The sequence below is a fragment of the Stomoxys calcitrans genome, chromosome 2 (genome assembly GCF_963082655.1).
Source record: "Stomoxys calcitrans chromosome 2, idStoCalc2.1, whole genome shotgun sequence".
Classification (NCBI taxonomy): Eukaryota; Metazoa; Arthropoda; class Insecta; order Diptera; family Muscidae; genus Stomoxys; species Stomoxys calcitrans.
Genome location: NC_081553.1, coordinates 5,442,522 through 5,514,610, shown reverse-complemented (window position 1 = coordinate 5,514,610; position 72,089 = coordinate 5,442,522). Strand labels below are relative to the sequence as shown.

Below are 72,089 nucleotides of genomic sequence, written 5' to 3'. Positions count from 1 at the left end.
TCTGTGGAACTTTTCATTTCATATTTGCTGAATTAATGACAAAGATAAATATTCATTCATGTCTACAGCAGGTTGTAGTATTTCGCATCCTTCCTTCAACAATGCCAGCCGCCTGCATTATACAATCCTAATTATTGGTCTACCACTGTTGCAGCTTCCATTTTCTTTCTTGGCACGGTCGTTGCTTGTCTTTATCACCCATAATGGCCACAAGAACGGCCGGCGACGACGACTACGGCGATGTTGTTAACATTTACATACTCTACATCCACATAATTTCCCATTAAATGGCTCGCTCCATTCCATTCGTTCATAATTAGTTCTGTGAAAGCAAATAAAATTGCAACTGTCTGTCCCGGCTGGTCGGTCGGTCGTTCGGTCGGCAGGCCTTTCTTCCTTTTTGCCATGGCAATAAAATCGTCCTTTGTATTATTACCGCATTGCGCGTGTGCAAACAAAAATTTTCACCGGCATTTCTTTTTTTTTGTTCATTTTCTTTTCGCTTTTCGCGGTGAAACTACAAAAAGCAACAACAACCAACACAACAATGTTTTCACACATACACCCATCATTAGCGGGAAACAATGGAAAACCAGAGCAATTGCAGCAATAATCATAAAATAATTGGAACAGAAGTGTGGCCTCGCGAACGTGTGGACAGACAGACAGACAGATTGAAAATGTTGTGTTGGACCTTAAGAAATTTTTCGTTCAATTAAAGACGTTGTTTCTTTATTTTATGCAAAACAGGATGTACTACAGGGTTGTTCACATATCTTAAAGTTAGTTAGTAATACATCTTAAGGCCCCTTCTTATTACAGCCGACTTTAATGTGTCTATCGTCTTTTTGTATAGACTGCTTTCTGCAAAACCTATAAGAGCTTCGAGAAGGAGGAATCTATAGAAAATATAGCTGGGTGCAGATTTTCATAACTTTGACGTCTTGTCTGAAATAGCGGAAGCAATTCATTGAGGTTTTGAAAACGATGTGATTGTTCAATGAAGGCATTTCTTTCTCCTGTTCTTGTGGCACCACAATAGACGATTGTTTATAGCCCTCTATGTGAGTCTGATTGATATTTTCCTTTATTTTGCCAGTCAGAACTTTCTTTGAAATTTTATTTTTAGAAGAGATTGTTATTTTATTAATATTTCTAATTTATTGTTTTAATTAATATTATTTGCATTATTTTATATTTTTTTCAACCAACTGCGGCCTTTTGATCCTTGGGCCTTAGGTAATGTTTATGTGAAATTCATTTCGAATAAATGGTTGTTGGCTTTATTTGTCTTTCACATCTTAAGCGTTCTGTGTAAAACTTATACTTAAGTGTTGCTATATCTTCACATGTGTGTGTGTGTGTGCATGTGCGAGTGTGTTTTTGGCGACTTTTAATTAGTTGGTGATACGCGATATCTGTATCCGAAACATTGTTGTATAGCGCAGTTCTGGGCAATGTGGCACCGCATTTTTGTCAGTCAGCCAGGCAGCGAGCCAGCGGGGTAGTCGAATTCCTCCTCCATATTAAAATAAGGTGTTCATCGTTCTTATCTTCATACAATGTTTCTTTTTTTTTGGGAATATTTGTTTTCCAACTACGAGTGGTCGCATGAAAACGAAGCTGGCTTATATTTTTTGTTTGATTTGGTTCTGCGTTATATTATTTTTCATTTTTCTCTCCCAAACAATGTTTGCTTAGGTGTTTCATTTCCGTTTCACAAAAATCGTACTAACCCAATGTGGAACGACTGTTTTGTATAATTTTCTTTTCTTTTTTTTCTGGAAATGAAGTACCTCAAGAATTCTCAAAGACAAAGCCGAAGCTACAGACATACACGTATGCTTGTGTGTTTAGTTGAAAATTGGGAACATTGAAATAACTTTGGGTTACCTATGTTCATAGTTCAGTGACACTTCTAGCTTCAGCAACTCCACGAAAGCTTGTCATTATTTCATATGACACGTGTAACTGGAAATTGTATTCTCACAAACTTTTATAATAATTATTATAATAATCAAAAAGTCCATACATGGACGTTTTTTTATTAATACATGGGCTTTTTGATCAATAATATTTATTTAAAATATGTGATCACAATAAGACAAAACAATATCTGTTTTCTTGTTTATACTAACATGTGTTTTTAAATCTAATAAAAAAACAATGTTGAAAACATAATCCGAACCGTAGCTATGTGAAAGTTTGGGCCATAACCTCGCAAACTTAAACAGCAGCTTTGTAATGTTAGCTAGTCCCTGATAGGCTCAGATACAGCATGTATGCTGAATGTTATTTACTTCCTCTAGTTTTTAAATAGACTCAAAACGGTGATTTAATATAAAAGAGTCCTAACTTAGTTCAAAATGGCGCTTTCGTTTCCAGATACATCTGTCCCTTATATGGCCCCATATGTCTCCAGTTCAAAGCTATGTTAGTAAGGGTTAGGCACATTTTACCAGGGCTGCGAAGTCTTGGGGTCGGAGGCGAGCAATTTTGCCAGGAGTCGGAGTCGAGAAAATAACCTCGACTCCGGACAAAGTAAAAAAAAAATGTTTCAATAACAAATTTTATTTTAAAAGTTTTTTTAGAACAAAAAAAAACTAAATTTTTTTATTGTTATGGTAGACTTTTGTATTTAACACTGCTATTTTTAAATTCAAGCTCTATCTCTTTTTGTTATACCCACCACCATAGGATGGGGCTATACTAATCTAGTCATTCCGTTTAGAATACCTCGAAATATTGATCTGCGATCCCATAAAGTATACATATTCTTGATCGTCTCGACATCCTGAGTCGATCTATCCATGTCCATCAGTCCGTCTATCGAAATCACGATAGCAGTCGAACGCTTTAAGCTATCCGTTTGAAATTTTGCGCAGATTCTTTATATTGATTTAATTCGTTGGGGATTTTAAATGGGCCAAATCGGTTCCAATCTCCAGAATTGACTTCTTGAGCTCCTGAGCCGCAATTTTCATTCGATTTGGCTGAAATAGCATTGTTATGACCTCCAACATCTGTGTCAAGTACGGACCAAATCCGTCTTTAACGTTATATAGCTCCCATACAAACCGATCTCCTGATTTGACCTCTTGAGCCCCTGAAAGCCTCAATTTTCATCCGATTTGTTCTCTTATGACTACTAACAACTGTGCCAAGTGAGGTCCACATCAGCCTATAACCTGATACAGCTCCCATATAAACCGATCTCTCGATTATCCTTGTTCGGTTCCTAGAAGCTTTAATTTTGCTTGTTTGACAGAAGTTTGGTATAAAGAATAAAATTATGCCCTTCAACTTAATTTACTTTGCATACATTTTTAGCAGAATCCATGGTAATGGGTTCCCAAGATTTGGTCCGTCAGAACTTAGCACGCTTTTACTAGTTTTTTATTTAAATTTTTTATCCATATTTCGTACATAGCTTTATCAAAAAACAAACCGATCTGAACCATATACGACACGGATGTCGAGAAGCCTTACATAAGTTACTGTGTCAAATTTCTGTAAAATCGGATTATAAATAAGCCTTTTATGGGGCCAAGACTTTAAATCGAAATATCGGTCTATATGGCAGCTATATCCAAATCTAGATCGATTTGGGCCATGATGTTCCGACCCTATAAAGTATATATATTCTTGATCAGCGTAAAAATCTAAGACTATCTACACATGTCCGTCCGTCTGTCTGTTGAAAATACGTAATAGTCTTCAAAAATAGATATATTGAGCTGAACTTTGCTGAGATTTGTTTTTAGTCCATAAGCAGGTTACGTTCGAAGATGGGGTATATCGGACTATATGTTGATACAGCCCCCATATAAACCGATCCGCCGATTTGGAGCCGATCTCTCGGTTTTAGGTTTTGGGGCCATAAAATCGCATTTATTGTGTGATGTCGCCGCAATTTGGGACAGTGAGTATTGTTAGGCCGAGATCCTTCTTCAATTTCACTCAGATCGGTCCAGATTTGGATATAACTGCCACATAGACCGATTTCTCGATTTAATGTTTTGGGCCCATAAAAGGCGCATTTATAATCCGATTTCGCCGAAATTTGCGACAGTGAGTTATGTTAGGCTCATCGACATTTTTCTCCAACGTTTCCCAAATCGGTCCAGATTTGGATGTAGCTTCTATATATAGACCGATATCTCGATTTATTGTCTTGGCCCCATTAAAGGAGCATTTTTAATCATATATAACTGAAATTTGACACATTGACTTATGTTAGGCTATTCGACATCCATGTTGTATATGCTTCAAAGCGGATTATTTTTATACTAAAATATATTATACTACTAAAAAGACCAATGACTTGTACTTATTAGTATTTGGTCCCAATCGGATCATATTTCGATATAACTGCTATGGGACATAAGGTATGCAATTTTCACCGGATTTTGATGAAAGGTGATTTACATATATACCCCAGGTTCGGTCCGGCCGAACTTAACGCCTTTTTACTTGTTTAAACTACACAATCTGCAATGACTCCCTCTTTCTTTAAGCAAAACATTTAAAAAATAAAACTTTAAAGAAACGAAAAAAGAACTCTCTGTAGTTTATATCTCTAGTTTAATCATAAATGGAATGATTTAGTTTATATCAGCTAAGAGGAGTGTTGTGGGTTCATTAAAGTTTATTGTGAATATTCGTTTACACATATACTCCTCGTGTATTATAATTATATATATGAAAGAAATGCCCTCATACATACTTACTTAGTTTAATGATTCAGAATATTATCTGCTGCCGCCATAAAAATGCAATAAAAATATACTCTGTCATGATGTTATCACTTGCATTGGATAATGCATTTTTTGTTTTAATATTCCAAAGCAAAAAAGAAAAGACAATTCATCATAATTCATGGCAATCACAACACTAATCGTCCAGCCCATCAACAACAATGCCGCCATCATCCTCATAGTTTATCAGACATTCTTTTTATCAGCCATCAACTCGGGCACACCATAACCTGCACTTCTCTTATCGTTTTTGTAAGTTGACAACTTTACGGTTCACCGAAAGTCGGTTATGATCTTTGCAAGTACCTGAGATTGAACTCGTTGAGATTACGTTGGCAGCGTTTTTTCCATCGAGTGTTTGTATGTAATCTGGCTACGGTCTTGTCATAGTCATTGTTGTGGTATGTTATCATATTTTTCTGTTCTAGGTTTGGAAGATTTCTCACTTTGCAGGATAGTATGTTTATCAATTTGTCATCGAGTAAGTTAACCAAGAAATGCCTGAAAGTTGAGTTTTTTTCATATGGCAGGGTTTAGTTATTGCTTCACCCATATTATCCGTGGCAGTTCCATAATCAGAGGAGCCGATTCCGCATGTACTTTTGGCATTAAAGACCTTAAGACAGTCTACGTCACTCTATTTAATTTACTAATGGCTATTATAAAATAAAGTTTTTTTTCATGTGTTGCTTTAGAGAAATATTCCTTGTGGTCAGTACTTACACGAGAGCTTACCCGGAAGTTAAGTTGTAATTGCGTACAAAGAAATCATTAAAATGGAAATAATTTTTGGTTTAAGTAATTTGAAAATGAAAGTTTCTGTTGGGAATACTTAGAAAACTAATATTTAGATAAAGTTTACACTTATATTCATTCATCCAAAAAATCTGGGAAACTTGACTATTGACAACATTTTTGAAATTAATTCAATCAAATAGTTCTTTAAAAAATTCTTTTTCAAAGCATTTCCGTAGTGCATGTCCTGGCAGTTTTGGCGTTGTCATCAGTGTAAGTGTTAGTTTGGTTTTTGTTAATGTATCGAATGTATGCCATCAATGAGGGTTTCGTTAAAATGTTTATTGATACGTATATTTACAAATATGTCGTTGTATGCGTACAGGTATATGTGGGTGCGTATGCATATGCATGTGTGAAGGTATGAAAAGCTAACAACATATCAATGATCCACTTGAGCTGTCTTAAAAAACAATTTAACAATAAGTCTATTAGAAGTGTACATATTTATTTATAGTATTTAATGTACACATCATCTATGTACATAGTGCAGTAGCAGTAGTAGTAGTAGTGGTAGTATGTGCAATATGAACGAGTGTTCGTATGCGTATATGTGCATACACGTACTTCCTAACTAACTCTTTTAGTTATGTGCAATGTGTACTCACTTGAAGTAGTGTTTGTGTGGGTATTCCTTATTGGTAAATATGTATGTAACAAATATAGAGCAACTACTTTATTTTCATTGACAACAACGATCTCACCAAATTATGTTAAGCTGAAACAACAACGTTAACCAACTTCTTAACCAATAAAAAATTAAAGGTTCGTAAACAATGAAGACATTCATCAACAAAAATATTGAACTAAACGGTTTATATTTTTATACCCACCCTCGTAGGATAGGGGGTATATTCATTTAGTCATTCCGTTTGCAACACATCGAAACATTTTCAATTTTCAACCCTACAAAGTATATATTTTTCGGATCATCGTAAAATTCTAAGACGATTTAACGATGTCCGTGTGTCTGTACGTCCGTCTGTTGTAATCACTCTAGAACCTTCAAAAATTGAGATATTGAGCTGAAATATGGCGCAAATACGTCTTTTTGATGCACGCACGGGCCAAATCGAACCGTATTTGAATATAGCTGCTATATATACCAATTTTCCGATAAAGAGTCTAATGCCCATACAAACTTTAGTTTTCATCAGATTTTGGTGAAATTTGAAACAGTGAGTAAGTTAAACTGACCCAAATATGGTTTAGATCGGACTATATTCAGATATAGCTGCCATATAGATCGATCTCCCGATAAAGGGTCTGAAGACCATAAAAGCTTTATTTTTTAACCGATTTCGCTGAAATTTGGAATTGTGCGTAGTTTTAAGAATCTCAACATCCGACCCAAATATGGCACAGATTGGACCATATTTAGATATAGCTGCCATATAGACCGATCTCCCGATAAAGGGTCTGAAGGCCATAAAAGCTTTATTTTTCAACCGATTTCGCTGCAATTTAAAATTTTTCGCAGTTTTAAGCCTTTCAACATCCGACCCAAATATGGTACAGATCGGACAATTTTTAGATATATCTGCCATATGGAGCCGATCTCCAGATAAAGGGTCTAAAGCCAATAAAAGCTTTATTTTTTAACGGATTTCGCTGAAATTTGGAATTGTGCACAGTTTGAAGCCTCTAAACATCCAACCCAAATATGGTACAGATCGGACTATATTTAGATATAGCTGACACATAGACCGATCTCCAGACAAAGGGTCTGAAGCCAATAAAACCTTTATTTTTCAACCAATTTCGCTGAAATTTGAAACAGTAGGTAGTTTTACGCCTCCCAATATACTGCCCAAATATGGTTCAGATCGGACTATATTCAGATATAGCTGCCATATTGACCGATCTGCCGATAAAGGGTCTGAAGCCCATATAAGCTCTATTTATTACGTTGAAATTTAAAACCGTGGGTAGCTTTAGGTCTTCCGACGTCCGTTCCAAATATGTGTTTTATTGGACAATATTTAGATATAGCTTCCATACAGAGTGATTTGCCGATAAACGGTCTGAAGCCCATTAAAGCTTTATTTTTTATCTGATTTCTTTGAAATTTGAAATACAAATTTTAACAGTCACTTATATTTATTAGACCACTCAATGTCCGTGCTGAATTTGGGTGCATAAGTTATCCAATTTTCACTAGATTGTGGCGAAAGGGGGTTAACACCCGAGGTGGAGGGTATCCAAAGTTCGGCCCGGCCGAACTTAATGCCTTTTTACTTGTTTAAGCTAAAGGAAAAATTTGCTATAGGTCCAAAAAATATCTTGTTTGAAGTCAACAACTAAAAGCGAACAAAGTTCGGCTGGTGCGAATTCAATATATTGTATCATCCACCAGAACAGTCAGAATCTAAACAAGGATAATGGGAGATTATAGCAAGAAATTCGCATCGCCGCAGGTCATTCCGTTTGTAATACCGAAAAATTTGTTGCTCACTGTGTTGCGAAATCGAAAAATTCTATAAATATTTCAAAATTTTTTTTAATGGAAAATTGTCCTTATTGTCCTCTTTGTTGACAATTTGTAATAAAACATTCACCATTCCATAGATAAACACTGGTCCTTGATGGAGCTTTATCGCCAAAAAAATTAATTAAGTTCATCGATGTACTGTTGTTGAGTAATTGCACGTCGAAAGCTGTAAAAACTAAAATGTTCACAATTTAATTCCAGTTTTTGGGCGAGATGAATCTTTTAAGTCACTGTAAACAACACAAATAGCGCTCGTATGATAAAATGTTCTGAGTACGTATAACCTCAAAATGTCAAGCTGTCAGTTATCAGATTGCATCACTGGAGTTGTTCAATCCCCAACTATAAAAGGCAACCCTTGTATTTATACAAAGAAATATCTATAGTTCGTTCTCACAATTGCATATTTTATACCTTATTCCGTCATTCTGTTTGTAACACCTCGAAATATGCGTCTAAGACCCCATAAAGTATATATATATATTCTTGATCGCCATGCCATGTCCGTCCGTCAGTCTGTCTGTCGAAAGCACGCTAACTTTCGAAGGAGTAAAGCTAGCCGTTTGAAATTTTGCACAAATACTTCTTACTAGTGTAGGTCGGTTAGGATTGTCCATGTTTTGATATAGCTGCCATATAAACCGATCTTGGGTCTTGACTTCTTGAGCTGATAGAGGCCTCGATTCTTATCCGATTGGAATGAAATTTTGCACGACGTGTTTTGTTATGATATCCAACAACTGCGCCAAGTATGGTCCAAATCGGTTCATAACCTAATAAAGTCTCCATATATACCTGTCTTGGGTCTTGACTTCTTGAGCCTCTAGAGGGCGCAATTCTTAGCCGATTGGAATGAAATTTGGCTTGACGTGTTTCCGTGTGATATCCAATAACTGTACTAAATATGGTTTAAATGGGATGATAACCTGATATAGCTGCCATATAAACCGATCTTGGGTCTTGACTTCTTGAGCCTTTAGAGGGCGCAATTCTTATCTGATTGGAATGAAATTTTGCACGACATGTGTCGCTATGACTTCCAACAACTGTGCTAAGTTAGGTTCAAATTGGTCAATAACCTAATATAGGTATTACATAAAACGAGCCACTAGAGGACGTAATTCCAATCCAATTTGGCTGAAATTTAGCATGACGTAGTTTATTATGTCTTTTAACAATTGTGCCAAATAGGGTTCAAATCGATTAATAACCTGATATAGCTGCCATATAAACCGATCTGGGATTTTGACTTCTTGAGCCGCTAGATGTCGCAATTATTATCCGATTTGCCTGAAATTTTGTGCGACGGTCCGAACCAGTCTATAGCCTGATACAGCTCCCATATAAATCGATCTCTCTATTTTACATCTTGAGCCACCAAAGGGCACAATTCTTATTCGAATTGGCTGACATTTTACATAGGTCTCCTATTAGAGCGATATCTTGATATTACTTGTTTTTCTCTTTTCCTGAATATTTTTCCGTTGTTGAAAGAAAAAAATCCTTTCAAACATCGTTAAAAATTGTGGAACGTTTCTAAGTCAATTCTTTTTTTATAGAAAAATTTCTGCATACTAGTTCGTGATGCCGCAGGAGTTCAGAGGTTATATGAACGCCTTTGACGCTGAACGCCCGGTTTCAAATCTCGGCGAGAACTCGGTAGTTATCCCCTCCTAGTGTTGGTGACATTTGTGAGGTATTATGCCATGTAGATACTTCTTCCCAAAGAGGTGTCGTTCGGACTAAAACGTGCATCAGCACTCACTGGTATGTGAGAAGTTTGCCCCTGTTCCCGAATGGAATGTTTAGGGACAAATTTGCATTTTTACTTATTGGGTGTAATTAAAAGCTCACCTATTTTAATACACTTCCCTTTTTTGGGAGTTTTGGAATTGTTTTGTCAACATTTTGGAACTGATTTAACAATTTTTACTTCAGTTTTTCTAACATAAAGTATAGAAGATACACATAAGATACACAAATCATTTGTCTATACTTTCATTGATATTTTATCTTTAGAACAAATTGCATTGAAATTTTGCCCACAGAAAAAATTTACTGAGATTTTATCTTCAGAAAATTTTTTTTTCTTTCGAAAAATAATTTCGGGGTAACCCGGGCGGGCGGTAGCTCCCCACGCACCCGCTGGCCATGTCATTGGCTCTCAAATAAATTGATCTCCCGTTTTTACTTCATGAGCCCCTTTGAGGCTCAATTCTTATCCGATTTAAGGGTTATTTTGTACAATAATCTCTTTTTTGGCCTCCAAAATCCAAGCCAAGTATGAAACGTATCGGTACATAGCCTGATATAGCTCCAATAGCTTAGTAACTCTTACTCATTACCCCTTTGCCTACCGGGCAAAGAACTTGACATATGCGATCCATGGAACCTTACACGCTTTTACTGGGTTTCTTTGGAAATATAATTTGGGGAGGGCTTGTCACCCATTTAACCCAAAATCTTAACATTTTGGCTTAGAATACAAAAATGTTTTGAATTCACTTAAAGTTTTGTTGAAAATATTTTCACATTAGTTTTACTACTCAAAATTTTATAAAAACGAACGATGAGGCAATTGTTTTTGACTTTACACAACATACGAGTCTTCTGGGCTATTCAATAAAAACTAATGTTTTTGAACTTAGAATTTCAAAAATTCGTTTCTCATTCTCAAGTTTTGTTGTTGCTTTAAACAAAAATGTATTCCGCTTGCGATTGCATTTTTATTCACGTCTTCTTTGTGTGCCACACTTTAATTTTTGTTTTCATTTCATTCGCATTGAAGGCAAAACAATATAGAAAAATGCCATACTTTATAGGTTACAATTACTCTGGCATTGCCGCTGTCGCCGGTTTAATCCTCTCCCCTCCTCCGGCAGCGAAAGAAAAACCGGCGCCAATACAGCGAGACTTTCACCACCCACCCTGATTGGCATATGCGCAGTGGGGACCTTTCAATGACATTTTATCGATTTATAGGAAAATGTCTCTCTGGCCTCACCCCGCGTGCCCATACTAATAGCCCGACGACGATGATGGTCGTCAATGCAGTCACACTCATCCACCCGCATTACAAATTCAAAAATTAAAGTAAATATTTTTGTCTGTGATTTCTTTACATTTAAACACTTTGTGGGACACATGGTTGCGTTTTCACTTCAAGGAAAATAAAAGTCTTAAAGGCACAGAAATATTTCGAAAAAATTAGGCGCTTTAAGACAGTAAACACACACATTTTGTTAGCGTTTATTGACTTAGCTTGAATCGCTTTTCTTCAAATCCCTGTCACAAACCTTAAAAGCAAATTTTCAAAGACTGGGGCTGCATACCTTTGAAGTTAACGACAAATAAAGCTAGAAAATATAGTTTTACTTAAAATGACACTGTTTTATAATTCACTTCAGTAATAAATTTCTTCAAAGACTTTTGAATTCCGCTAAGCTTTGGGCCTCTGCCATAGAGAAAGGTAATGCCACAACTGTTTGGCAATCCTAATAACTTATTACAGTAAGAATTTTTTACTAATCATTTTACTGCCATTTCATTAAAATAAAAATATGAATCGGATAGCACTCATTGATATGAGAGAAGTATTTCCCAGCTGTGCCTTAAAGTAATCTTCAGACAAAAATTTATATTACAGAGTTTTTGTTTACATCATGCTTCTTGGCTCCGTCAAAAACAAGAAGATCGGCTATATATCCTTCCCACATGGCTCATTGAGGACAAGGAAGGGTTATTTTCCATTCAATGTTGATGAAATACAAAACTATATTAGCCCCTTTTTGTCCATTAGGTAACCGGTAATAACGCCCAATTTTTTTTGGTCTTTATGTCCGCTTAAGAGGAGGTCATAATGCCAAATTTTTCTTCGGGCGTTGTGACCTGTACACAGGCGGACATAACGCCCAACAAAAAAGAAGACAGAAAGCCCAAAAAATTTTTCGCGTTGTAAATGTTTGGCGCTGCGAAAAAACCCCCAATTATTTCATTGTGAAATATACCCACCACCGAAGGATGGGATTATTTTAATTTTGTCATTCTGTTTGCAACACATCGAAATATCCATTTCCGACCCCTTCTTATAAATAAAAATCAATTTGTTTTTGTTTGTAGGTATGTTTGTTTGTGTGTTCTTATAGACTCAGAAACGGCTGAACTGATTTTCTTGAAATTTTCACAGATGATGCATGATGATTCCGATGGTGCATGATGATTCCATGGTGAAAATAGGGTACTACATTTTTTGATATCTGAAGGGGGGCGGACCCTCCCCCTTACCCTAATTTTCAGAAACCCCAGATCTCGGAGATGGATAGAGCGATTTAAGCGAAATTTTGTGTGCTCTCTTACAGTAACCTACAAACAAAAATTTGGTATCCAAATTTCGGATGGGGTACCTAGGGGAGGCGCCCACCCCCAAAATCTACCAAATAAATATATACACCAATCACGACAATATGGGACTCAAATGAAAGGTATTTAGGATCTGATATCTAATTGTCGGACCAAGTGTTAGGGGGCCACCCCAACCCCGAAAACACCCCTAAATCGGACATATTTACCGACCATGGCAATGTGGGACTCAAATGAAAGGTATTTGCGATTAGAATACGAATGTGATATCCAAATGTGGGACCAGGTTTCTGGGGGTCCACCCCTTCCCCAAAGCAGCCCCAAACAGAACTTATTTACTGACCATGGCAAAATGGGACTTAAATAAAAGGTATTTGAGTGTAAAATACGAATTTGATATTCAAATGTGGGACCATGTGTTTGGGGAGCCGCCCATCCCCGAGAACATCCCCCAAAGACGACAATTTTACGACCATAGCAATATGGGGCTCAAATGAAAGGTCTTTGGAAGTAAAGCACGAATCTGATATCAATATTGGGGAAAAAGGGGGCCACTCCGCCCCCATAAGACCACCCAAACAGGAAGTATAGGCTGACCATTGCAATATGAGGCTCAAATACAAGGAATTTTAGAGTAGAACGCGAATCTGATATATATTTTCAAAGCCGAGTCACCACAAAACCCTCCACAACGGTCATCCTTGCCGACTATGAAAAAATTAAGCTCCAATGAAAGGTATTTGGGAGTAGACTATGAATAACCATAACAACCCCCAAATAAGACAGTGGACACTCAAGACAGTGGAGCTAGATATAGTTTTTAGGGCCCATACCCTAACCGGACATATTTGCTGGCTTTTGGAATAGGGGGTTTAAATGAATGGTATTTGAGATTAGAGAACGAATTTGATGTCCAATTTTGTGGCCAATGGCGATATGAGGTTCAACTAAAGGCAAATTTTGCCCATGAACATTCCACTAAGGAACAGGGGCAAAATTCTCACATATCAATGAGTGCAGTCCGATTCAAGTTTAAGCTCAATGATAAGGCCGAGTCCGAACGGCGTGCCGCAGTGCGACACCTCTTTGGAGAGAAGTTTTACATGGCATAGTACCTCACAAATGTTGCCAGCATTAGGAGGGGAAAACCACCACTGAAAATTTTTTTCTGATGGTCTCAATAGGATTCGAACCCAGGCGGACATGCTAACCTCTGCGCTACGGTGGCTTCCGGTGGTTCAACTAAAGACCCTAAATCGAAGGATCGGACTATATGGCAGCTATATCCAAATCTGGACCGATCTGAGCCAAATTGACGAAGGATGTAGAGGGGCATAACACAACTCACAGTCCCAAATTTCAGCAAAATCGGATAATAAATGTGGCTTTTATGGGCTTAAGACCCCAAATCGGAGGATCGATCTATATGGCAGCTATATCCAAATCTGGACCGATCTGGGCCAAATTGACGAAGGACGTCGAGGGGCGTAACGCAACTTACTGTCCCGCAACTTACAGATAATAAATGTGGCTTTTATGGCCCTAAGACCCTAAATCGTAGGATCGGTCTATATGGGGGCTATATCCAAATCTAGACCGATCTAGTCCAAATTGAAAAGGGGCAAATGGGACAAAAATTGGGGATTGTAAGGGCTCAAGAAGTCCAATTGGGGGATCGGTGTATATGGGAGATATGTAAGGTTTTATACCGATTTAAACCGAACTTGGTATCCGTCTATAACCTGATATAGCTACCATATAAACCGATCTCCCGATTTGACTTCTTGAGCCCATGGCAGCAGCAATTTTTGTCCGATTTCGCTGAAGTTTTGCATGTAATGATCTTTTATGACTTCCAAAAACTTTGCTAAGTATGATCCAAATTGATCCATAACCTGATATAGCTCCCATATAAACTGATCTCCAGTTTTAACTTCTTGAGCCCTTACAAGTCGCAATTTTTGTCCGATTTGGCTGAAGTTTTGCATGTAATGTTCTTCTATGATTTCCAAAATCTGTGTCAAGTATGATCCAAATCGATCTATAACCTGATATAGCTCCCATATAAACCGATCTCCAGATTTGACTTCTTGAGTCCTTGGAAGCCGCAATTTTTTTCTGATTAGTCTGAAATTGTGCATATAGCATTTTGTTATGACTCCCACAACTGTGCCAAGTACGGCCAAAATCAGTCTATAACCTGATTTAGCTCCAATATAAACCGGTCTCTCGATTATCCTTGTTCGGTTCCTAGAAGCTTTAATTTTTGCTGGTCTGACAGAAGTTTTGTATGCCCTACAACTTAATTTATTTTGGATACATTTTTTGCAGAATCCATGGTGGTGGATTCCCAAGATTCGGTCCAGTCGAACTTGGTACGCTTTTAGTTGCGTTATTTATTTTTTTTTTATTTTTTTTTTTTTGCAATATTACTTTACCCATAAATTTAGTTTTTTAACTTTTTAAGTCATAAAATTTTAAATTTTGTAAGTAAAAAAACAAATATTTCTGTTTGATTTTATTACCTTATCGTTATGATATTGGCAATACGTCGAGTGCTACTCATTTCCACTGCGTGATGTTTTCAAAAGATGCACTTTGTAGATTTGTAACCATTTATATGGGGGCATGACAAACTCAACGAAGATAAACCTAATGCGATGATGCACTTGATCATCACAAATCGTGAGTTATTTTTTTTTTAATTCTTCAAATTGGAAACAAGAAATCGTGACATGTTTGTTTAAACAAATACAACTTGTTGCCGAACACAGGCACTTATCATCGACATTTGTGGATCATTTTAAACGATTAGGATCGAGAGTGCCATAAATGTTGATGGTCGATGTCGTTGTTTTTATGGCATTAGCTTTAATTTCACCTTTGGTTATTCATCTGGTGTACATATCAATGTGTGTTCGTGTGTGTATGTGTGTGTGTATGTGACTTTGTATTTGTTTAATATTTTCACATATATTAAACAAATTACAAATAAATAAAACTTTGACTTTCCAGCGATCGCCAAACATAATGAGCACTAATCAGTGCCGATGATGAGGCCGTTAAACTAATTAGCAGTTGTTGCTGTTGCTGTTGCTGCTGCATCAGCCATTAGTGATCATTTAATTATTATTAATCAGTTATTCTTGTTATATATGTGTTTTTTTTTTTTAACACACTAATCAATGACGATTTCCACTAATAATTTAGACAAATAGTAACGAAAAGCGAATTTAAGCCATTTGGGTTGCATTTCTTTAGAATTGCTTTAGATTTTGAGGCTAAGGATTGCCAGGGGCTGATTTTTATAGGATACAAACTAACTCTGGCATTCTGAGGTGTTACAAACGCATGACCACTTATAACGCCGCACGCCTTGGTTCGAATCATGGCAAGTACATCCATAAAAAAATTTCGGTGTTGGTTATTCCCTCCTAATTAGTGAGGTACCAAGCCTTTTGGGAAAGTGGTATGGCAGCCATGTAAAAACTTCTCCTCAAAGATGTGATTTTTCCTCATTTTTTACTCCACCTACCAAATTTCTGCCAAATCAAAAAAAAAATTAAGCAAACATTTAAGCTCATAGGAGTAGTAAACTGGCTGGGACAATACTAACCATTGATGTTAGAAGTCAGAACAAAACACTTATTTCAAAATTTCAGCAACTTTGGCCAACGATTACGGCTTTTAGGGGATAAAAATGTTGATCGGGGGATCGGTTTATATGGAAGCTATTTTGTGTTTTACACCGAATTGAACCATAATTGGGGTGATTTTCAAAATTTCAAACCAAGCACATAAAAATTCAGCCTTCTGGAGGCTCAATAGGTCAAATTGGGAGATCGGTATATATGGGTGCTATATCAGGTTATACTCATACGAGTACACAGATTAAGACCATGCTCACTACGATTGTTGGAAGTTATAACAAAACACTACTCGCAAAATTTCAACAAATGTGTTATCTGGGGTCTCAAGATGTCAAATGTGGAGATCGGTTTATATTGGAGCTATTTCAGGCGATATACCGTTTGGACAATACTTAGTATGGTCGCTGGAAAACCTAACAGTACACTATCAGATAATATTTGCAGCTTCTAGGAACTCAAGAAGTTAGGTCGGGGGACTAATATATATGGAAGCTATATTCAAATCGGTTCAGATTGGGATATAGCGTTATTCGCAACGACATTATTTGAAAGCATATGTGCTAAATTTCAAGCGGTACCATAATTCATCGACAGACATGAATAAATCGCCTAATAGTGTCAAGACGGTCAATAATATACAGTCTTTTTGGGGACCCAGATCACTATTTCAAGGAGTTACAAAGGCAATGACTATATAAGATACACCCATCCTATTATAGTGGGTAAAAAAAATGTACTAGTCATTGAAATTGGCTGACCTTAACATTCGTAAGTAAGGGGATGTAAGTACCAACATAACAATCGAAAATCCAATGCACGTTACCAAAGTTTAACTTATCTAAGTAAGGAGCTGCTGGAACTGGAAAGTAGCGATCACTTAAAGGAACTAAAATGCCCACCTCTACACGTTACCAACGAAAATTTCGCTATACTTTATCTACAGACCAAAAAATAGAACTTAAATGTCGTTAAAAGTTAACGACAAATTTCAATAATAAGAAGAATTGTCAAAAAAAAAATAAATTTTTACATGAAGCAAGAGTAAGTACGAGGGTTGCCTTCTATATTTCGACATTGGACAACCCTTGTGTTGCAATCTACCAATAGACAGCTCTATCGTGAAGCTTGACATTTTTAGGGTTATACGTACTCAGAACGTTTTGACATACAAGCACTATTTGTGTTTTTACATTAACTTAAAAAATTCGCCCAAAAAATGGAATTAAATTGTGAATTGTGATCGTTCATAATGCATGTTTTGAGATTCCTTAATCAGAGTGGCTAGAGTGCTTCGATAATTGGTTACAATGCATGCAAGAGTGTATATATCTCAAAAGGGAATATTGTGAAAAACAATAAAGCGATTTTCGATTATTATTTTCGGTTGGTATTGTTAATAGAACAAATCGGTCCATGATTTTGATATTGCTGCCATATAAACCGATCTTGGGTCTTGGATTCTTGAGCCTCTAGAGGGCGCAATTCTTATCCGATTTTATTGAAATGTTACACCTAGTTTTAGGTAGCACTTTCACCAACAGCGCTAAGTATGGTTTAAATCGGTCCATGTTTGGATATAGCTGCCATATAAAGCGATCTTGGATCTTGACTTCTTGAGCCTCTAGAGGGAGCAATTATCGTCCGATTTAATTGAAATTTTGCACGTAGTGTTTTGGAAGCACTTCCTACAACAGCGATAAGTATGATTCAAATCGGTTCATAATCTGGTATAGCTGTCATATAAACCGATATTGAATCTTATCTTCTTGAGCCAATAAAGCGCGCAAGTCTCATCCGATTTGGCTGAAATTTTGCATGAGGTGTTTTGCTATGACTTCCAATAACTGTTCTGAGTATGGTACATAAATCGGTACATAACCTGATATAGCTGTCATATAAACCGATTTCGCATCTTGACTTCTTGAGCCTCTAGAGGGCGCAATTCTTATACGATTTGTACAAATTTTGTACAACGCCTTCTCTCATGACCTTTAACATACGTCTCTAATATGGTCTGAATCGATCAATAGCTTGATACAGCTCCCATATATACCCATCTCCCGATTTTGCTTCTTCAGCCCCTACAAGGAGCAATTCTTATCCGGATGAACTGAAATGTTATAAATACAATGACTTCTACAATGTTCAGCATTCATTTATGGTCCGAATCGGACAATAACTTGATATAGCTCCATAGCATAACAGTTCTTATTCAATATTCTTGGTTGTCCAAAAAGAGATACCGTGCATAGAACTCGACAAATGCAATCAATGTTGGAGGGTATATAAGATTCGGCCCGGCCGAACTTAGCAAGCTCTTGTTAAAGTTTATTTTTTTAATAATTTTTTTATATTCCGCAGCACTCTTCCCTAATAACATGCTTAGAAGAGGAAAACGACTTGGCAGAAGGTAAATTTTCAGCCTTACATTGGAAAAGTATGGCACAGAAAAGTCGATAGAATTGGCGGACGTACCAACAAGTCTCGGCACCGTCACATAAAGGGCGTGTAAACCAAGAGTGTCCAAAATGTCATGTTCGGCACTTCATCACAGTTGCGGGCTAAATGCCAATCCGATGGACTTATCATTTTGGACCATTTTTGTGAGCACGGTAAAGATTAAAAATATGCAAGTGGGATGCGCTGAAGAAAGCCATTTAACGGGAGTGGGCTAAAAAACACGGGCAGATTATATTCGCGCATGTTGCAACTCGTGTTTTTGGCCGTCTCAGTGCATTAGTCAAGGCAAAAGGTCGTTATATGGAGCAAAAGTGAATTTATTCTTAAATTAAGATTACATTTTAAAAATTTTGTCATATGAATTAATAAAAATCATGGTGGGTATAAAAGGAGACATTCTTGGGTGGCTAGTTTTTATAAAATGGAAAGTATCTTTAATAAATGTTTTCTCTTTCAAATTTGAGTTTTCAAAATGTTTAAATATTGTCGGTAAGACTTAGCGACTACTATTTTTGGCACAATTCGAATCGACAAATTTTGGTGAAATTTCCAATACAAGATTGCACTTACCGACAAATACTATTAACTTCCGACAAATATATGAATTCTATCGGTAGGAAGTTAGAGAATCGAACAATTGTTCTGTTATGACTACCAATATTTTCTTCTTCCGGGAATTCCCCATGAAGACAACGCTCATTTTTCTACCGCGCAATCACGATCTAATCCTGGGAATTCTTGCTAAGCTGTAAACTCCGACAGGATTACTAAATTCATCGGATCCATCATCAGTAAAAAATATATTTTTTAAGTTTTTCTTCAAAATTCGTATCCGTTCTTAGAATAGTCCTTTTTACTAAGTAAAGTGTCCTCAAAATGGAAAAAATGTTGCTCTTTCTATGAAAAAAGTCGTAGGACAGATGGGTCCCATTTGTCCTCAAAGTTAAATACAATATTTGGTTAGAAAAGTGTTTTTGAATATTGCTTAGATTTCAAAAAAAAAAATCTGGTCATGTGTTCTGTTTGGACTGCCAGAAATGAAATGACCATAAAATCAAGCATGTCCGAATCTTTGTGGTGGGCGAGGTAGGTGTGGTGGGTATACAGTGATCATCAACATTAAGTATAGAAAAGCATTTGTTAAATAATATTTCATCGTTAAATTTACAAGTAATACGAAGTTCGAAAATATTTAACTTTCTTTCCGAAACAACGTTATATTTGGTGATGAAAGTAAGTTTGAGGTATTTGGCAAAAAAAAAACCTGTAAAAGTATGGCTTTTGTATACTTTATGTTGGCGGTCACTGTAAGCTTGCCTATATGACAAAAATCGGTCAAATCCGATAAAAATGAGTTATCTAGAGTTGATAATAAAAAATTGGCATTTTAATTGTTAGGCCAGAAATTTTCATAGCAACCCTCGTACACCAGGTGAGAATCAAGAATAATTTATGACTATATGGGATTTAAATAAATCCACAGAATTGGATTTTCCATGTGTGATCCGATCGAATTTACCAAATTTGTATTCCATTTTTATACCCACCACCGTAGGACAGGGGGTACATTCATTTAGTCATACCTTTTGCAACACATCGAAATATCAATTTCCGACCCTTCAAAGTATATATATTTCCGATCGTCGTAAAATTCTAAGACGATTTAACGATGTCCGTGCGTCTGTCCGTCCGTCTGTTGTAATCACCCTAGAGCCTTCAAAAATTAAGATATTGAGCTGAAATTTGGCACAGATACGTCTTTTTAATGACGCTGGTTAAGTTCTTGAACGGGTCAAATCGGAATATATTTGGATATAGCTGCTATATAGACCGATTTTCCGATAAAGGGACTAATGCCCATAAAAACTTCAATTTTCATCCAATTTCGCTGAAATTTAAAACAGTGAGTAGTTTAAGGCTTGCCGACATCTGACCAAATATGGTTGTGATCGGACTATATTTAGATATAGCTGCCATATAGACCGATCTCCCGATAAAAAGTCTAAAGACCATAAAAGCTTTAATCATTACCCGATTTCGCTGAAATTTGAAACAGAGGGTTATTTTAAGCCACCCGACATCTGACTTAAGAAGGTTGAGATCGGACTTTATTTAAATAAAGCTGTCATATAGACCGATCTCCCGATCAAGGGTCTGAAGACCATAAAAGTTTTAATTTTTATCCGATTTCGCTGAAAATGGGAACATTGCGCAGTTTTAAGCCTCCCAACGTCCGACCCAAATATGGTACAAATTTGGCTTTATTTAGATATAGCTGTCATATAGACCGATCTGCCAATAAAGGGTCTAAAGCCCATGAAACTTTTATTTTTTAACCGATTTCGCTAAAATTTGAAACAGTGAGTTATTTTTAGCCTCGTGACAACCGACCTAAATATGGTTCAGTTCGGACTATATTTCGATATAGCTATCATATAGACCGATCTGCCGATTAAGGGTCTGAAGCCCATACAATATTTATTTATTATCCGATTTCGTTGAAATTTGAAACAGTGAGTAGGTTAAGACCTCCCAACATCCGACCTAAATATGGTTCTGATCGGACTATATTTATATATAGCTGCCATATAAACCGATCTGCCGATAAGGAAACTTAAGCCCATAAAAGCTCTATTTATTACCCGATTTTTCTGAAGTTTTAAACAGTGAGTTTTTCTGAGCTTAACGACATCCGACCTTAATATAGTTCAGATCGGCTTATAATTGGATATATCTGTCAAAAAGACCAATATTTTGTTCTACAAAATTGAATAGTGACATATATATTAGACCACTCAATGTCCGTGCCAAATTTGGGTGCATAAGTTATCAAATTTTCACCGGATTGCGACGAAAGGGGATTTACGTATATACCCGAGGTGGTGGGTATCCAAAGTTCGGCCCGGCCGAACTTAATGCCTTTTTACTTGTTTTAATTTTAAACATCTTACGAACTGATGATTAAGAGTGAGCTGTCTGCACAAAAGTCAAGCTGGCTGAGTCGCACCTGCACCACTAATATGTAGTAACTGAAAATTTAGATTTGTGCTGTTGCTTTTTAACAACACTGACAAGTAGACATACAAGGATAGCTTCATAACGACAGTTTAATAGACCTGTTATCTCATTCTCTTAAGAGTGTCCAATATTAGCATTATCAGCATTTTTCCTTTAATTGACACATTTTCAGTATTTAACTCACTACGCGTTAGTGTAACAGGTGCGATAGTTAGCGGAAAACTAAACTCATTTTCTTATTGGATATTTAAAATTTTAAAGATGGTTTTTTGGATTTTATAGCACTAAGCGCCATTTCAAAATTGGCACTCTGCCTCAATCGACAGTTTTGCTAATCCCTTCCTTTAGGCAATGACACTATTGTGCGGTGTTTGAGTTTAATCCGATGGTTTAACTTTTTAGTTAATTACTTCCGTCGGCATTATGGTTTGGCAAGGTCCTGACGCAGGACCAGTAGGTAGAAGGCAATTTTCTGGCGGTTGAATGAATTTCTGAAATTCCACGAAACGTTATGAAAATGCTTTATAATTAAAAAGGGGAATTCCTTCCTGTTTTTCATGGACCACACCACGAACTTATCGCCAGGCACTACATTTCGGCCGCAGGTATCCTTTTTGTGGAATTCATTCAAAAAGATGCGTGTCGATGTTCGCTTCTACCTGTATTTATGGCTTTTGGGTGAAATGAAAATGAGTTGGAATTTTTGTAATGAACGGACCGACCGAGTAACAAACCGGATAATGACGAAGCTGCTCTAGTTTTGATGAGGCGTTAAAATTGTTTATGGCTGCTCTTGTTGGTGGCCAAGGAAACAATGGCGGTGATCATTAAAATCCGTTTAATCCTTAAATACCAAGAATTGCTAATCGATTATATCATCGCATCTTGGTTTGGTGCTACGAACAAATTTGTATTGTATTTTTAATTTAGTTGCACGCCGCGTTTGTCGTTTTATTCCGGGATTGTTGCATGCCTTGTACTTTCCGTGAAAGCTTTCGATGCTTTGCCTTTCTGTTTTGTGCCATTGAAAATATTTTCAAATTGGCTCTTTACGAAAAAGTTCTAATTTCTGGATGACGTTGAACTGTGCAGAAGTGTCATCGTCGATGGCTGCCACCAAGGGTATAGTGCCACATGCCTTATTATTCGATGGCAACTTAACCTCAGCCATGAAAATTGTATGGGAAACCACGATTGCTGGCTGCTGATTATTCTTAAGCACAAAAACGTTTTCTCGGGAGCAGAATGGGGAATTGGGCCATCTAGGCTGCTAGGCTAACTCCCTGCTAGCTGAGAACTTTCTTGAAACGTTGTTGTATGATGATGACAGCATGTTTGACGGATGATGGTCGGTCGGTGTACTACTGATGGCCACGGAATAGAAGAATGTCAGTCAGTTCACTGAAGAGGAAATAGCACCGTTTTGCCATGGCTGTTGGTTGCTTTTTTTCGGCGTGCCATCGCTTCATGTTCTCTAAGCAAACAGAATTTGCAGTGGCAGCAAAACCTCGAAAGGGGTTGGGGTTGTTAGGGAGTACGTCGGATGGCATAGTTCTGGGGAGGGAGTTTTTGTGAAGAAAGGTTTTTTAGGTTAAGTTGGGAAAAACAAAGCAAAAACAAAAAATTGAAGCGAAAGAAACTTCAAAACAGCTGCTGGTATTTTTTTGTTTTATTGATTCTATTATGAATTTTGTCAAGCGGTGGTACAGAGATAATGGCTTTCATAGCATGACAAAGATTTTTAGTGTCATTTTCAGTTTTCCTCGTTTTTTTTTGGGTGCCTAATGAAAAAAGGCATTTATATGGCAAGAGAGTTGCAGTAGCCATGTAATAATTTTTCAAAATTACTCTCTCTCGCTCTCTCTCTGAAGCTCTGCTATGAAATTCAAAATGCATTTGGAAATGTTTTCCTAAAATGGTTGATTACAACTCGCCTTTGAAGTAAATCACAAATCTTACCCATCTTAGACCAAACTCTCCGAAAATAGGCGTCGCCTTCATCTAATAAAGCTCCTCCCTCAAGAGAGTTAGAATATCTTAGTTAGACCAATGCGCAGGCGATTTTCTACAGACACAGCAAAAATGTACCCTCAATCACTCATAACTGTCTACGGCTCTCTGAGAGCAGAGAAGACTCTAGCAACAACATGTTAGTTGACATCACAGCAAGTACGAAACCAAGAGAATCATTTCCTTCGGCAAACACCAGTTATCTCTTTCGTACTTAGGCGAGGGCAAGCCAAGCCGTTATCTTTTATGGCTTATCTCAACGCACATCATCTCTTGGGCAAGCAAAGGCCGTTGTTGTTTGCAGAGAGCCTTCTCATTGGAAGACTCCCAAGCCAACAGTGACAGCAGCACACACCAACTGCACGGCTCGTTGGTAGTGGTGAGTGATGGTGGTTGCTTGGCACGAAATGCCTTGGCACACAATGCCTGCCTGGGCAGTGTTTGAGCGTGTGTGTGTGCGAGTGTGAGAGGAGATGCTTGTGCCTGGCTTGTTGTGGCCGTGATGTGTTATGGTTGTGTTCCACACACATTTTTCGTTTCGTCGTCCATATCTCGCACACACAGTCAAGCAACAACGCGCGGCGGTGGACTACACTTGAGCCTGAGCACGGCCTGAACAATATTTGTTAGTAAGCCAAATAGTAAGACGGCATTCCCCTCTGCAAACAGTCGAATTCAAGAGCTCAAGCCAAAGAGTACTCGAGCGCATTGTAGAATTTTTATTTAATAATCGCATAAAAAACAAACCCAAGAAGAAAGCCCAAAAGTAAAGAAACCCCAGAAAGCAAGCACGGGTGGTGTGTTATTTATTTGAAAGAAACAACAAACCGAGCAAACGACCTGCCGTCGTCTTTCGAAAAAATCAAAAGTGTTTTTTAAGTTAATTTGCCAAACACACAAACAAAACAAAGAATATATCAAAGCATACACAAATAATAATAATCAGTCTATCTGAATATTTAAACAAATATACAGCAACAACAACAACATTAGCAACACTTCAGTGGGTGAATCAAAACAAAACTAAATCACCATCAAATTGCAAAGAACCACAATAAGCAAAGAGAATATACCGAACAAGTGCTAAGAATCAATGAGAAATATTTACAAAAAAATTTCAAAGTGAACAACAGTGAAGAAATGTTGCAAAATTTCCGATTCATTAAAGTTAGGAAAATTTAAAAAAAATACTACCAGGTCCTGTGCGAGACGACCTATCAAACGATCGATTGCCTTTTCTAAATCGTGAACGTGCCGTTATTTTTTTCGTTCCATCTTGTTGTCGTTGTCGTTTTTCCTCTAGTGAACGCGTTTCCCACAAATCGGCATCATAACGGCTCAACTATTGAATAGTTTCCTCAAGGGTTCGCCCCACCAAACCACGATTGACATCATGCAGAAACTCTACTCGGAGGCTCCCACCAGCGGGCCCATCAGCATGACCAGCCAGTCCGCTGGGTCGGCGGGTGGAGGAGGGAATAATGCTGGCGGCGGCGGGGGAGGTGGCGGTGGTGTAGGCGGCAATCCCTCCAATCCCAATTCACAGAATCCGAATGGCAACAATTTGGGAAATCCCTCGAATGGAGGTGGCAACATGAGCCCCTTGGCCCGAGCTCCTTATACCATGAATGCCATGAGTATGCCCGTTGGCGGTGGCATGTCTTCGGTCTCACCGCAGACGGCGGCCACATTTGGCTCCAGTGTCTTGGACTCAGCCGCTGCTGTGGCCAGCATGGGTGGCTCCATGGGTGCTGCGGCCGCCATGAACTCCATGGCCCAGAATTGTATGACTCCCAGCAGCATGAGCTATGCCTCCATGGGTTCTCCGCTGGGACAAATGGGTAATTGCATGGGTGGTGGCATGTCCACCATGGCAGCCATGGGTGGTTATTCTTCCATGGCTGCGGCGGCTAGTGCCCGGGACTTGGACACCGGATCTCCCAACTCGTTGAACAGATCACGTGTTGAAAAGCCCACCACCTACAGGCGCAGTTACACCCATGCCAAACCTCCCTATTCCTACATTTCCCTCATCACCATGGCCATACAGAATAATCCCACACGCATGCTGACCCTATCGGAGATCTATCAATTCATTATGGATTTGTTTCCCTTCTATCGTCAGAACCAGCAAAGATGGCAGAACTCTATAAGACACTCGCTGTCCTTTAACGACTGCTTTGTCAAGATTCCTCGTACCCCCGATAAGCCGGGCAAAGGCTCATTCTGGACCCTACACCCCGATTCTGGTAACATGTTCGAAAATGGTTGTTATCTGCGCCGCCAGAAGCGCTTCAAGGATGAGAAGAAGGAAGCCATACGCCAATTGCACAAATCCCCCTCCCACAGCAGCTTGGAGGCCACCTCCCCGGGAAAGAAGGATCACGACGATTCCCATCACATGCACCACCATCACCATCACAGTCGGCTGGAACATCATCAATCGCATCATCATCACAAGGACAGTGGTCTTGGCGGGGCTTTGAGTTCGGCCCATGCCAAGGATGCTGAAGCTCTGGCCATGCTGCATGCCAATGCCGAATTAGCGTGCCTGGGACAACAGGCCCAACATGCTCCCTCCCATCACCAGCACCACCACCAGCTACAGCAGGAGGAATTGTCCAGCATCACAAGCATGGTCAATCGTTGCCATCCCTCACTGATAAGTGACTACCACTCGTCCATGCACCATCTGAAACAGGAACCTTCCGGCTATGCCCCACCCAGCCATCCATTCTCCATCAATCGACTGCTGCCGACCGAATCAAAAGCCGACATTAAAATGTACGACATGAGCCAATATGCTGGCTACAATGCCTTGAGTCCGCTGACAAATTCACACGCTGCCTTGGGTCAAGAATCGTACTACCAGAGTTTGGGTTACCACGCACCAGCCGGCACGACCACCTTGTGACATCACCAGTATCCCTTGGCTTAAGGAAGAGCGGAACAGATGCTGCGTAATGCTGCGACCTCAAGCTCTTCGACGGCGAATGGCGCCAGTGCCTCCAGTGCGGGGGCTGGGGTCACGGCGGCCGCCACCACCACCACCAGCCCCAGTAGTAGCAGCATCTTCTCAACAGGTACCAGCAGCGGCGGTCAACAACAGCAACAGCATCACAGCCTACAAAATCAGCAGCAAAATCAAAATGAGTCGGCACCCTCTACAGCGGCGACCACGTCCAGCCATCATCAACACCATCATCCTCATCCTTCTCACCACGAGCAACAGCAGCAGCAACATCATCATCTGCACAATACCAGTTCCTCGGCGGTAGCGGCGGTGAATTTCTACAATCAAAAGCTCAAGGCGGCCGCCTACTTGAATAGCAAAATGGCAGCTGCAGCCCATCACCACCACCAGCACCATCAGAGTCTGCTGCAAAGTCAATTGACGCCCAGCGATCTGCAGGAGGATTCGTCCAACATAACAAGTGATCTGAACGATGAGCAGTTGCAGCAGGTCCATCAGCAGCAGCAACAGCAGTTCTACAGCAACTATCAGCAATATGCGGCGGCAGCTTCATCCTATCGCAACTGGAATCACACCTTAAGTTTGAATGGAGCGGCGGCTTTGCAGAATCTGCTCTAGACGAGGTACAACTACAGAGAGCGAAAAGTAAGTGGAATGAATATAAAAGCCAGGAGATATAACTTAAAGGTCTAGCACCATATATGGGCCTTAATTTTTGATTTTGACTGAATCATGATCGGTTGAGGAACAGAATTTCTTATGTAAAAATTCCATACAGCCATTTTCTTTGTCACCTTGGACGTGAGGCTTGGCAAAAGAAAACACTTTGGCCAGAGTTTCAATTAACGTCTCCCCAGCCTCAAGAAATGGCACAGAGTGACTTTTTAGCACCTTTCCAAAGCCACACTAATCATCATACTCATCGCTGAACGATTGAACGATCATCGGCTGGCAAGATCCTTGAAGCCAACGGGAAATGGAATAGGTCATCTTAGGCGGCATGTGCAGATGGGTGGTTAGCATTCGTTGGCACCTTTACGCTTGACGCCATTGAAACCAACCAACCAACAAACAAACAAACAAAAATCAAATCTCAAAGATACCAGAAACCCCTAAGAAGTAAACCTTTGTAAATAGGCTCTTTATACATTTTAGTTTCTTTTTTTTTAAATTAAAAATTTGTTTTTTAGTTTTTTACAATTATTTTTCTTTATTTTTTATTCGTACACATGTAATTGTTATTAAAATTGAGGATGAAAAATGAAATTTTTTCTATAATTTTTAAAAAGTCTTTGGATTGGACTTTTTAAAAGCAGCAATCAAAAGTGATGTAGGTTTAAGTGAAACTAAACGAAACGAAAATTAAGCATTCTTTTGTATAAAAACAAAATCCTTGAGACCCACAAATTCTAAACGTTAACTTTTAATTGAGAAAAGATGCCCGCATAAAAACTCAAGCCGTGCCATGAGTATGAAAGACATTTCTATAACAAATTTTTTACTTTTCCGCAAAAAGATCCACATCTAGACAGAATAACCACAAAGAAAACCAATTTTGCAATTTTCTTTTGTTGTTATAGACTTTACAGAGTTAAGTGCAATTTGTTTTTGTTTAAACCTAACAAATGGAAACCAACTTCGAATTCATGAAAAAACTGAACAAAAGACCAAAAAATGAATCTTCAAACCTTTTAATTAACTAATTTTTAAATTTTAGTGTTTTATTTTTTTTTTTTGTAATTTTTTTATATAGTTTAGTTACTGAAAAACTTACTGTTGTATTGTTAAATAGAAGACCCTCCAAATATTACCCTGCCCCCTACACGTAAAAAATAAAACAATTTTTGTAAAAATCTTGTAAAAATATAAAAGTTAAGCCAAGTTAAAATTAACATTTAATCTTAGAAATATTTTAATTATGAAAACTATGGAAGGAAAAACCTACAGCCACATGTACATGTAAATTTTTATTACAACCCTAAGCTTATTATTAAAAAAAAAAACACAAAAAACACACACACACACAACATTAATTAATTACCAAAACGAAAAGGAAAATGTTTTAAATTTTAAAAAAATTCCATAAATAAATGCAATTATTATTCAATAATTAAAACTAAAACAAAAACATCTTTTTTATTATCACAATACAAAACCGAAAAATACCCCTCCTACTCCTACCCTTGAAGGGAGAGAGAGCCCTTCAAAGGACGAAACTATGCATATATATATATTTCTCTAGCTAAGCTGCATTCAAACTAACAGTTCACATTAAAATCCAAGAAGAAAAAAAAAAACAAAAACCAACAAACCTAAACAAAAATCAAACAAAATCCTATAAAACAAACACATTGTTAATATTGTATTAAACAAAAAAAAAAAAAATAATAATAAATATGATATGAAAAATGCGACAAAATACCTTATACAAAATTTAGCATAAACCTAAAACAACTAATTAATTTAGTTAAAATTTAATAAAAACAAATCAACAAAACAAGAAATCTTTCTTTATATATAAAAAAAAAAAATAATCAAAATTTTGTTTCCTTTTTACAAACGAAAACATACCTGACTGTAGAGGCCCTATTAGATTACGGTAATTTTGAGGTCTTGAGTGAGTTTAAAGAAAACAAAGCCGTTGTACAAGATTTCAGCCAAATCGGGTTATACTTGCGCCCTCTAGACGCTCAAGAAGTCAAGACCCCACATCGTTTTATATGGCAGCTATATCAGTTTATGGACCGATTTGAACTATTCTTAGCACAGTTGTTGAAAGTCATAATAAAACACATCATGCAAAATTTCAGCCAAATCGGATAAGAATTGTGCCCTCTAACGGCTCAAGAAGTCAAGACTCCAGGTAGGTTTATATGACAGCTATATCAGGTTATAGACCGATTTGAAGTATTCTTAGCACAGTTGTTGAAAGTTATTACAAAACACGTCGTGCAAAATTTCAGTCAAATCGGATGAGAATTGCGCCCTCTAGTGGCTCAAGAAGTCAAGGCCCCAGATCGGTTTATATGACAGCTATATCAGGTTATGGACCGATTTCAACCATACTCAGCACAGTTGTCATAATAAAACACCTCATGCAAAATTACAGTCAAATCGGATGAGAATTGTGTCCTCTAGTGGCTCAAGAAGTCAAGACGCCAGATAGGTTTATATGACAGCTATATCAGGCTTTTTACCGATTTGAACCATATCCAATACAGTTGTTGGAAGTCATAATAAAACACCTCACGCAAAATTTCAGCCAAATCGGAAAGGAATTGCGGATATTCTTAGCACAATTGTCGAAAGTCTTAACCAAACACCTCATGGGAAATTTCAGCCAAATCGGATAGGAATTGCGCCCTCTAGTGGCTCAAGAAATCAAGACCCCAGACCGGTTTTTTTGACAGCTATATCAGGTTGTAGATCGATTTCAACCATACTTAGCACAGTTGTTGGAAGTCGTAATAAAACACCTCATGCAAAATTTCAGCCAAATCGGATAAGAATTGTGTCCTCTAGCGGCTCAAGAAGTCAAGACCCCAGATAGGTTTATATGACAGCTATATCAGGTTTTTTACCGATTTGAACCATACCCAATGCAGTTGTTGGAAGTCATAATAAAACACCTCACGCAAAATTTCAGCCAAATCGGACCAAATCAGCCAATCGGCCCTCTAGCGGCTCAAAAAGTCAAGATTCCAGATCGGTTTATATGGCAGCTATATCAAAATGTGGACCGATATGTCCTACCGACCTACTCTAATAAAAAGTATTTTTGCAAAATTTCAAGCGAATAGCTTTACGCGTTCGATTGCTGTCGTGATTTCAACAGACGGACGGACATGGCTAGTTCGACTCAGAGCGTCGAGACGATCGGGTCTTAGACGAATATTTCGAGGTGTTACAAACGGAATGACTAGATTAGTATACTTCCATCCTATGGTGGTGGGTATAAAAACAAAAACCTTTAATACCCTCCACCATAGGATAGTAATTTTGTCATTCCGATTATAACACCTCAAAATAAGTATCTAAGACCCCATAAAGTGTATCAAGAATATGATCGTCATGACATTTTAAGTCGATCTACCCATGTCCTTCCGTCCGTCTGTCAAAAGCAAGCTAACTTTCGAAGGAGTAAAACTAGAAGCTTGAAATTGTGCACAAATATGTGTTATTAGTGTGGATCGGTTGGGATTGTAAATGGGCCAAATCGGTCCATGTTTTGATATAGCTGTCATATAAACCAATCTTGGGTTTTGACTTCTTGAGCTTCTAGAGAGCGCAATACTTATTCGATTTGGCTAAAATTTGGCACAAAACGTTGAGAAATGACTTCCAACCACTGTGCCATGTATGGTCTAAATCTCTCCATAACCTGATATAGGCGCCATATTGAAAAAGTCATTCAAAGAACTTTACATGTGTGATCCATGGTGGAGGGTATATAAGATTCGGCCCGGCCGAACTTAACATGCTTTTACTTATTAAAGTTAATTTGGGTATTAAATTCCTGTTTCACAGTGAAATACCTATGTTTTTCACGAATACTTTTTTGAAAAACGGCAAAAAACTTACTGATAACATAATGCTTTTTATTGAAAATCTATTCAAAATTTATTATCCACATAAGTAATTGTGAAAAATATTAATTTTCACTGAGAAACACGAACTTAATACCCATCTTAAGCCAACAATAATGTGGAAGTAAACTTCTCTACTGAGTGGTGACGCTCTGCAACAACCCGTTCGGACTCGGTAATAAAACTGAGGAACCTTACCATTGAGCTTAAACTTGTGTCCGACAGCACTTATTGTTTGAGAGAAGTATCCCCGCTTGAAATTATCACAGATGTGTCTCATTGTTGTAGATCGTTGATGATTGTAATATCTCTCAGCTCCCGCGATCACTATACAGTGGGTTTTCTAGAAATTCATAATGTTGCTGAGGTTTAGCCAAGGGCCATAATATGCAAAACTTTTCAGTTCAAGAAGCAAAAAAAGTGTTTGCAAAACAAGCATCTTGAAATCTTCAAAACATTTTCCAGATCTCTCAAATTTAACAAATATTTAAGAGTTTTGACATAAGTGAATGACTCTGGGTGAAGAAGTGAGTGCTGTTGTTGGCAATATTGAAATATACTCGTACATTATTTTTCAGTTTTTTAGCATTTAGTGACCAAAAAGTGTGCATTTGCCATTTTCTCCCTATTCTGATTTGATGTTATTATTTGGTATTTTTTTTTTGTCCTAGAGAATTAATGTAATCGAAATTGTGATAGCAATATCAAACAGAAAAAATTACAGTTTAACTTATTCTGTAAAGCAACATACCAAAGGACTGCTTTGGTGCCTGTTTTTACTGAACTCGTGAACACTGAACCCACATGATGTTGCATTTTAAGATTACTAAAGAGCGAGACACGAGAGTAAACAGAACAAGTGGCTGTTGAGTAAATTCTATTGAAAAACAAAGCTTGGGTGTATTTTACACTGAGTCGTATGAAAGTTCCTCGCTGTCATTTTCAAAAGTTGAACTGTTCACACAAATCGATTTGCAAACTGTTTGTTTTCTCAAATAAAAAAAAAAAACTAGGCTTGTGTGTGTTTACCCAAGCTTTGGCCAAACCAACCACGTTGCCTTCGTACGAAATTCGTACTACGAGAGCAGACGACAAGAAAAATACTTTATCTGAAGCAAAATGCACCCGATTGCATGCATTGTACAACGTGTACTCACTGAAATCCGAATCAATCTTTCTTGTTGCTGAAGGGCTCCTTTTTTGTATTCACTCATCCCGTTGTCTTGGTGTCTTGTTATCTGTTTTACTCAGTTCTCAATTGTCTCATACAATGTTGTATGTGAAAACGAAGAGTTCTGTTCATGAAATGAATAGTTTTGCGCAGGCCTTTGCTACACATTCAATATCAGCGATATACCATGTGGTAACGAAGTTAAAATGGAGGGTTTTAAATTAAAGCAACACTTTTGGGTTTGTAAATGATCCTGTGTTTAACTCTTTTAATTCAACAACACCTTTCATTGTTTAGAAATATTCAAAACCATTTTTTTTTGTTTATTGTAAACATTACTGTCACTTCGCCACTGACCTTTAACAATCGATTCTGCATTAAATACAATCCAAGGTAGTATTTTGTCCATTGAATCAATAAAGCCACTCTCTAAGCAAACATTCTCTACACAAAAAGACCACATTCATTCGATAACCTATCAAAAGTCAAACAATACTATCTACCCGCACCTCAAGAATCGGATCAATCCTAGCACCAGAATAGAAGATAACAAATCAATACAAACAAAAACAGAAAATTGCATCCATCCATCCATTTACAGGCAGTCAATGGTCGGAGTTATGGGAACCAAAAAAAAAAAATCCGAACCTTCCTCAAAAAACGTACTGCTTAATCAGATATGTCTTGGTTACGGTGCTTGGGGGGGGGGGGAGGGAGCAATAAATTCATAATTTTAGATTGAAAACGCGGACATTCCATTTGACGATATCGTTAAATGCGATCTCTTCCACTACAGCAGAATATTGGTCTATCAATCGACAATGTGTCTGTCTCATGGTACGGCAGAATATGAGAACATTTGCTCATAGTTGTTCATTCCTTCAGTTATCAGTTGGCGATTTGGTTATGAACAAGCAGCCATCTCCGAGCAGATAATTTCGAGTGGCCCATACGACAATTTGTGATTACAAATTGGATTTGAAGTAGTCTTAGGTGCCACTGATAAGGGGGTCCTAATGAATTGTTCATTTTGATCGCCTGGCCCATCCGCCTGTCACTCAGTTGGGTTCTTTTATTTGACAAACTGTTGTCATTTCAATTAACATTAACAGCGTAAAAATAATCGTACATTCTGCTCTTGTTGTTGTGATTGGTTATAAAACAATAAACACAACACCAACTTTTGATAGGGTTGAGGGTCGCACCCAATGTAGCGCTTTGTAAGAAATGCTAGCAGGAATCAAGGGGACAATAAATTAGCAATTGCAGATAAGACTCATTTGTTGAAGAATTTTTCTTTGTAGTACCCCAAGAAAAATGTGTAGTTTTACCTGGAAGTTGGGATTAATTTTCGTAGAATTTTCATATGAGACACATTCCTTTATCAGGGAGCATATGTAATTTCAATGAAAGCAAACGGTGATGTTTTTACGATTTCTAGCTTAATATACTAAACCTTTGACAAATAAATGTATAGACGTTTATGAAAGCAATTTTTTTAAGCTCTAAATCTAGATTTAGGTTGAATGTGTAGCCCACCATGCGTTAACTCAGTTTAGACTATTGTAATACCATTATGGTAAATGAAGTGTAGATGAACAATACACAAATGTAAGTCAGGCTTGGTGGCGAGATAAAGGGAAAATAAGAGAAACTAGAGCAAGAGAATATCCCCCTCGCTCACATATGTATGCATCCTTCGGATAATACCGGTCAAAGTCCTATTTTTCTACTTGATGCCTGCCAACCAGTACACTCATAGAAAAAAAGTTGCTGAAAATAGCAAACAATGTCTGCTGAATATTCGTAGTTAAGTTTGAGGCTATTATAGCAGTAGTTCTGCTATTACAGCAGTATTTCTGCAATTTCAGAGCAGCGGGCTGACTACTGAAAAGTCTGTTATTTGCTGAAAATGACTGCTGCTTACATACAAAAGGGATGTGAGAAAAAAAAACAAGGAAGAGCGTGCTAAGTTTGGCCGGACCGAATCCTATATACCCTCCACCATGGATCGCATTTGTCGGGCTATATCAAGTTATAGTCCGATTCGGACCATAAATGAATTGAATGCTGAACATTGCAGAAGTCATTGTGTATTATTTCAGTCCATTCGGATAAGAATTGCGCCTTGTAGGGGCTCAAGAAGTAAAATAGGGAGATCGGTTTATATGGGAGCTGTATCAAGCTATTGATCGATTCAGACCACGTATGTTGAAGGTCATAAGGGAAGCCGTTTTACAAAATTTGTGCCAAATCGGATGAGAATTGCGCCGTCTAGAGGCTCACGAAATCAATCTCTCAACCCACCTTCTTAAAATCAAGCGCAATATCTTGTCCTATTTACTTGTACTGCGTGTAGAGCTTTTGGTTCAGTTCAGATTTCGATAAAGGTTCCATTTATATGTATGTTCGTCTTAGTAGGTCTAAGACTGCAATAATATAGTAATTTGGCAACCGATCTTTACGAAATTTGGCACATGTCACTCTAGTCTAGATTAAGGTTTAATTCCCGCATACATGCACGCCCGATTTAAACTAAAGGGTGATCATTTTAGCTAGGAGGCCACCGTAGCGTCCGCCTTTAACGCTAAAATTTCAGTGGTGGTTTGCCCCACCTAATGCTGGCAACATTTGTGAAACTTTTCTCCAAAGTGGTGTCGCACGGCGGCACGCCGTTCGGACTCGGCTATAAAAAGGAGGCCCCTTATCATTGAGCTTAAACTTGAATCGGACTGCACTCATTGATATGTGAGAAGTTTGCCCCTGTTCCTTAGTGGAATGTTCATGGGCCAAATTTGCATTTGTATTTGATTTTTTAGCTATTATCTTTTTGGCAACACTGGTTTAAACACCTCATGCATGTTTCGTGTATTGTTTCACTGTGAAACATCTTCAGTTCTATATTTTAACCATGAATCGTCTTACAAACAAACAACGCTTGCAAATTATGGAATTTTATTATCAAAATGCGAGCTCTGTTAAGAAAGTTCATCATGCTCTTCTTCCATTTTATGGTCGGTTTAATCGACCTACATAAGCGACTATGCGGGCTATTGTGACTTAATTTCGCACCAAATTCACCTTTTTGGACATTAAACCACCAACACGCTTACCTAGAGTGCGAACTGATACAAATATCGCAGATGTATCCGCCAGTGTTAATGATGACCATCAATTATCGATTCGTCACCTTTGCAGCAATTGGGCCTCTGTTACTTAACAACGAGGAAAATTTTGCTGAAGGATTTAATTTTGAGGCCCTTCAAAATACAGCTGAAGCAAGCATTGAAGCCGAACGACCTTTTACAACGCAGAATTGTTGGTGAATGGGCTCTTGGAAAGATGGCCGAATATCCACTTTTTTATCGAAAAATTGTGTTCAGCGACGAAGCTCATTTTTAGCATAAGCCGAATTATCGATTTTGGAGTGAAGATCAGCCGAAATTTGAAAACATCCGATTTGACTGAAATTTTAAACTTGGTATTTTTTATGACTTCTAATAGTCATGATAGGTACGGTCCGTATTGCATGGCAAGAGCTTTTAATGCATTCAGAAAACTTCACAGTTTGGTGTGGTTTATGGGCTGGTGGCATCATTGGACCGAACTTCTTCAAAGATAATGCGAATCGTAACGTAAGTGTGAATGGTGGGCGATATCGTGGGATGATATCCATTTTTTTTTTGCCCAAAATGCAAGAGCTCGACTTGCACGTAGTTTCAACAAGACGGTGCCACATGCCGCCCTGCACGCGTAACAATGGACTTATTAAGAGCTGAGATCAATGATCATTTTATTTCACGTTCGGGACTGGAATTGGCCGTCTAGTTCATGCCATTTATAGCCTTTAGACAATATTTTGTGGGGCTGTGTTAAAGCTCATGTCGATACAGACAAGCCCGCTTCAATTGACGCATTGGAAGACAACATTGAAGCATTTATTCGTGAGACATCGGCCGAAATGTTGGAAAGAGTATGCCGAAATTGGACTAAGCGGGTGGACTATTTGAAGCGCATATGGACCATACTATCGGACCACAACTAGCGCTCATATATGTAATCATACACTTTACGGTAGGCTTGAATATGGTCGGCAATGGCCGATTTTTGCCCCACCTTACATATTTAATCTTGTTAGAAATAAAAAATCCATAAAATGTTGAGTATATAATAAATATTTAAGATTTTTTTTCAGCTAACACACAGGGGATGTCCCCTATGAATGCAGTGCATTGCGTTGGCGAGGGAAAATTAGGAATTGGAGGGGGGAAAAGGATGTAGTGCTTGTTGACATTTGTCTTAAATCTCTGCATGTCAAAGTGGGTTGGAAAAACATTAGCCGGAAGTCGATTCCACATACGAACGGTTAGGGCGAAATAAGAATTCTCTCTATAATGCATTGTGCGGTCCACTGGCCAATCAAGTACAAACGGGTGTGAGTTCCTGGATGTCTAGAATCCCTGACCATCCTCCTTACATCAGGTATAAGAGGACTAATATCAGACGAACACACACCATGAAAGTACCGATAGAACAGCGCCAAACAACCCACATTTCGACGATGATGAAGGGAGGCAATAAAGTTGAATACCCTACAGTCCCCAATCAATGCCATCGCTCTCCTCTGTACACGGTCCAGTAGCTCCAGGAATGATTTTGAAGCTCCAGACCATACATGTGGGTTGTACTCCATTTTCGGCCTTATGAAAGTGGTGTAGATGTTAAGAAGATCAGACGGAGTAAAATAATTTCTACACCGTTTAAGAAAGCCTGAACACTTGAATGCTTCTTTCGATACTTCGAATACATGATTAGCCCAACGGACATCACTTTGTATTTTCATGCCCAGAACATCAAGAGCTTATGATTCCTCAACATCTACACCGCTGATAGACAAAGATGATCGTAATGGGTCAGCGTATCGTTTGTGTGACAACAAGCAGCACTGAGTCTCCCGTGCATTAAAATCTACTCGATTCATTCGACCCCACACAGAAATGGCCAGCAAATTCTGGCAGAGTGTATCGTCCATAACCCGCTTCTTGTCTTCAATCTCTCGAAGACTTGGCCTATGGTCGAATGAGTACGAATGACAGAGATTACTGTCTATAAATACAAATATAAATACAAATGTTGCCCATGAGCATTCCAATAAGGGGCATCAATGGAATGCTCATGGGCAATGATAAGGGGCATCCTTTTTATAACCCAGTCCGAAGGGCTTCCGCAGTGCAACACCTCTTCGGAGAGAAGTTTTTACATGGCGTAGTACCTCATAGCTCAAAAAATGTTAGCTGTGTTTGTGATGGTCTCGCCAGGATTCTAACCCAGGCGTTCAGCGTCGTTGGCGCTTAATTTATACCAGCATCCATATGTGTAAACATAAATTTTATTTGTTTTTATATGTAGGACATAGGGCATAGGGAACAATAGAACGGTCCAGAGTTCAAATATTTCTCACTGAAATAACGAAATTATGATCGAAATTTGCCGTGACAAACAGAACTACATTTTTTTCCCTCAAGTTACGAATGCTTTAAGTTTTTCCTTAAATTAAAAAAAGCAAAACCTCAAGACAAGAAATGCGCTGAACTTTAAATATACCCTTCATTGGTGAGCGTGCGGTGGTGTGGTAGCGAAGAGAGCGGAAAGAGGCAACAACAATGACGAAAAATCCCCATGGAAAATCAATTCTTCGTCTTAACTGAACTTATCTCTTTGTGTTGTTGTATTGAAGTTGTTGTTGTTTTTGCTGCTGTTGTTGTTGTATCTTGTCAATGGCGTCTATCACTTTAATTTCAATATGAATACAGACTGATACACTCACCAACACAAACAAAAATTTAATCATACACACACATACATATATACAAATGCCAACGAAATACCCTGAGATACTCGTACGTACTAACAATTCAAGAGACGACGTTGGAAAGCAACAAAAAAAAAAAAGAATCACAAAAGGTGTTGGTTGCGAATACTCGTCCTTTGCCTACTCAAATGGGTGGTGATTTTGGTTGGGTGGTTGGTTGAGTACGCTGTGTGAAGCCTTTGCTGGGCCACAGAGCGACTGGCATTGTTTAATATTCCCTTCATGTGTTAGACATGCGCTCTTTCTAAAAAAGCTTTTGGGGCTTCCCAACAAAGCAAATTCGTTGTAGTCGTAGTCGTCGTCATCATGGTCGATTGTCGACATCGACATCGACATGTTGAGGAACATTTCTGGTGGTGGTGCCCAGATGTGGCAATGTTCCTACAAATTCTCATATACACTAGTGCCAGTGTGAGTGTGTGTGCGTATTTAGGCTGCGTATTAAAGTACAAGTTACTAATTTTTTTGTATTTTGCAGATACAACTTTTTCTTGTTGTTTGTTGTATTCGCCTGATGTTTTGTTAGATTTTCAATAGCGTTGAGTGTTGTGTTGGCTGGTGCGTGTGTAGGTACTTTAACTCGCCCTCCCCACCTCATGCTATACCCCCACGCCTTTAATATGGTCTCATGTGTGTACGCACACGTGTATATATTAAGCTTAGAAGAATGTCCGTATGTCGTTATTACTTTGAGCGGGGTATGGGTGTAAAGCATCCAACAGCCACACACACATATATAGTCATCGAGAATATGTGTTCGCATGCATGTGCACATGTTTATGTGCGTTTGAGTGTGTATTTGTAAATAGATAAATCATTATTTGGCTTGTAGTCATTTTATTGTACCCATTGAACAACTTTTTTTGCTCCCTCTCAATATGTTCGCAGCCAGGATGTGTGGTGTTTGCCTGGGTGGTTGCTTGTTGAGAGCATGAGCTTGAATGTTGGTTTGGCTGGTTGTTCATGTTCATTTCATATCCCAAAAATATTTTGCTTCATATGTGTGGGTACAAGTGCGTATCGCCGCCCTATGCATTTGTCTCCTCTGAATGAGAGCGACTTGTGCTTTTTGCCTTTACTTTTTGCAATTTCAACCATACAGATTTCTGTGTTGTTGTTTTTTTTTCCTTTCGGTACACAATTAATTTGAGGACTCTTTAAATATTGTAAAAATTTAATTTGTTGCAGGAAGAGAATTAAATATTTAAACATTGATTACGACACATGTGTTCGCTCGTTTACTACTCCAATCACTTTAATTGATGGAGAACTACTTTAATGTCCAACGAGTTCGTTCAAATAAAAAGCTGTGGATATTTTGGGAAATGTCGTTGAAGTCGAGTTGTTTTCAATTCTTATTTTTTCCTTTTTATAATTAGTTGATCTAAACTTCGGTTGAGAGGCATCTTGGAGGATTGGCGCAGTGTACCCTCCACAATAGGATGGGGGCATTCTAATTTCGTCATTCTGTTTGTAACACCTCGAAATATGCGTCTAAGATCCTATAAAGTATATATATTCTTGATCGTCATGACACTTTAAGTCGATTTAGCCAAGTTCGTTCGTCTGTCTGTCTGTCGAAAGCTGGATAACTTTCGAAGGAGTAAAGCTAGGCGCTTGAAATTTTGCACAAATACTTTTTATTAGTGTAGGTCGGTTGGGATTGTAAATGGGCCAAAGCGGTCCATGTTTTGATATAGCTGCCATATAACCGTCCGATTTGACTGAAATTTTGCACGTGGTGTTTCGATAATTGTGCTATATATGGTTTAAATCGGTGCGTAACTTCTTGCCTTGACTTCTTGAGCCTCTAGAGGGCTCAATTATCGTCCGATTTGACGTGGTGTTTTGGTATCACTTCCAACAACTGTGGGATGGTCGAAATCGTTTTATTACCAAGTATAGCTGTCATATAAACCGATCTTGGATTTCTTGAACCGCTAGAGGGCGCAATTGTTATCCGATTTGACTGAAATTTTGTACAACGGCTTTTCCCATGACTGTCAAGGTACGTATCAAATATGGTCCGAATCGTTCCATATCCTGATACAGCTCCCATATAAACCGATCTCTAGATTCTCCGAATGGCCTGAAATATTACACCATGACTTCTACTATGGTTTTCAACATTCAATTCACTTATGATCCGAATCGGACTATAACTTGATATATCGCCAATAACATAACAATTATTATCCATTATTCTTTGTTTGCCTAAAAAGAGATACCGCGCAAAGAGCACGACAAATGCGATTCATGGTGTAGGGTATATAAGATTCGGCCCGGCCGAATTTAGCACGCCCTTACTTGGTTTTTTATACCCTACACCATCACTGTGGTACAGGGTATTATAACTTTGTTTGCAGCGCTAAGAAGGAGAAGAGACCCATTATAAGTATACCGATCGGCTTAGAATCACTGCCTGATTCGATTTAGCTATGTCCGTCTGTGTGTCAATGTATTCTTGTGATCAAGGTGCAGATCGCATTTGTTGACCGATTGTATTTCAATATATGTTCCCTGCATTGAAGGAACAACGTATTCTCAGTGGTGTAGGGTATTATATAGTCGGCCCTCCCCGACTATTGCTTTATCTTACTTATTTATGGGGATAAATTGTTTTTCTTTTTGTACTGAGAAGGCCTACAGGTCTTGGGCACTTTGTAGACGGGCCGTAGGCTCGAAATGGGGCCTAAATTCAAGGATAATTCACTTGCTCTACAAGACCATGATTGGACCAATACCAATACTTAGGTCTCTATGGTCTGTGGAGAAAAAGTGCAATATAAGGACCATACAACAGGTTTAGAGAATCTGGATACTATGTACACTGGACACTATTCTAGATATCCGACTTATTGACATACAGATTAAATGTGAGGAAGTCACTGCGGCTATGAGACTTAAGGCGATGGGAGAATGGTATATCGCGGTATAATCGAGGCGACGGTAGGAATACTGGAAGAAAGGGAAGAGGTTTCCGATCGGATACCTGAGACTATACTTCAGGCCGAGTGCGAGACACTGCTGCCAGCGGCACAGTCTTGGATTGACGGAACCCGAGTATTGCCATTTGGAAAATCATGTTTAACGGATGAATCAAAGCTAGAGGACAGAGTGGGCCTGGGGTCTACATTAAGCACCCATGGACTGGGATCTGTTAAGACTGCCTGACCATAATACGATCCTGCAGGTAGAGATCCGGATACGATCATGCAGGTAGAGATTTTCACGCGAGGATGTCGAGTGTGGACATCTTTACTCACAGTAAACCGGTCATATGGGCAATAACAACCAGGACAGTAAGGTCTCGAACCGTCTTGAAGTGTAAGAAGGAGATTAACGTTTGAGGATGGCACGATCCACATCGATTGGGTGCCGGCCCATAGAGGAGTAAAGGGAAATGAAAGACAGACGATTTGGCTATGAAGACCAGAGAACTGCCGTCAATAAACTTGGTTAATCCAAAGCCTTTCGGATCGACGCATTCCGAGTTAAGGGAGTGGAGTGCATGTAACACTGTGGAATAGCGAAAATCCTATTGGGAGATCCAGATCGTGAGAAGACGAGGCTATTACTGAGAGAAAGTAAGAAGGAGGTCTGTATAGCTTTCAATATCATAACTAAATACATAGGACTACGTGCTCACTTATGCAAAATCCGTGTGGCAAGAGAAAGCATGTGTAGGGCATTTGGGGGAAGATGATGAGACGTTGGAGCATTTCCTATGTCATTGCCCGTCTTTTGCGGCTAACAGACACCGGTACTTATGTGGGGATACAATACCAGACATGAACCTACTTAGGGGCGTGGCGTTATTTTCCTTTCGAGTTAAGCTTTTAAATGATTGAAAATTGTATACAATGGAAAAATGAAAGCCGCAGAAGATATGCCACACCAACCATGATTTGACGCGTTTCGACTCTTTGGTAAGCATGGGGTCATCATCAGAAATGTATAGGAGTGAGGGCTTCAAAGGTCGTACATTGGTAAGTTGTATTATCTCGCAGAAATCGGAAAAAACTCTAAGAAATGCATACAACACACTAACCAATCCCGACACTTTGTCCTACTGGCTGTCAGTTGGTCATTGAAAAGTTCAACTCGAAGAAGAAGCCCTCAAAACTAAAGAAAGGATGTAGTGTTTATTGACATTTGTCTTAAATCTCTGGATGTTAAAGTCGATTCCACATACAAACTGTGCGGGCGAAATAAGAATTCTCTTTATAATGTATTGTGCGGTCCGCTGGCCAATCAATTACAAACGGGTGTGAGTCCCTGGAATGTCTAGTATCCCTGACCAACATCCTTACATCAGGAATAACAGGACGAATATTAGATGAACACACCATGAAAGTACCGAAAGAGAACAACGCCAAACAACCCACATTGCGACGATGTTCAAGGGAGGCAGTAGAGTTGGATACCCTAACGTCCCCAATCGACGCCATCGCTCTCCTCTGTACACGTTCCAGTAGCTCTAGGGATGATTTTGAAGCTCCAGCCCATACATGTGAGTTGTACTCCATTTTCGGCCTTATGAAAGTGGTGTAGATGTTAAGAAGATCAAACGGAGGGAAGTAATTTCTACACCGTTTAAGAAAGCCTAAACACTTGAATGCTTCTTTCGGCACTTCAAATACATGCTTAGCCCAAGGGACATCACTTTGTATTTGCATGCCCAGATCATCAAGAGTTTCTGATTGCTCAACATGTATGCCGTTAATAGGTAAAGATTTTCGTCATGGGTCAGCGAATCGATTATGTGACAACAAGCAGCGCTGAGTTTTTCGTGCATTAAAATCTGCTCGATTCATTCGACCCCACTCAGAAATGGCAACGGCAAATCCTGGGAGAGTGTATCATCCATAACTCGCCTCTTATCCTCAATTTCTTGAAGACTCGGCCTATGGTCGAATGAGTACTAATGACAAAGATTACTGTCATCCGCAAATGAGTAGATCGGATTTGATGTCTGACTCAACAGATCGTTGATGAATATAAGAAAAAGAGAAGGAGAAAGAACAGAGGCCTGGGGTACACCTGTGGTCAATTTATGCTCTTTGGATGAGAACCCATCTGTATCGACTCGAATTTTGCGATATCTGAGAAAGCTCCAAATAAGTCCAACGAAGCCATTACCGACACCAAATGCGAAAAGCTTTGATAGTAGTGCACCGTGACAGACCCTATCAAATGCCTTGGAGACACCCAGAGCCATAACCTTTACTCTCACCAAACTGGTACATTGAGCGACTCCAACGTTCAGACAGAAGTGCCAAGAGGTCGCCCGAAGAGTGATTTCTGCGGAACCCACACTGTTGGTCGCTAAGAAGGCCATTAGACTCTAAATACCTCATAAGATGATGATTAACCATGCTCTCCATAGTCTTGGAGAGAGCGTAGCATATCGCTATTGGTCGATAATTTGCAGGATTGTTTGCCTCATCCTTCTAAGGTATTTAGTTTCAGCGAAATCGGGTAACAAATCCGCTTTTTATGGGCTTAAGACCCTCAATCTATAGCTCTATATGGCAGCGATATCGAAATATTGTCCGATCTGGACCATATTTAGGTTTGATGACGGAAGACTTAAAACAATTCACTATCAAAATATCAGTGAAATTGGATAATAATTGTGTGTTGTATGGGCTTATCAGCAGATCGGTCCATATGATAGCTATGTCTACATATGGCCCGATCCTTGATATTGAGCTAACATTTGGCACAGCGTTTGATACACGCTGGTTAAGATCTTGAACTGGCAAATTGGACCATATTTGGATATAGCTGCTATATAGACCGATTTTCCGATAAAGGGTCTAATGCACATAAAGACTTTATTTTTCATTCGATTTTACTGAAATTTGAGTGAGTGGGTAGTTTAAGACTTCCCGACAACTAACCCAAATATAGTTTAGATCGGACTATATTTAGATATAGATACCATTTAGACCGATCTCCCGATAAAGGGTCTGAAGACCATAAAAGCTTTATTTATTACCTGATTTCGCTGAAATTTTAGACAGTGGGTTAGTTTGAGCCTCCAGATATCTAACCTTAATATGGTTCAGATCGGACTATATTTGGATATAGCTGCCATGTAGACCGATCTCCCCATAAAGGGCCTGGAAGTCATAAAATTTTTACTTTTTATCCGATTTCGCTGATATTTGAAATTGTGCGCAGTTTAAAGATCGGACTGTATTTAAATATAGCTACCATATAGTCCGATCTCCCGATAAAGGGTCTGAAGCCCATAAAAGCTTTATTTTGTAACCGATTCCGCTAAAATTTTAAAAAGTGAGTTATTTTTAACCTCCTAATACCCGACCTAAATATGGATCAGATCGGACTATATTAGGCCACTGCCGGTAAGTGGCCTAATACCAATAAAAGCTTTATTTATTACCCGATTTCGCTGCAATTTGCAACAGTGAGTAGTTTAAGACCTTCCGACATTTGTCTCAAATATAGTTCAGATCGGGCTATATTAAGATATACCTGTCATATAGACCGATCTGCCGATAAGGGTACTGAAGCCCATTAAAGCTTTATTTATTACCCGATTTCGCTGAAATTTTATTCAATGAGTTTTTTTGAGCCTCACGATATCCGACCTTAATATGGTTCAGATCGGTTTATAATTGGATATATCTGCCAAAAAGACCAATATTTTGTTCTACAAAATGGAATAGTGACATATATATTAGACCACTCAAAGTCCGTGCCAAATTTGGGTGTTTCAGTTATCCAAATTTCACCGGATTGGGACGAAATGGGGTTTACATATATACCCGAGGTGGTGGGTATCCAAAGTTCGGCCCGGCCGAACTTAATGCCTTTTTACTTGTTTTAATTGGATAAATTAAAAAGTTAATTAGAAATTTCAAAAATGTTCAATCATTTTTATTTACTTTGAATTGAAAATTTTGTCAATCACCTTTTTCAAAAACTGTGATTGATGTTATCATTTTCGTGATTGAAGCAGTATCAATTAACAAATTAATTGGATCAATAAATTTCGTAATTGAAATCGATTTTTATTTTTTCGGTGTACGTTGCTAAAAATATTTTGATAATTTTGAACATTTCCTTTTATAGTGTTTTTGGATTTGTAAAATGTTTATAATCGAAAAGGCATTTGCATTGTATATGTTATAAATGCTTTAATAAAACATTTAATTTACTAAATGTTGATGACTTTTTTTCTTCCTTTTGTAAACCATATCCAATACACAGACAAAATTCACAATGGCCCATTCCACTTCAAGTTCTCGTGCCAATTAAAAAACAATCAAACTTTTTGTTCTTCATTTTCTTAGTAAAACAAAGCAAAGGCAAAAAAAAATTAAAAGCCATCCTAAACAAATGCAAACTCTTTTTAATAAAATTTTTCAATTAAGACCAAAAGAAAAAACAGATACTTTTACATTTTCGACAAACCCTTAACGCATATAGAAATGCTTTAAATACAATAGAGTGGGCACTTTCATGTGTGTAAGAAATTACGAAATGAACTAAATGCTTAAGGTGAGATGAGACATGAGTAGTCAGAAAGTGACAAGTTATGCTAAAACACCACTTACAAAAATTAGTTCATATTGTAATCAGTGTTGCCGTTTTTGATAGGTTCCTACCAAAATTGGTAGTTTTTTATTCTCTTGGTAGATTGGTAGGATAACCTCATATTTTGGTAGGTTTTACTGAAAAATCGCCGGGGATAACTTAAAATTCTTTAACTTCTTGTCGCCAGTGTGTATTCGTTTATACTGCAGAATAAAAGCATGGATGTCGAGGGGCCTTATACTGTTCAGGGCTGTTTCAAATCTCAGAGAAAAAGTTCTAATCTCTGAATGATAAAATTTTAATATTTACTATAACTGGTACGAGTCAGAGAACTGCATGAGACCCAAAATTTGGCACTCAATATCCACTTTGACCAAAGCCATTGTCTGTATCGCATGCCACATAAAAACAAAGTTAGCTAGAAACATACGCACAAATATAACGGAGTGAAAGATGCGCGAACGTTTTAGTAATTGTTCAGTGGATATGATATTCATCATGGTCGACGGACATCGTGCGTTGTTTGCAAATGAACACCACTCAGATGAGTTCCATATAAAGCCAAAACAAGCACAGGAATGAGACATAATATTTTGTTAAGCGGCGTAGATATACTCCCTTATTTTTTGCACTTGCTTTTTTATTTTTTAATTAGAATGTCTGTCTGTCTTTGTCTGTTCTAAAGTGAAATACTTCCTTCCATTTTTTTCTTTAAACAATCGATTACAAAACCTGGAGCGGTGCGGTTCTCATTCTTAAAATCCGTTCCCCTCCGACAAAATAAAAATCTTATAAATACGCATTTTATTAGGGGTAAGTTTTTCCGTTTGCAACACATCGAAATATAAATTTCCGACCCAACAAAATATACATATTCTTGACCGTCATATAATTCTAAAGCGATTTAATAACATCGGTATATCTGTCCGTCATTCTACCTGCCTTATCCGTGTCTTGTAATCACGCTACAGTCTTCAAAAATTGTGATATTGAGCTGAAATTTTGGCACAAATTCGTATTTCTTCCATACACTGATTCTTCGGTGGATTATTCTATGCTCCTAGTTATACATGCCAAATATTGTCCCAATCGGACTATATTTAAGTATATATAGACCAATCAGCCGGTATAGGGTCTTAATGCCATAAGAAGCGCAATCATAACCCGATTTCCCTAAAATTTTAAACAGTTGCAAATTTGCCCATGAACATTCATTCTAAGGAACTGTGGCAAACTTCTCACATATCACTGAGTGCTGTCCTATTCAAATTTTAAGCTCAATGATAATTAACCTCCTTTTTGTAGCCGAGTCCCAACGGAGTACCGCTATGGGACACCTCTTTGGGGAGAAGTTTTAACATGGAATAGTACCTCAGAAATATCGCCAGCATTAGGAGGGAATAACCACCGCAGACATTTTTTTTCTGAAGTTTTCGCCAGGATTCGAACCCATTCGTTCTGTGCCATAGGCGGACATGGTAACCTCTGCGCTACGGTGGTCTACGGTGTATTAGGCCACCTGTAATCCAAAACGAATAGGGTCCAGATCGGACTACGTTTGGACAAAGCTGCCAAATAGACCGATGTGGCGATTTTGGGTCTCAAGCCTACAAAAGCATTTTTTATTACCCGATTTCATTGGAACAGTCAGTTCTGTTGCAGACCTTGTCATCTATGTCAAATATGGTCTCGATCGGATTATATTGATGTTAAACTGTCATATAGGCCGATTTCCAGGTATAGGATTTTAAGGTCATAACAGACGCATTTATAACCCGAATTCGCTGAAATTTTAAAAAAATGAGTTGCACTAGGTCTTTCTATATAAGGACAAACAAAAATATATTGCACGAACATTGGTTTATATATCCATTTGGCGGGATTTGAAGTTGGCGCCGCCTTTCTATATATCCCACCATAAATAAGATTACCAAATCATAAACAAACGCAATTTCGCTAAAATTATCCCACCCATCCCCGAGAACTGGCATTTTTGAAAATAGTTTAAGAGGAGGGAACGCCCATTAAAGTTTGGATGTTAGATCTACTTCATTCCCTTGGTTTTGGGGGTGGATTGGAGTAGTTAAACTCTTTGCCCCGAAAATGGATATCAGATTCATACTCTATCCAAAAAACCTCATTTGAGCTACATATTGCCATAGTCGGTATATATGCCTGATTTAGAAGGAGTTTATGAGATGAGGCGTCCCTTGAAACACTTGCCCATAAATCGGATATCAGATTTGAACCCTTTTTGCCATAATCCACAAATATGTAGGTTCGTGCGGCCACCCACGCACTTACCCCTGAAATATCAGCATCGTGCTCTACTCTCAAAATTCTTTTATTTAAGCTCCAATTGTCATTGGTTTATGAGAGTTTATGGGATGAGACTATCCCCAAATACTTGGCCTCAAAATTGGATATCAAATTCGTTTTCTACTATCAAATACCTATTATTTATTGCCATAGTAGGCAAACACGGCCGGTTTGAAGGGAATTTGGGGGACAATTACAGAAATTATATCAGCATCGTGCTAGAGCACAATATTGTTTGAGCCCCATAATGCCAATCATTTACAAGGTGGCTATCAAGATATTCAGGACTGCGCGTCTCGTTCAAACCCACATAAAATTAAATATTTTTGTAATGATTTTCTATTTATATTGAAGATCATATTTTAAAGCTTCCAATTTGGTAAAAAGTGTACTCTACTAGCAAAGTCCTTATACTGCTGTCCTATTTTATCTTGATCGGCCTTCATATACCATTTTTAATTCCTTTTTGTTTTTGGTAGGATGGGGGAGGGGGATTGCCCCCTGATACATCCTTTCATTTGAGTAGAATATATTCTCGGTTGTCCTACATGACAGATTGTTGTTGTTTTTATTGGGTGGAGCTGGTTGGTCCCCCCGACGCTCAGACCCAAAAGACAATTTATTTGAGTCCTTTATTGTAACGATACATGTCCCTCTTAATGGCAGGTACCCACCAGGTACTTCAATCTTTATATGAACATTAAATTCGAACTCTACTGACATAGACATCACATATTGTGCCGTCAAACTACAAGTCCTATTGTAGAGTATTTATTGGGTGCTCTCGTGTATACCAGATTCGTAGTCAACTCCCAAATACATTCCATTTGATACCCATTTTGTGACGTTGAAATTAATGCCCGTCACCTTTCACCAAATTCTTACAACAGATGTATGCTCAACTACCAAACAGCTTTAATTTGATACTCATATTATCCCAATCGGTAAATATGCCCTGTTGAGGGGTTTTGGGGGGTGGGGTGCGGTGCGGTGAGCGCCTCAGATACCAAGGAATAAATTCGTATATCAGTATTGTTTTCTACTTTTAAATACCCTTTTTTTATATCCATATTGTCCCAATCGGTAAATATGTCCTGCGGGAGGGTTTTGGGGGGTGAGGAAGGCCCTCAGACACCAAGGAATGTCAGATTTGTACTCGTCTTTTAAATACCTTTCATTTGATATCCATATTAGCCAATGCGGTGAAAGGCTCCTGTTGGGGGGTTTTCTGGGGGTGGGGGACCCCCCGAACACTTAGGATGTAAATTGTATACCAAGTTCGTAGTCTGCTCTTAAATTCTTTTCGTTTGATACCCATATTGTCTACATCGGTAAACATGTCCGTCCGGGTGGGTGTTGGGATGGGGCGTCCCCCCAGGTTATATGACCCCAACATTTTATGCCGAATTCCTGTTTTTGGGGTAGCACAAGGCGGCATGCAATATTTTGCTTAAATCGGTGCACCTATCTCCGAGATCTGGCGTTTTTGAAAATTGTGGTAAGGGGAAGAGTCCGTCCCCTTTCGGATATGAAAAAATGTAGTACCCTATTTTCATCGGGGGCCCATGATAATTGGTTCAGCCGATTTTGCGTCTATACGGAACACACAAACAAAGTGCAACAATTTCATTTTTATATAACAGAAGAATGAAGATATAATAGATACGTTTGCTTCAAAATCCATGGAAAACCACTCTAATATATATTTGGTGTATGCATGCTTACATATGTACATATATACTTTTATTTATGTACATATGTATGTATAAATGAAGTCGAAAACAGCAAAATAACAAGAAAAACAACTACACACAGCTTCATATCATACTTAAATACATTTTTCGCATTCTATAAGACACACATAGACAGGGAGCACAGCACTGTGAATGATTCATACATAAATAGATGTCATCCTAACAGAAGCTGAGCGGTTGGGCGGGTGGTGGGAGGCCGATTCCGTGAACTAATAAAAAATTAAAATTAAAATAGACTTTGTGAAGTGACTTTTTCGTCAAAGCAAAAAGTGGAAATGCAAAGATAGCAAAAAGAAACATAATTAAATACGACAACGAGAACGAGAACGGAACAACTAAAAATTAAAATCAACAAGTTAAAACAAAGAAAGGGGTTCACAAAACACTCTACGTCAGATATCCTTTTCCCTATCATACGCAAGAGGTAAGTTTAAAAGTCAGCGACTTTGTATTTGCTAAAGCCTTTAATGGGGAAAGAAGGAAGAAAGTAGCATTGTTTGCTTTTCCAATATTTTAGGTTGTATGACAATACATAAGAGTGCATAAATTGGTTAGTAACAATATGCCAATACGTATAATACTTTTAAAGACCACAACATTTTATCTAAAGGCAACATTTCTAGAAAGTTTTTCTGTTAAGAAAAAATTCAATAAAATTTCACCCTATAGACAAAAGATATGGAAAAACTATTTTGAAAGCTTCACTTATCCAGATCTTTGTGCAATTTAATTCCCTTTATCGAATGTTGAATTCATATAATAGTTACACCAAAGGAAAAATTTTCGTATTATGAACGATTCTGATTGTTGTATTAATGAAATCTGAAACTAATATTAAACCAACATAAAATTTCATTTATACAATGAAACTAGTTACATTGTATACAGTTGTAAATATGATGAATTTAATCGTTATATATGAGAAACACAGTCGTTGTATTAATGACAACTGGTTATTGTATTAGCAGTCAATATTGATTAAAAAAATTGGTTTTCATTGTATTTACGAAATTTTAATTGTTGTATTATTTATATAGAACTTTTGTATTAAGATTGTCGAAAGGTTGTTCATCAAATTTGTAGTTATGGCCTTAACTCCATTCGGTCTAATTTTCTACCGAGAAACAAGATTTTGACTTTGACGTAGATGGTTGGGGATCCTTAGGGGTATTCAAAGTGTCGTGGTCCTTATTCACAAAATTATCGTTCTTTTACAAATTGACATTATCATCTTCATATACATATTCAATCTCAATCTGTCCAGAAAGCACCAACTTCACTATTTGAAAACTACAACACAACTCGCGCCATACATAAACTCACATTGTGCATTATATTTGGGTTACTACCTCTAACGAATAATGTACATCTAGATAACGCTACCCATAGGCTATAGGCTCGTGAAGGACTGAAAAAATTAAAAAAAAAATATATAATATATATATGTCTTTTGCCCCGAAAGTAGATATCAGATCCAAAAACCACATTTAAGCTAAATATTGCTATAGTCGGTATATATGTGTAGTATTTCATGCTCTACTCCTCAGTACCTTTCATTTGAACCCGTACGGACCTGGTCGGTGAATTTCTCCTATTTAGGTGTGTGTTGGGGAGTGGGGTGGTCCCCAAACACTTAGCCCTGAAAATAAATCAGCGTCGTGCTCTAATCTCAAATATCATTTATTTGAATCCCCATATTGCCATTGGCCTCAAAATTAGATATCATATTCGTTTTATAATCTCAAATACCTTTCATTTAAACCCCTTATTGCAAAAGTCAGCAAATATGTCCGGTTTGGGCAAAAAGGTCCTAGGTTAGGTTACTATAAGATGGCACACAAAATTTCGCTTGAATTGTACCACCCATCTCCGAGATCTGGCGTTTTTGAAATTTAGGAATTTTAGTTTTTAAAGTCCTGGCCCCATAAAAGGCACATTTATAATCCGATTTCACAGAAATTTGACACAGTGACTTTTCGACATCCTTGTTTTAGATATAGCTACTAAAAAGATAAATATTTTGTTATACACAATTGAACAATGACTTCCAAAACGGAACAAAGTTCGATATAACTGCTATAGAACATAAGGTATGCAATTTTCACCGGATTTTGATGAAAGGTGGTTTACATATATACCCGTGCTGGTGGGTATCCAAAGTTCGGCCCGGTCGAACTTAACGCCTTTTTACTTGTTTTTATTTTAGATTGGATCATTTCGAATCACTTCTTTTGACAATTTAAACACCTTAACAGCTTCGGTTATTTTTACATAGAGTATGAAAAATAAAGTCTTGTTACAAATACATTTCTTGATTTAGTTTTATAAACCTAAGAGATCTCTAACAAGCAATGCCGACAGAACGGACAAAACACTGCTGAACATAGCCACAAAATACAGATGGATGGTCTACAAAGACAATTGGATACATGGCCAAAGAGAAAATGAAACTTTTTTAAAAAGTTTCTGTTTATTTTAGTTCATAAAATTATAATTTGGTTAGGAATTAAAGGGTTTTGTACGGACGACCTATAGCAAGGTACACCTTTACCCATACCCACACTCTTTAACCACACGCACTTTGAATCTGTGGCTCTGCGTGTTGCTGCTTATGTAGGTCTACCAACCGCAATCTTTTCGAAAGGCTCCATTCTTTCCTTTGGCCATTTTTTTCCTTGGCTTGCTCGTTCATACTTTCGTTCTAATGGAATATTTAATTCATCGTTTGTATCTTTGTCCTCGTTCTTTATGAATGCACAAGAGCCCAGCATTAGCGTAATAAAAATGACAATGGCGGCGACTACGAGTACAACGGCAGGGGTAATAAAAGCTCCATTCAGTCCAACAACGGCAGAGAATAAAACAGAAACCATGCTAATGCCATTGTACTTCGTATTATCGAGGACCAACATGAACCTGAAGCCTTCATGTTGATAGCAGTGAAGGTAAAGAAGACGAACGAGTCCTTTAAAAATGAGTGTGGTTGAAGGAAAGTGGCCACATATTACATATAAAATATACCTCATGGTCTTTTGTCGAAAAAAGATACGCACTGAAAATTTGCCAGAATTTTGAAGGAATATGGGCATACCCACTAACATTCATATAGGAAACTAAGCACATCACATACAGATTCACTCATATTCGACTTTCTGCGGGGATAGCTAGCTAGGTACATAATTGCATGGCTGTATAGTTTATCCCTAAAGGCTGATGTGTACGAGATTTCCAACATGCACAGTGTGCCAAGTATTTCTTTTTGTGAAAATTTGGATGAAATAATGGCTTCCATGATAAACAATCTTCCGTGAAGAGGTACCAGTAAAAAAGCGGAAATACTATCTTCTCTGTCTATGCATTAAATAGTTCAAATCGAGAAAAATTATGAACTAGAAGATATGAATCATTCTCTTATAAACTCAGAAGAATGGTGCTCATAAAAAAATATAAAATGCTTATTTCAAATAAGTTAGCTAAATTTAATCTAATTTGGTTAAATTTTGAATAGGTTAGGTTGAAAAGAGGGTGCAGATATTAATCCGCCCCATGCCACTATGGACATACACCTAAGCCAGTAATCGGCTTGTTGTGCGCTCTAAAAACCATAGAGTAACCTCGAAAAAGAACATTTTAAGCTAGGAATTCCGTGCTACTTACAAAATCATTAATTGATTCCTATACCACTCCCCTAAGTTGGTTCATGTCTGATATTGTGTCTCAACCTAAGTGCCGGTATCTGTTGTACGAGAAAGCCGGGCAATGACAAATGAAATGCTCCAACGTCTCATCATCTTCCCTGCATGCCCTACACATGCTATCACTTGCCGCACCGATTTTATATAAGTGAACTCGTACTTCTATGTGTACCGTTATGATACCAACAGCTATACTAACCTCCTTCTTGCTTCCTTTCAGTAATAGCCTCGTCTTCTCACGATCTGAATCTGAATCCCCCCCATTGGATTTTCTCCGTCCTACCGACCGTTTCGCTGTTCTACAATGTTGCATGCGCATTTGTCGCCCACTCCTTTAACTCGGTCTGCGTCGACAAGAAAGGCTTCGGGTTAAACAAATTTATTGACGGAAATCCTCTGGCCCTCACCGCCAAATCGTCGTTCCTTTCATTTCCCCTTACTTCGTTATGGCCCGGCACCCAAACGATGCCGATTTTCCCATCCTCCAATCCAATTTTACTGTTGGTAAAGATGTTCACAATCGACGTCCTCGGGTTAGCACCACAAAATTTCACGCATTCCATGATCCCCCGGATCTCCGCCTGCAGGACCGTATTATGGTCAGGCAGTCTAAAACAGATCTCAGTCCCTGTAAACCCTCAGGCCCACTCTGTCCTCTAGCTTTTATCCATCCGTGTAACATGATCTTCCAGATGGCAATACTAGGGTTCCGTCAATCCATGACTGTGCCGATGGCAGTAGTGCCTCGCACTTGACTTCAAGGTTCATCTCAGGTATCCGATCAGAAACTTCTTCCCTTCCTTCCAGGTTTCCTATCATCGCCTCGATTATACCGCGATGGTATGAGCTGCTCCATTCTCCCATCGCCTTAAGTCCCATAGCCGCAGTGGCTGCCTCACACGTAATCTGTATTTCAATGGGTCCGATATCTAGAATAGTCTCCAGTGTCCTAGTGGACGTGGTCCTCATCGCTTCGCCTATGCCAAGACAACATGTTCTCTAAACCTGTTTTATGGCCCTTATGTTGCACTTTTTCTCCATAGCAATCCACCAAACTACTGAGGCGTAAGTAAGTATTGGCCTAATCACACTCCCGTAGAGCCAGTGGACTATCCCAGGATTCAGGCCCCATTTCGAGACAACGGCCCATCTACATAGTGTCCAACATCTGTCAGCCTTCTCAGTACGCTCCTGAATGTGACACTTCCAATTCAGTTTCCCGTCCAAGATTACACCAAAATATTTGACCTTGTCAGATATCGAAATCGTCTGTTTGAAGAAACGTGGCGCGTTAAATTGGCCCACCTTCGACTTCCTCGTGAACAGGCATATTTCCGTCTTCTGTGGGTTAACATTGAGACGTTTGGGTCTAGCCCAGTCATATGGCATATGCAAGACCCATTCTGCCATTCTGCATAGCTCGTTCGGATCCTTACCCCTAAGAAGTATTATAACATCGTCTGCGTAGCAGACGGGTTCAAATCCCTCCTCAGTCAGCATCCGTAAAAGGTCATTTATGGTGGTCACCCATAGGAGTGGCGATAAAATGCCCCCCTGTTCCTTAGTATATGGTTTATCCAGTCTCTAAGGTCCGGGTCCACCCGGTACTGGTCTAAGGATTGGATCAGTGGGTCGGTCCGCACATTGTTAAAAGCCCCCTCGATGCATACTGCCATCGAATGATTCTCCTATTTTATGCACAACTTTGTGCAGGGCAGTCTCCACCGACCTTCCCTTGTATTTGAGCAGTTCGCTGGACGTCATACTCTTTATCATGGTGTCCACAATACGTTCCATAATTTTGGGTATACATGCAACTGCGAATTTACCCATGTTGGTTTCATTAAGGGACAGGGACAAACTTCTCACATATCTATGAGTGCTGTCTGATACAAGTCAGATAAGGTACCGCCTTTTTATAGTCGAGTCCGAACGGCGAATCGCAGAGCTAACCCTTTTTGGAGAAATGACATAATACCCCAAAAATCGCGCCGGCATTAGGAGGATATAACCACCACATAACATTTTCCTCTGATGTTCTAGCCAGGATTTGAACCCAAGCGTTCAGCGTTATAGACGGACATACTAACTTCTGCGCTACGGTGGCCTCCATGTATAAATACGAGAACTTAATTTCTGAAAATGATATTTATATCCTACACGACTACTGTGGTACAGGGTAGGATATAGTGAATTTATTTGTAAAACCCAAAAGAAAGAGAGATAGGCCCATAGATAAGTATACCGATCGATCTAGAATCACTTTCTGATTCGATTTAGCTATGTCCGTCTGTCTGTCTGTCCATGTTAATTTGTGTACAAACTACAGGTCGGAATTTTCATCCGATCGTCTTCAAATTTGGTATGGGCTTGTTTTTCGGTCTAGAGACGAAGCCTATTGAAATTGGAACAAATCTGTTCAGATTTGGATGTAGCTCCCATATATATGTTCTTCCGATTTGCAGTAATACTGCAATAAAATGGTCATTTGTTACCCGATTCTCTCGAAATTTGGCAGGAGGGATAATGGCTCTCGGTTCAGTTTAAGTTATAGTTCCCATATATATGTTAGTCAGATTTTGGGTAATTTGCAATAATGTTGTCATTTGTCAACCGTAGTTATTACAGTTTTAACATATTTTTGCTCGCCAAGGTTCATCAAAAATGGTTCAGAATTGGATATAGCTCCCACATTGTACTTATAGGGTAGGTGTAGGGTATTATACAGTCTGCACCGCCCGACTTTTGCCCTTCCTTACTGGTTTTGAGGGTATGTTTTGGCACTGTGCCCAGTGTTCCAATGTGCATGAGTACAGAATGCGCGCTTCAGTGAGGACATGAAGCTCGAGGTAAAAGACAAAAAAACGGCCGTAAAGTTAAAGCACACGTGTAAGTGTATATGGGTATTTAGAAAAGAGAAAGGAAGAGAGAGCGAGAACTAGAACGACAACGAGAGAGTGTGTATAATGCTTATAGTGCAACGTTTTTCACTATTATAATACTTTGTAATTAGGTTTTTGAAAGTTAATTAAAATTCGGTTATGAAAGCGGAAACTTTTTTCCATGAACGCTTCCGGAAATAGTATCAGCCAAGCGAATGGCGTACCATTGAGGTTTCCAACATGCCACCCTTTTCACCCCTCCTCCAACTACAAACACACACACACACAGTGGAACCCATTAAAAGGGTTAGAGAGTCACACGAAAACACACACACACACAACCATACACACATATACAAGTGTATTTAAAGAGAAAGCGAAAATGGATCCTTCTTCATGGGTACAAATGAATTTTCCTTGAAAAAATGCTTTTTTTTCTCTGCTGTTATCTCTGAAGCATTTATTCGAATTTTGTTTTTGTATTCCGGAAATGAAGAAGCGCCACCAGAGCTTGCAAAGTAGAGGGAGGATAATAAAAAGTTCAAGTTGTAGATTTTTTACTGTTACAGAATTTTTTAAGTAAACATTTCAGTGAAATTACAAAAAAAAAAAAAAATAAAAATGTTCCCTTATATTTATTTCGTACACGTTTTCATGGGGCAGCACATTTAACAACACATACACACTAACAAACACTTACGCAGCTCGGCACGAGGGTGGTATCAATTCATTGGTCAGGAAAAAAGAGTTTTAATGAAATATTTAAAGGTTTCATGAATGGGACTCATAAGGTTCATTTCTCTAAGGAAGTGGGATAGGTTATAGTGAAAAGTAAGAACTCATGGTCCATTTTGAGAGAATGTAGCGATTATTTAAAGGCTAATTTAGACGCTACATAGGCTTATCCCTCAAAGGCGTTTCCGGGATAAAAATAGCCCATATAGTCATAAATATACTGGACGGGTATAATCCGGATAAGCATAACTTGGATAGACATAACCCGGATAGAGATAAACCAGCCTGATTAAGTATTAAGCTCGGCCGTGGCGAAATTTGGAGACCCATTACCATGGATAAAATAGTTATCTGATTTTATGATAAATCCAACATATCCATACTTATTTTCAAATATGGTCGATTTCGATCAGATTTAATTTAGATACCAAGAAGCTTTATGCTAAATGTCACAGTTTAAAATTTCAGCTAAATAGCACTAGATCGACCTGTGGGGAGGCTTTTTACATTTCGAAATTTAAAACGTCTGGGTAATTGTGTATTAAATGTAGCTGTTATAGGCTTCACAGCAAGCAAGCGGCTCGCCACAACGAGGGATACATGTGCAATCCCACACAACCCATACGGTTGGGGCGTATGGGTTTTGTGGGTAACCCACCCCTGGAAAACGATGAGAATTACTTTGAGAAACAAAGGAATAGGGAGTTAGATGGACGATCGATCCGTGGTGCGAAAATAAATTCGGATCATTACTTTGTTGCAGCAAAGGTTCGCACCCGTTTGAACATGGCGAGGAAAGTACGATCTGACACTGCACGGAAGCTGGATATAGAAGAGCTGCAAACACAACAAATGGCAGCGGAATACTCCACTCGACTGACCCAACTGCTTGATGAAAGCACTCCTGGTTCCGATGATATAGTGGCGCAGTGGCAAACTATTGCCTACTCCATGGAATATGACGCGAAATCTGTACTAGGGTACAGGAAGCCTCGTCCAAGAAACCCATGGCACGACCAAGAGTTTCGAGATGCTACTGGAGCTAAGAATGCGGCATACAGAGCAACCCTGCAATCAGTAGCAACGCAACGTATCGGGAGAAAAGGAGAGAGTAGAAACTTCCATTCCGCAGAAAGAAAAAGGAGATGGAAAGACGTGAGTGTGAGTGAATTGAGATGTACAGGTGTCAGAATGAAGTCCGCAAATTCTACCAAAGAATTAAATATCAAATCGATGGCTTTGGTGCAGGCACATTCTCCTGCAGAGACAAAGAGGGAAATCTGATAACTGACACAGATAACATGCTGAGGATATGAAAAGAATATTTTACCCAACTGCTAGTGTCCGACGTTGGCGGCGAAGAGGATACCGCAGAACCATTCAATGATGATGGTATAGATTGTTTGTCTCCTAGTCAGAATGAGGTCCAAATAGCAGTGACCCGACTAAAGAACAACAAGGCAGCAGGAGCCGACTGGTTACCCGCTGAACTATTTAAGACCGGAGGCGTTACACTGATAAGGCGTATGTATCAGCTTATCTGCACAATCTGGCTAGAAGAACGCATACCCGATGATTGGAACCCCAGCATACTATGTCCCGTGTACAAGAGGAATAAGTCTTCTCCCCATCGCATGCGAGATACTCTCGAGCGTACTGTGTAAAAGATGAAAACCTAAAGTCAATGAGATAATTGGGCCTTATCAATGCGGCTTAAGACCTGGTAAATCCATCCTGGACCAGATATTCACACTGCGCCAAACCCCGTAAATAAACACGGAGACAGCCTATCTCTACGAGATGCAGATGTGAATAGATATGTCACACTTATCACAAGAGAACACATGATACTCGCCTATGCCGACGACATCGATATCATAGGTCGGTCGCCGGAAGTAGTAACTGCAGCCTTTGAAAGAACCGAAAGAGAGTCAGCGAAAATGAGTCTGGCAGTATATTGAGATAAGACGAAATGGATGGTTTCAGCTCCCAAAAAGCATGGGTACTTGTGAAAGCTGATGAAGCAGTGCTTGGAGTATTTGAGAGAAAGTTTATTCGTCAAATATATGGACCAGTTTGCGTTAATGGAGAATATAGGCGACGTATGAACCACGAGCTGTATGACGACGATAGCATAGTTACACGCATCAAAATACAACGGCTGCATTGGATAGGTCATGTTGTCAGAATGGATGAAGAAGCTCCAGCAAAGAAGTCTTTTGAAGGCAAACACGGTACCCGCAAACCGGCAAGACCAAAAGCCCGATGGAAAGATCAAGTTGTGGGAGACACCTCGAAACTTGGTATCAGAGATTTTAGAATGAGCGCAGAAGATCGAGGCGCTTGGAACGCTAGTCTGGTGGAACAAATATTCTGTTATAGCCAATTAAAGAAAAAGTAAAGTTATATGCTTAAGATCTGGTACTGTGAGATCCCTCCATATGGCAGCTATATATAAATGTAGTCCGATCGGGAGCATATATAGTGAGGGGCTTGGGAAAACTCAACGTTCGCAAAATCGGTTAATAAATGAATATTTAATTGGTTCAAGACCATATTTCAGTGCAATGCCAGTTATATCAAAATATAGTCCGATATGCCCCAATAAAAAATTTCTTTATACCCACCACCATCGGATTAAGTCATTTCTTTTGCAACACATCGAAATATCCATTTCCGACCCCATATATATTTTTGATCGTCTTAAAATTTTAATACGATTTAACCATCTCCGTCTGTCTGGTTGGTATGGGTGTAGTATGTCATGGTCGGTGTGCGGTATGAGCCCATACTACACCCACTACATAACTTCTAACCTCGCAATGGGTAAGCTATGGAATTTAAAAAAGTTTCCCTTGGCTTTCACACAAAAAAATGTTCGTGTTATTGCTATGAAATGTTTCTAATTTCTCTTACCCTGGCCTCGTTACAGCCGACAATGTCGTTGTATTACAAGTACCGAATAGCATTACAGCACCATAGAGTAAGGTAGGAGGAGGAGACAGAGGAGGAGAACATTATATTTTAATGAGCAAAAATTGTTATGCTTGCGTTTGTTCTGCTGCATGGTACTCTGACTTGGTGCGCTTACTTTGCTTACGGCTTCCATCAGGCAGCACAGCGGCCAGCCTTCATCTTCATTCGGAGCAAGTTAAGATGGTGCAGGGGAAAGCTCGGGGGTGCAGTGTGTGCGGGTTTGGTTTCCTATATACAAGTAGAAGAAGGCATGTGGTGGGGAGAAGAAGGAAAATTTCTGTAGGAGTACTAACCACCAAGCAAGTTGGCTCTTCGCAAAATGCCAGACGGAAAGCTGACGTACAAAATAATTTAAAATGATGACTTGAAAAATAAATTGTTGTTATCTTTGACCAACAGCCGCCACCATATAACAACAGTTACAGAGCCAGTACCAGTAACAGTTCCAGAGTACTGACTTTTAGCCAGGCAGTCAGCCTATGCCTGATATCTATTTACAACGAAGGGATGTATTATAGTATGTGTAAGTGAAGTCTGTCCCGTCTGTCCTGCTGTCGGTGCGAGAGTGTATTGCTCTGTGCAGGGCCTCATGGCCTCCAAGTAAGCTTTTCGAGTTGCTACGGCAGGGCAGAACCAGAATAAATGTGGTATAAAATTCATTAAATTATTTCGTTTGGGGTTTGTCGTAAATAAAATAATGATGGAGGAGTTGTGGCTCCAGCCATTACAGCCGAGCGAGAAAAGGAGCCAAGTAAGCAGTAATGTCTTGCGAGTGGCTGGCGATGTGACGAGATGGCTTGAAGTAGCAGCAGCAGCAGCATTCTGATTTAACATATTACACCACAATTATTGTAATGAATAACAAATTCCGGAAATTAAAATTTACTTCAGTGAGTGAGTACGCAGAGCCTCCCCATGCATAACTAATTATTCGTGTACCCTGATCTCATTTCACGGCAAGATGTATGCAAAGTGCATCAGTTTTATAAATATTTCCCCTTTTTCATTGATTAACTTTTCTCCCGGAATAATGGAATTTACACGACGTCGTAAGATCCAATTAAAATTAATGCACTTTTGCCCACCTCCATGTTTTTTGTCAAATAGTTTGGTAGATTGACTCAATATGTACACCAAACAACTTTCTAAAATAACAGCTTATGTCTGCTGAAAAATGGCGGGCAGACTTATGTGTTAGCAAATATTTCACTCTGTGTGAGTAGGAAATGGAAATGTCAGGAAATTCAAGGTAATTGAAAATTCGATTGACTCCAATTCGACTGTCTCCTTCGCATGAGGTGTGTTTCCTAAAGCATATACCCTTTTTGTATTGTTCCCCATTCGTTTCTTCCAAAACATGCTATGTCCATTAAGCCTTTTGATCTCCGTGGGAGACTTCAGTCAATTTCACTTTTTAAGATGGCAACAAAATTAATTTTGAAGAAACAAAATGTCCACGATGATAATTATAATTGATCTGTTTTTAAATACCGCTCCTCCATCAGGTATTGTTTGGGTGATCCATCTGCTCATACATTAAACTAAAGTGCCGGCAGTGGTAGCCTATATTTATGGCTGTCAAAATAAAGTGAAATTATGATTTTCGGAATCAATTCCCATATTTTATAGGGAGCTGTTAAACAAGCCTTCCAATACATCACAGGCAAGGTCGAAGTATATTTCAGAATTTTGGGGGGAAGGATGAGTTGAAATGACAGAATGTCTAAGACACCTTGGATATGGAATTACATCCAGCCATTCATCCATCTATTCGCTCAACGAGTCATCCATCCATCCAAATATCGGCAACACCAACACCACCAATGGCACTCAAGTGATAAAGGTGTGTTCGGCAATCGATAAGGCGCTCCACCACGCCAACCATAACGGCCAAGCTAACAACAATTCATTCATGGCAGAGTGCTCGTTTACATGTCCGTCCATGCTCCATCAGTCATTGTCACACCCTTTTCGATATTAGACCATAGTCGGCGGCAATAACTGAAATTGAACGATTTAGAAATTCCATATCATGCGCTCACACTCCTTCATGCCTTGACTTACGACCCCCCACCCCATTACCTACACACGCATTTTCACACATTCACACACACGGCCGACAGTATCCATCCATCCCCCAAGCCCCAATCCCACCCATTTTACACCCGCTTCAACTGAAAAATGGCTACGTGATTAATGCGTTACGAAAAGTATCGAGTGAATGGCAAAGTGACGTTCGAATGTGGGGCGGTTTTTTAATCGCGACTAGTGACAAGCATTACACCCAGAATTTGTGAAGGCATATTGTCAACTAACAGGATATCAAATTCATATTAAATGATATCAAGTGTAGTGGTTTTCAATCACATGTTGCTGGAAAGGAGTAAGGGCCTACTCCGTGCCTGCTTGTGGTTTTGTTTTATGGAGGAACTCTAATGATATTAATCAGGCCTGAGCCTTGGCTATCCCAACCTCCTTTTGAGGGGAAACTGCTCCCTCAACAAAAAATCAAAGTGAGAACTTTGTCTATCTCGAAGATTTATCAAAAATTCTATTTTAATACATTTCAGCTTACAGCTGGTAAGGTAAGGTTGAAAAGAGGGTGCGGATATTGCCTCATGTGACCATGGACATACACTAAATACTAAAATGTAACCTCGAAAAGCTAAGTTAGGAATTCTGTGCTACTTACAAAATCTTTAATTGTTTACCATACCATGCCCCTAAGTTGGTTTATGTCTGGTATAGTGCCCCAGTGCCGGTGTATGTTAGCCGCGAAAACCGGACATTGACATATGAAATGTTCCAACGTCTCATTATCCTCCCCGCATGCCCTACACATGCTATCACTTGCTGTAACTGTTTTGCATAAGTGAGTTCGTAGTCCTATGTGTCCCGTCTTGACACCAATATCTATATTGACCTCCTTCTTACTTCATTTCAATAATAGCCTCCTATTCTCACAATCCGGATCTCCCGATAGGATTTTTGGCTGCTCCACAGTCTAACATGCGCGTCCGTAGCCCACGCGCTTAACTGCGACGACCGAAAGGCTTCGGCTTAACCAAGTTTATCGACGGCAGTCCTCTGGCCTTCACTGCCAAATCGTTTGCCCTTTTATTCCCCCTTACAACTCTATAGCCCGGCACCCAAACGATGCGGATTTTGCCATCCTCAGAGAAGGCATTAATCTCCTTCTTACACTGCAAGACTGTTCGTGACCTTACCGTCCTGGATGTTATTGCCCTGATGGCCAGTTTACTGTCCGTAAATATGTTTACACCATATGAAAACCACACTACCTCACGGATTCCGCGGTCGTGCGGTTCTCTGTCTGCAGAATCGTATTATGGTTAGATAGTCTAAAACAGATCTCAGTCTCTGGGTTCTTAATGTTTGATCCATCTGTATAGCATAATCTCTCAGATGGCAATACTAGAGTGCCGCTGGCAGCAGTGTTTCGCACTCGACCTCAAGTGTCCATTTTTGCCAGGTTTCCTATCGTCGACTTGATTATACCGCGATGATATGACCTGCTCCTATCGTCTATCCATTCTCCCATCGCCTTAAGTCTCATAGCCGCAGTGGCTGGCTCACAGTTAATCTATATGCCAATGGGTCGGATATCGAAAAAAGTCTCCAGTGCCCCAGTGGGCGTGGTCCTTATCGCTCCGCCTATGTCAAGAACATACGTTCTGTGAACTTGTTGTATTATCCTTATATTGCACTTTTTCCATATTGCAGACCACCAAACAACTGAGATCTTAGTAAGTATTGATTTAATCACGCTTCTGTAAAGCCAGTGGACTATCCTTGGATTCAGGCCCCATTTCGAACCTTCGGCCCGTGAGCCTTTTCAGTAAGCACCTGCTTGTGATAATTCAGTTCCCATCCAAGATCACTCTTATGTATTTGACGTTGTCAGATATCGGAATTGTTCTATTGAGGAAACGTGGTGCGTTAAATTGGCGCACCTTCGTCTTCCTCGTGAACAAGCAGATTTCAGTCTTCTCCTGGTTAACATTGAGACCCCTGGGTCTAGCCCAGTCGTATGCCATTTGCAAGACCTTTTCGGCCCTACTGCTGGTTTCTGGTTTGGATCCTTACCCCTTAGAAGTATACGTCTGAATAGCAGACGGGTTCTTATTTCTCTTCAGCCAGCATCCGCAATAGGTCATTTACGGTGGTCACCCATAGGAGTGGCAATAAAATACCCCCCTTTGGCGTGCTCTGTGCTACTTTCTCCCCTATATTTATGTCATGGGACCCACAATTTATCCATCAGCTCCTAAGCATATGGTTTATCCAGTCCACACGGGACTTGGCTAAGGATTGAATCAGTGCGTCGGTCCACACATTGGTAAAAGTTTCCTCGATCTCAATGCATGCTGCCAATGTGTACGTCTTGGCATCGAAGGATTCTTCTATTTTAGGCCTAACCTCGTGCAGGGAAGTCTCCACCGACCTTCCTTTGACATAGGCGTGCTGCTTGTATTTGAGCATTTCGCCGGATATCCTACTCCTTATCATGGTATCCACAATACGTTTCATGGTTTTGAGTAGAAATCACATAAAGCTGATAGCTCTGTAGGCCTTTAATGTCGAATTACTTGCCTTGCCGGGCTTGAGTATAAATACCACCCTTAAATGGTTTGAAGCTCCTCAAGGCTTCTTTTACCATAAATACTGCGATGATAAGGATTCGACTAGCCTCATTATTCAAAGATTCCGGTGTCTGCGTAAGTCCCGTCGTATCACGTGGAAATTCGTTTTTATCAAAGGACTTAACATATCGTCCGTTCAGTTTGGAAATGGGGTTTTTAAGTGAAACTTTTCAGCTTGGCGTCGTCATTACGCTATCGACGTATTCGCAGAAAAGCTTCCAGGAGGGACGTTTTGCCGCTCTGGTAATCTTATTGCATCTGAGCGGTGTCTAATACACATCCCAATAGGTTCCGCTTTTTTACGACGTGCTATGTTATAAAGTCTACGGACTTTTTTCCCCATGTTGCAAATCACCTCGATCATGCAGGGTTTTTCTTGGGCTGATTTCCTTTCTCGAAGAGGACAACTATCTTCGAAGGACTCCACTAGTGCAGTCGTCAATGTCTTCTACGCTTGGACAATCTAAATTATCTTGTCCATATTGATCTTTGCACATCCTAGTCTTTCCAATCTTGAAAAAGACAACCTTGCTCCCGTAGTGCGCCATGCCTTTAGTCTTAGCCAAACAGTCAGACTTGATCAACGTCAACCACAAGGAGAGTTTCATCCTCCTTCTCCTACCTATGATGACCTTGCGATCAAACCTTGTTTTTGCTTGCCCAAGAATCCCAACCTGCATTCCGTCGCGAATTTACTGCCCCATCCCGTGATGAAGACCGTCGCCTTTGTGAGCTGGGGGATGTCCCTCTTTCTCACCATGTTGAGCTTTGAGGATATCTTAAAGTATAGATATCTCCGCTTTTTGATTGTATCAAGACATTCCGCCTACGCAAACGCAGCGTAAAGGTGTCCCCTCTATACTCGCAGATCATCATTTGTATGGGTGGACCCTCTACAGGGATCCACACAAGTTCGAAAATTTGCTCGTTAACCAGATCCTCATCTCTGTTGTGCTTCACTGCGTCGTAAGAGGGCGGTTCCTTACCTTTCTCAGAGACCATCTTCCCCTTCTGTGATGGCTGTGCCATCCTTTTGGAAGTCACAATCCTTTATGAATACTCAGGGGCCGTACGCGCCTCCTTCGCTGCTGTTCCGACTTTGTCTCCTCCATAGGACATTTCTGGGTCTGGCTTGATCTTCCCAAAGTACTATAAAGCGGGGAGCTCTTTTTCTTATTGAGCATTTTAGCAGTGTTATGCTCATTGACACAATAGCAGTCTGAATCTGAATCGGAAACACCACCTTTATTTAAAGGCTAGGGACGAACTACGCGCCCCCCTGGTTTATCCGTCTCTTCCTCATTTTTATACCCCACACCACTACTGTGTTTCAGGGTATTATTGGGTTGCCCAAAAAGTAATTGCGGATTTTTTAAAAGAAAGTAAATGCAGTTTTAATAAAACTTAGAATGAACTTGAAATCAAATATAATTTTTTTACACTTTTTTTCTAAAGCAAGCTAAAAGTAACAGCTGATAACTGACAGAAGAAAGAATGCAATTAAAGAGTCGCAAGCTGTGAAAAAATTTGTCAACGCCGACTATATGAAAAATCCGAAAATTACTTTTTGGGCAACCCAATATAACTTAGTGCATTTGTTTGTAACACCCAGAAGGAAGAGAGATAGACCCATTGATACGTATACCGATCGACTCAGAATCACTTTTTGATTCGATTCAGCTATGTCCTGTCAGTCTGTCTGTCCGTCTGTCCATATAAATTTGTATACAAACTACAGTTCGCAGTTTTTATCCGATCGTCTTCAAATTTGGTACAGGCATGTTTTTCGGCCTAGAGACGAAGCCTATTGAAATTGGAAAAAATCGGTTCAGATTTCGATATAGATCCCATATACATGTTCGTCCGATTTGCAGTAATATTTCAATAAAATGGTCATTTGTTGGGCAGGAAGAATTCTCTTTTGACTCTAGACATTACTGGTGAATTTCATAGAATTCGACCAAGGTTTAGATATAGCTGTCATATATACCGCCCGATTTTCACTTCTAGGAGCACTGCAAGCGCATTTATTGACTAATATTGCTGGGTATCTACCACATTATCTGAGAAGTTTCTCTCGAAATCGGTTCAGAAGTAGATATAGCTGCCATATATATGTTCGTCAGATTTTGGGTAATTTGCCATAATGTTGTCATCTGCCAACCGTAATTTTTACAGTTTAAACATAGTTGCTCGCCGAGGTCCATCAAAATTGGTTCAGAATTGGATAAAGGTCCCACATTTTATTTATAGGGTAGGTGTAAGGTACTATACAGTCAGCACCGCCCGACTTTTGCCCTTCCTTACTGGTTTTTACTTACAAAATTCTTCGAGGGAACGCAAGCGGTTCCAAGTTGAAATTAACACCCCCTGTTGCTACAAGTTGGGGCTTATGCCTGTTCCGTTGATGTCAATGAAACTCGATATACAGCGAGAAAAGCATTGTCAGACACAGTTTTTATACCCTCCACCATAAGATGGGGGTATACTATTTTCGTCGTTCTGTTTGTTACTCTTCGAAATATTCGACTAAGACCCCATAAAGTATATATTTATATTGTTGATCGTCATGACATTTTAAGTCGATTTAGCCATGTTCGTACGTCTGTTCGTCCGTCTGTCTGTCGAAAGCACGCTAACTTTCGAAGAAGTAAAGCTAGCCGCTTGAAATTTTGCACAAATATTTCTTATTTGGGATTGTAAATGGGTTATATCGGTAAATGTTTTAGTATAGCTGCCATATAAATCGATCTCGGGTCTTGACTTCTTGAGCCACTAGAAGGCACAATTTTTATCCGATTTGGCTGAAATAAGACGTTTTATTGTGACTTCTAACAACTGTGCCGAGTATCGTTGAAATCGGTCCATAACCTGATATAGCTGCCATATAAACCGATCTTGGGTCTTGACTTTTTGAGCCACTAGAGGGCACAATTCTTATCCGATTTGGCAGAATTTTTGCACGGGGTGTTGTATTACGACTTCCAATAACTGTGCCAAATATATTTCAAATCAGTCCATAACCTGATATAGCTGCCATATAAACCGATCTGGGATCTCGACTTCTTAAGCCTCAAGAGGGTGTAATTATTATCCGAGGGTGTAATTATTATCTTATTCGATTTCGCTGAAATTTTGCACATAGACTTCTAAGGTCTCAAACATTCATTTCAATTAGCACAATTCTTTTCTGTTATTCTTTGTTCGTCTAAAAAGAGATACCGGGAAAGAACTCGACAAATTCGATTCATGATGGAGGGTATAAAAGATTCGGCCCGGCCGAACTTAGCACGCTTATACTTGTTCGTCTTAACCCCAAAAGTTGCGAATAAAACAACTCAAAAATGTTCAAAAAGTTGCATTAATAGTTGGAGAGATATTGACGACATTTTCGATTTTCTCGAAGATCAATAATGTTGTCCCTGAGGGAAAAGATCATGTACAAATTTTATGTTCCCCAACCAGATAACCAAAAATTACCGGCAGCAATATGGTGGACGATATAAAACTGGAAAACTTTAATCGTTTGCTTATAACACTGTTTGATGGCTAGTAAGTTATGTCAAAATAGTCACCTTCTATTTTTAATCCTAAACTTTGGGATTTAGAGCGACATTCAAAGGATAAGCTTTAAATTTAATCAAAAGAAACAAATCATCAACCCCCACGAAGCCCTATGCCGAATGAAGGTAATGTTTTGATTTCATTATGATGAAGCGCTTCTATTTTGTTGTGGGTTATGTGTGTGTATGTGTGGCGGCATAAAAATGGCAAAGTGCCGAAACGTGTTGCCACGTGCCCGCATTTCAATGCGAATCGCATGAGAAACAAAACGCAACGTACGCTTTGGAAGATTAATTCTAATTTTCGAGCTTAAATCTGTTGCATTCGAAATCTCAGAATTGGAAGAGAAACTAAAGCAGAACAAAAGTAGGAAAAGAGAGCAATAACATCAAAGTAAACAACAACAAATTGTCGGGGATTTGTTGTAATTACTTTGGAGATAAGAGCGTCAACACACCAAAACACAATGCCAAAGAACAAAGACCCAAAGGGGCGATATGCGGAATGCGAAAAGGGCGAAGCCGTATTCGAGGAGTGTGCCGGGGACGGGGGAGTTGATGGTTGTTTGTTGGCCGTTGGTGCTCTACAAACAAAAGGACCTTTGACGCCACACCAGGCCTGCCAGCCGAGCAGGCAGGCGGCGACCAAACTACCTACCATACCATACACACCCAAAGAACCACGTTTACACCGGCATTCAACTTTGTAAGTGAATGACTGTAAAAGTCCTTCTAAGCATTTAAACAAAAAGGATGCGACTTAAATGTTATCGAACTTTTTGTCACAACCGAGACGCATTCTAGCAAATGTTACCCTTCGACAGTTCTGCAATGAAGAACAGGGAATGGTGGAGAAATTTGGGCTGTGAGGGACTAGAATATCATCGGCCTCTTCGTCATCATCACCATCATCGTCAGCATTGTCATAATCCATAAGTGACGCATTCAGTCACGCAGCATACCAATGGCCACTCGTTGCTCGATGCCTGCTGCAAGTTTCCATGTATTGATAGGGCACATACTTTTTTCCCAACATTCATACATACACACACAATGGCACGCACACCACAACATCCCATGGAGATCATGAATTTTCATAGCAAAGGACTATTGCCTGGCAAACGGATGGACGGACTGGCGGGCGGACGGACAGACATAATGTATGAGCCGAGTGTTTGGTCGGCATTATTGATAAGGATAAAATTGTGTGACAGTTTTGTAGGAGCTTAAAGGAGGGAATTTTGATTGATTGTCTCCGTTGCGAGAGATTTTTGCATAATTTGTTTTATTTTGTATGCCATAAATTGAATTTGATGCCTTCAAACGATAAGAGAATGAAAAGATTTTCTATTTGGTGCGGGCAATATGGACAACATTTTTTAAGTATTACATAAACATCAATTTAAGAAATCAAGCATCTAAGCATTTTTATCAATATTCTGAAAGTGAAGAAATGCTGATTTGGTTTCCAACATCAACGGACAGGTAAAGCTTTGATTAAGAAGAATAAGAAGGTGTGTCAAAGATAAATTTCTAATAAAAAAAGTCAATAAAGTAGTAGACTAATTTAGTGAGAAAAGTTTTAACCGAACTGACACTCATATACCTTAAACCAGGATCATTTTTGGCCCGATCATTGGACCATTTCTTTATGTAAGCATTATAGAGATGGCAAACCATCGATAATCGCAACATTCGAAATTTTTGACATTTCTAAAATTAATTATCGATACCATCGTTAATTTCACATTACCAATATTTCAAACGAAAATGAGAAGTAACAAGTAAAAGCGTGCTAAGTTCGGCCGGGCTGAATCTTATATACTCTCCAACATGGATTGTATTTGTCAAGTTCTTTGAATTGGGTTGCCCAAAAAGTAATTGCGGATTTTTTAAAAGAAAGTAAATGCATTTTTAATAAAACTTAAAATGAACTTTAATCAAATATACTTTTTTACACTTTTTTTCTAAAGCCAGCTAAAAGTAACAGCTGATAACTGACAGAAGACAGAATGCAATTACAGAGTCACAAGCTGTGAAAAAATTTGTCAACGCCGGCTAATGAAAAATCCGCAATTACTTTTTGGGCCCAATATATCAAGTTATTGAGCGATATGGACCGTATTTGCCATGCCGTACAAGTCATCGAAAAAATATCACCTCGAAAATTTCAGGCAAATTGAGTAATAATTGCTTCCTCAAGAGCCTGAGAATGCTAAATTGGGAGATCGGTTTATATGGAACTATATCAGGATTTGAAATTTCACCCAAATTGGATACGAATTGCGCCCTCTAGTGGCTCAAGAAGCCATGATCCTAGATTGGTTTATATAGCAGCTATATCAGAATATGGAATTAATTAGACCATACTTGACATAGTTGTTGGGAGTCATACCAAAACAATACGTTCAAAACTTCAGCCAAACCGGATAAGAAAAGTGCCATCTAGGAGCTCAAGAAGTCAAGACCCAATATTGGTTTATATGGTAGCTATATCAGTTTTTAGCACCAAAACATCTCACGCAAAATGTGAGCCAAATCGGATAAGAATTTCGACCTCTAGAAGCTCAAGAAGTCTTTTCGGGTTATATGGCCGCTGTATCAGATTATAGACAGATTTAGATTATACTTGGCACAATTATTGGAAGTCATACCAAACGAAATGTGCAAAAATTTTACCAAATTGGATAATAATTGCGCCCTCTATAGGCTCAAGAAGTCAAGACCCAAGATCGGTTTGCATGGCAGCTATATCAAAACATGGACCGATTTGGCCAATTTACTATCCCAACTAACCTACACTTATAGGAAGTATTAGTGCAAAATTTCAAGCTCCAAGATTTACTCTTTCGATAGTTAGCGTGTTTTCGACAGACAGACGGACATGGCTAGATCGACTTTAAATGGCAATGGACGATCAAGAATATATATTCTTTGTGGGACGAATGTTTCGAGGTGTTACAAGCGAAATGACGAAATTAGTATGCCCCCATCCTATGGTGGAGGGTATTAAAATCAGGCGACCCATTTATATAGAAGCAATATAAAGGCACATACCGAATACAACCAAATTTAATAAATTCATTGGAAGTCACGAGAGAAAGGCTAAACTTTTGTACAATAAATTCATTGTACAAAAGTTTAGCCCAATCGAATGAAAATTGCGCCCTCTATAGGCGACACATTCAGTGTTGTATCGACTATTCTTGTTAAATTTTGCAAAAAATTTAACTTGGCCGATAGTATCGATAGCAAATATATCAAACAAACAAAAAAAAAATCGATAGTATCGAAAGTGACATCGATATTTTGCCAGCTCTAGGGCATAAGGAAAGTAGGAAGTATCTGCTCAATATTTTGATATTTTGTGTTTGTTTAGCAAACATGGGTACATTTACTACGCATATTAAATAATATACAGTGAGGAAAAAATAATACGCACAGCAGTTACTAATAATAAACTTGAAAGAAAAACAAGTAAGAGCGTGCTAGGTTCGGCCGGGCCGAATCTTATATGCCCTTCACCATGGATAGCATTCGTCGAGTTCTTTGCACGGCAAATAAAGAATAATTAATAAGAACAGTTATGTTATTGGAGCTATATCAAGTTATAGACGGATTCGGACCATAAATGAATTGAATGCTGAACATTATAGAAGTCATTGCGTAATATCTCAGTCCATTCAGATAAGAATTGCACCTTGTAGGTGCTCAAGAAGCAAAGTCGGGAGTTCGGTTTATATGGGAACTGTATCAAGCTATAGATCGATTCAGACCATATTGGTCTAC

General features: G+C 39.0%; 1 protein-coding gene across 1 annotated transcript; it reads left to right on the top strand.

The window, feature by feature from the left end:
- Positions 1-24,113: 24,113 nt before the first annotated feature.
- On the top strand, positions 24,114-28,687 carry LOC106080435 (protein fork head). The gene is given in 1 exon segment (XM_013241828.2): positions 24,114-28,687. A coding segment is annotated over 1 exon segment (2,199 nt). The 5' UTR covers positions 24,114-24,933; the 3' UTR covers positions 27,133-28,687.
- The last annotated feature ends 43,402 nt before the right edge of the window (positions 28,688-72,089 follow it).